Source organism: Larus michahellis (assembly GCF_964199755.1).
Source record: "Larus michahellis chromosome W unlocalized genomic scaffold, bLarMic1.1 SUPER_W_unloc_1, whole genome shotgun sequence".
Lineage (NCBI taxonomy): Eukaryota > Metazoa > Chordata > Aves > Charadriiformes > Laridae > Larus > Larus michahellis.
In genome coordinates this window covers 1,877,664-1,946,889 of record NW_027435888.1, presented here as the reverse complement: position 1 = coordinate 1,946,889, position 69,226 = coordinate 1,877,664, and the positions used below count along the sequence as shown (strand labels likewise).

General features: G+C 55.7%; 1 protein-coding gene and 1 pseudogene across 1 annotated transcript; one reads left to right on the top strand and one right to left on the bottom strand.

Moving 5' to 3' along the window:
- Window positions 1-39,371: 39,371 nt before the first annotated feature.
- LOC141736705 (olfactory receptor 5B21-like) lies at window positions 39,372-49,119 on the bottom strand. The gene is made up of 4 exons (XM_074571261.1): window positions 48,891-49,119; window positions 45,456-45,647; window positions 43,175-43,351; window positions 39,372-40,468 (listed from the first exon to the last, which is right to left on the bottom strand). Exons 1-4 carry the CDS (start codon window positions 49,117-49,119, stop codon window positions 39,372-39,374), a joined length of 1,695 nt encoding a protein of 564 aa, XP_074427362.1.
- Window positions 49,120-53,691: 4,572 nt separating this feature from the next.
- Window positions 53,692-59,778, top strand: LOC141736703 (NACHT, LRR and PYD domains-containing protein 3-like; annotated as a pseudogene).
- The last annotated feature ends 9,448 nt before the right edge of the window (window positions 59,779-69,226 follow it).

The following is a 69,226-nucleotide window of genomic DNA, read 5'->3' as shown; positions in this document are numbered from 1 at the left end:
AAGTCGAGCTTCGCTGGCCGCAGAATCTGAGCTGAGCTGCCACCTGGAGTCAAGGTGGGTTGGCCCAAGGAGCCAAGTTGAGGCAGTTGAAACACGGGAGGTGCGGGGACAGAAGGAAGCATGTTGAGTTGGTGCAGGGAGCTGAGTTGAGTGTGCCCTAGGATCCATGCGGAGCCAGGCCAGGAGACTTCTGGAGGCGAGCTGAGGTGTTCCCAGTAGACGAGTCGAAGACAGCCCGAACGCCGAGCTGCGCTGGATACAAACATTCAGGTGAGTCCGTCACAAGAGCCAAGCTGATGCAGCCCCAGGTGCAGAGCAGCGGTGGACCATGGAGGCGAGCTGGGACCGAATGAGGAACCAGGCTGAGATAGCGCAAGGAGCGGAGCTGGCCCTAGGAACCCTGCGGAGCCAGCGTTGGAGCCTCCACCCGGCATCCCAGGAGCTGCGATGTGCCGGCCAAGGAGTTGGGCAGAGCTGGCCACAGGAGCCCATCTGACTTTGCGCCAAAAGACAAGGCAAAGCTGCGCCGAGGTCTGAGCGGAGTCAGCTCAGGAGTTGGTCCAAGATTCCCCACATGCCGTGTGCAGTGAGCCCCAGGAACTGAGCGCGTGTGTCCCAGGAACCGAGTGGAGGTGTCCCCAAAAGTGGAGCTTCGCTGGCCTCAGAATGTGAGCTGAGCTGCCACCAGGAGCCAAGTTGAGTTGGCCAAGGAGCCAAGTTGAGTCGGTTCAAACACGGGAGGTGCGGGGACAGAAGGAGGCATGTTGAGTTGGTGCAGGGAGCTGAGTTGAGTGTGCCCTAGCATCCATGCGGAGCCAGGCCAGGAGACTTCTGGAGGTATCCCAGGGGGCGGGCTGAGGTGTTCCCAGTAGCCGAGTCGAACACAGCCTGAACGCCGAGCTGCACTGGATACAAACATTCAGGCGAGTCAGTCACAAGAGCCAAGCTGATGCGGCCCCAGGTGCAGAGCAGCGGTGGACCAAGGAGGCGAGCTGGGACCGCATGAGGAACCAGGCTGAGATAGCGCAAGGAGCAGAGCTGGCCCTAGGAACCCTGCGGAGCCAGCGTAGGAGCCTCCACCAGGCACCCCAGGAGCTGCGATGTGCCGGCCAAGGAGTTGGGCAGAGCTGGCCACAGGAGCCCATCTGACTTTGCGCCAAAAGACAAGGCAAGGCTACGACGAGGTCCGAACGGAGTCAGCTCAGGAGTTGGTCCAAGATGCCCCACAGGCTGGGTGCAGCAAGCCGCAGGAGCCGAGGGCGTGTGTCCCAGGAACCGAGTGGAGGCATCCCCAAAAGTGGAGCTTCACTGGCCGCAGAATCTGAGCTGAGCTGCCACCTGGAGTCAAGGTGGATTGGCCCAAGGAGCCAAGTTGAGGCAGTTGAAACACGGGAGGTGCGGCGAGAGAAGGAGGCATGTTGAGTTGGTGCAGGGAGCTGAGTTGAGTGTGCCGTAGGATCGATGCAGAGCCAGGCCAGGAGACTTCTGGAGGTGTCCCAGGAGGCAAGTCGAACACAGCCCGAATGCCGAGCTGCGCTGGATACAAACATTCAGACGAGTCCGTCACAAGAGCCAAGCTGATGCGGCCCCAGGTGCAGAGCAGCGGTGGACCAAGGAGGCGAGCTCAGACCGCATGAGGAACCAGGCTGAGATAGTGCAAGGAGCAGAGCTGGCCCTAGGAACCCTGCGGAGCCAGCGTAGGAGCCTCCACCAGGCACCCCAGGAGCTGCGATGTGCCGGCCAAGGAGTTGGGCAGAGCTGGCCACAGGAGCCCGTCTGACTTTGCGCCAAAAGACAAGGCAAAGCTGCGCCGAGGTCTGAGCGGAGTCAGCTCAGGAGTTGGTCCAAGATTCCCCACATGCCGTGTGCAGTGAGCCCAAGGAACTGAGCGCGTGTGCCCCAGGAACCGAGTGGAGGCGTCCCCAAAAGTGGAGCTTCACTGGCCGCAGAATCTGAGCTGAGCTGCCACCTGGAGTCAAGGTGGATTGGCCCAAGGAGCCAAGTTGAGGCAGTTGAAACACGGGAGGTGCGGCGAGAGAAGGAGGCATGTTGAGTTGGTGCAGGGAGCTGAGTTGAGTGTGCCCTAGCATCCATGCGGAGCCAGGCCAGGAGACTTCTGGAGGTATCCCAGGAGGCGAACTGAGGTGTTCCCAGTAGCCGAGTCGAACACAGCCTGAACGCCGAGCTGCGCTGGATACAAACATTCAGGCGAGTCAGTCACAAGAGCCAAGCTGATGCGGCCCCAGGTGCAGAGCAGCGGTGGACCAAGGAGGCGAGCTGGGACCGCATGAGGAACCAGGCTGAGATAGCGCAAGGAGCAGAGCTGGCCCTAGGAACCCTGCGGAGCCAGCGTAGGAGCCTCCACCAGGCACCCCAGGAGCTGCGATGTGCCGGCCAAGGAGTTGGGCAGAGCTGGCCACAGGAGCCCGTCTGACTTTGCGCCAAAAGACAAGGCAAAGCTGCACCGAGGTCTGAGCGGAGTCAGCTCAGGAGTTGGTCCAAGATTCCCCACATGCCGTATGCAGTGAGCCCCAGGAACTGAGCGCGTGTGCCCCAGGAACCGAGTGGAGGCATCCCCAAAAGTGGAGCTTCACTGGCCGCAGAATCTGAGCTGAGCTGCCACCTGGAGTCAAGGTGGATTGGCCGAAGGAGCCAAGTTGAGGCAGTTGAAACACGGGAGGTGCGGCGAGAGAAGGAGGCATGTTGAGTTGGTGCAGGGAGCTGAGTTGAGTGTGCCGTAGGATCGATGCAGAGCCAGGCCAGGAGACTTCTGGAGGTGTCCCAGGAGGCAAGTCGAACACAGCCCGAATGCCGAGCTGCGCTGGATACAAACATTCAGACGAGTCCGTCACAAGAGCCAAGCTGATGCGGCCCCAGGTGCAGAGCAGCGGTGGACCAAGGAGGCGAGCTCAGATTGTACGAGGAACCAGGCTGAGATAGCGCAAGGAGCGGAGCTGGCCCTAGGAACCCTGCGGAGCCAGCGTAGGAGCCTCCACCAGGCACCCCAGGAGCTGCGATGAACCGGCCAAGGAGTTGGGCAGAGCTGGCCACAGGAGCCCATCTGACTTTGCGCCAAAAGACAAGGGAAAGCTGCGCCGAGTTCTGAGCGGAGTCAGCTCAAGAGTTGGTCCAAGATTCCCCACATGCCGTATGCAGTGAGCCCCAGGAGCCGAGCGCGTGTGTCCCAGGAACCGAGTGGAGGCGTCCCCAAAAGTGGAGCTTCGCTGGCCTCAGAATGCGAGCTGAGCTGCCACCAGGAGTGGACGTGACTTGGTGCAAGCAGTCAAACCGAGGCGGTTCAAAGAAGGCTGCGCTGAGGTCCCAGCAGAGTCAGCTCAGGAGTTAGTCCAAGATGCCCCACATGCTGGGCGTAGCGAGCCCCAGGAGCCGAGCGCGTGTGTCCAAGAAACAGTGGAGGCGTCCCAAAAAGTCGAGCTTCGCTGGCCGCAGAATCTGAGCTGAGCTGCCACCTGGAGTCAAGGTGGGTTGGCCCAAGGAGCCAAGTTGAGGCAGTTGAAACACGGGAGGTGCGGGGACAGAAGGAAGCATGTTGAGTTGGTGCAGGGAGCTGAGTTGAGTGTGCCCTAGGATCCATGCGGAGCCAGGCCAGGAGACTTCTGGAGGCGAGCTGAGGTGTTCCCAGTAGACGAGTCGAAGACAGCCCGAACGCCGAGCTGCGCTGGATACAAACATTCAGGTGAGTCCGTCACAAGAGCCAAGCTGATGCAGCCCCAGGTGCAGAGCAGCGGTGGACCATGGAGGCGAGCTGGGACCGAATGAGGAACCAGGCTGAGATAGCGCAAGGAGCGGAGCTGGCCCTAGGAACCCTGCGGAGCCAGCGTTGGAGCCTCCACCCGGCATCCCAGGAGCTGCGATGTGCCGGCCAAGGAGTTGGGCAGAGCTGGCCACAGGAGCCCATCTGACTTTGCGCCAAAAGACAAGGCAAAGCTGCGCCGAGGTCTGAGCGGAGTCAGCTCAGGAGTTGGTCCAAGATTCCCCACATGCCGTGTGCAGTGAGCCCCAGGAACTGAGCGCGTGTGTCCCAGGAACCGAGTGGAGGTGTCCCCAAAAGTGGAGCTTCGCTGGCCTCAGAATGTGAGCTGAGCTGCCACCAGGAGCCAAGTTGAGTTGGCCAAGGAGCCAAGTTGAGTCGGTTCAAACACGGGAGGTGCGGGGACAGAAGGAGGCATGTTGAGTTGGTGCAGGGAGCTGAGTTGAGTGTGCCCTAGCATCCATGCGGAGCCAGGCCAGGAGACTTCTGGAGGTATCCCAGGGGGCGGGCTGAGGTGTTCCCAGTAGCCGAGTCGAACACAGCCTGAACGCCGAGCTGCACTGGATACAAACATTCAGGCGAGTCAGTCACAAGAGCCAAGCTGATGCGGCCCCAGGTGCAGAGCAGCGGTGGACCAAGGAGGCGAGCTGGGACCGCATGAGGAACCAGGCTGAGATAGCGCAAGGAGCAGAGCTGGCCCTAGGAACCCTGCGGAGCCAGCGTAGGAGCCTCCACCAGGCACCCCAGGAGCTGCGATGTGCCGGCCAAGGAGTTGGGCAGAGCTGGCCACAGGAGCCCATCTGACTTTGCGCCAAAAGACAAGGCAAGGCTACGACGAGGTCCGAACGGAGTCAGCTCAGGAGTTGGTCCAAGATGCCCCACAGGCTGGGTGCAGCAAGCCGCAGGAGCCGAGGGCGTGTGTCCCAGGAACCGAGTGGAGGCATCCCCAAAAGTGGAGCTTCACTGGCCGCAGAATCTGAGCTGAGCTGCCACCTGGAGTCAAGGTGGATTGGCCCAAGGAGCCAAGTTGAGGCAGTTGAAACACGGGAGGTGCGGCGAGAGAAGGAGGCATGTTGAGTTGGTGCAGGGAGCTGAGTTGAGTGTGCCGTAGGATCGATGCAGAGACAGGCCAGGAGACTTCTGGAGGTGTCCCAGGAGGCAAGTCGAACACAGCCCGAATGCCGAGCTGCGCTGGATACAAACATTCAGACGAGTCCGTCACAAGAGCCAAGCTGATGCGGCCCCAGGTGCAGAGCAGCGGTGGACCAAGGAGGCGAGCTCAGACCGCATGAGGAACCAGGCTGAGATAGTGCAAGGAGCAGAGCTGGCCCTAGGAACCCTGCGGAGCCAGCGTAGGAGCCTCCACCAGGCACCCCAGGAGCTGCGATGTGCCGGCCAAGGAGTTGGGCAGAGCTGGCCACAGGAGCCCGTCTGACTTTGCGCCAAAAGACAAGGCAAAGCTGCGCCGAGGTCTGAGCGGAGTCAGCTCAGGAGTTGGTCCAAGATTCCCCACATGCCGTGTGCAGTGAGCCCAAGGAACTGAGCGCGTGTGCCCCAGGAACCGAGTGGAGGCGTCCCCAAAAGTGGAGCTTCACTGGCCGCAGAATCTGAGCTGAGCTGCCACCTGGAGTCAAGGTGGATTGGCCCAAGGAGCCAAGTTGAGGCAGTTGAAACACGGGAGGTGCGGCGAGAGAAGGAGGCATGTTGAGTTGGTGCAGGGAGCTGAGTTGAGTGTGCCCTAGCATCCATGCGGAGCCAGGCCAGGAGACTTCTGGAGGTATCCCAGGAGGCGAACTGAGGTGTTCCCAGTAGCCGAGTCGAACACAGCCTGAACGCCGAGCTGCGCTGGATACAAACATTCAGGCGAGTCAGTCACAAGAGCCAAGCTGATGCGGCCCCAGGTGCAGAGCAGCGGTGGACCAAGGAGGCGAGCTGGGACCGCATGAGGAACCAGGCTGAGATAGCGCAAGGAGCAGAGCTGGCCCTAGGAACCCTGCGGAGCCAGCGTAGGAGCCTCCACCAGGCACCCCAGGAGCTGCGATGTGCCGGCCAAGGAGTTGGGCAGAGCTGGCCACAGGAGCCCGTCTGACTTTGCGCCAAAAGACAAGGCAAAGCTGCACCGAGGTCTGAGCGGAGTCAGCTCAGGAGTTGGTCCAAGATTCCCCACATGCCGTATGCAGTGAGCCCCAGGAACTGAGCGCGTGTGCCCCAGGAACCGAGTGGAGGCATCCCCAAAAGTGGAGCTTCACTGGCCGCAGAATCTGAGCTGAGCTGCCACCTGGAGTCAAGGTGGATTGGCCGAAGGAGCCAAGTTGAGGCAGTTGAAACACGGGAGGTGCGGCGAGAGAAGGAGGCATGTTGAGTTGGTGCAGGGAGCTGAGTTGAGTGTGCCGTAGGATCGATGCAGAGCCAGGCCAGGAGACTTCTGGAGGTGTCCCAGGAGGCAAGTCGAACACAGCCCGAATGCCGAGCTGCGCTGGATACAAACATTCAGACGAGTCCGTCACAAGAGCCAAGCTGATGCGGCCCCAGGTGCAGAGCAGCGGTGGACCAAGGAGGCGAGCTCAGATTGTACGAGGAACCAGGCTGAGATAGCGCAAGGAGCGGAGCTGGCCCTAGGAACCCTGCGGAGCCAGCGTAGGAGCCTCCACCAGGCACCCCAGGAGCTGCGATGAACCGGCCAAGGAGTTGGGCAGAGCTGGCCACAGGAGCCCATCTGACTTTGCGCCAAAAGACAAGGGAAAGCTGCGCCGAGTTCTGAGCGGAGTCAACTCAAGAGTTGGTCCAAGATTCCCCACATGCCGTATGCAGTGAGCCCCAGGAGCCGAGCGCGTGTGTCCCAGGAACCGAGTGGAGGCGTCCCCAAAAGTGGAGCTTCGCTGGCCTCAGAATGCGAGCTGAGCTGCCACCAGGAGTGGACGTGACTTGGTGCAAGCAGTCAAACCGAGGCGGTTCAAAGAAGGCTGCGCTGAGGTCCCAGCAGAGTCAGCTCAGGAGTTAGTCCAAGATGCCCCACATGCTGGGCGTAGCGAGCCCCAGGAGCCGAGCGCGTGTGTCCAAGAAACAGTGGAGGCGTCCCAAAAAGTCGAGCTTCGCTGGCCGCAGAATCTGAGCTGAGCTGCCACCTGGAGTCAAGGTGGGTTGGCCCAAGGAGCCAAGTTGAGGCAGTTGAAACACGGGAGGTGCGGGGACAGAAGGAAGCATGTTGAGTTGGTGCAGGGAGCTGAGTTGAGTGTGCCCTAGGATCCATGCGGAGCCAGGCCAGGAGACTTCTGGAGGCGAGCTGAGGTGTTCCCAGTAGACGAGTCGAAGACAGCCCGAACGCCGAGCTGCGCTGGATACAAACATTCAGGTGAGTCCGTCACAAGAGCCAAGCTGATGCAGCCCCAGGTGCAGAGCAGCGGTGGACCATGGAGGCGAGCTGGGACCGAATGAGGAACCAGGCTGAGATAGCGCAAGGAGCGGAGCTGGCCCTAGGAACCCTGCGGAGCCAGCGTTGGAGCCTCCACCCGGCATCCCAGGAGCTGCGATGTGCCGGCCAAGGAGTTGGGCAGAGCTGGCCACAGGAGCCCATCTGACTTTGCGCCAAAAGACAAGGCAAAGCTGCGCCGAGGTCTGAGCGGAGTCAGCTCAGGAGTTGGTCCAAGATTCCCCACATGCCGTGTGCAGTGAGCCCCAGGAACTGAGCGCGTGTGTCCCAGGAACCGAGTGGAGGTGTCCCCAAAAGTGGAGCTTCGCTGGCCTCAGAATGTGAGCTGAGCTGCCACCAGGAGCCAAGTTGAGTTGGCCAAGGAGCCAAGTTGAGTCGGTTCAAACACGGGAGGTGCGGGGACAGAAGGAGGCATGTTGAGTTGGTGCAGGGAGCTGAGTTGAGTGTGCCCTAGCATCCATGCGGAGCCAGGCCAGGAGACTTCTGGAGGTATCCCAGGGGGCGGGCTGAGGTGTTCCCAGTAGCCGAGTCGAACACAGCCTGAACGCCGAGCTGCACTGGATACAAACATTCAGGCGAGTCAGTCACAAGAGCCAAGCTGATGCGGCCCCAGGTGCAGAGCAGCGGTGGACCAAGGAGGCGAGCTGGGACCGCATGAGGAACCAGGCTGAGATAGCGCAAGGAGCAGAGCTGGCCCTAGGAACCCTGCGGAGCCAGCGTAGGAGCCTCCACCAGGCACCCCAGGAGCTGCGATGTGCCGGCCAAGGAGTTGGGCAGAGCTGGCCACAGGAGCCCATCTGACTTTGCGCCAAAAGACAAGGCAAGGCTACGACGAGGTCCGAACGGAGTCAGCTCAGGAGTTGGTCCAAGATGCCCCACAGGCTGGGTGCAGCAAGCCGCAGGAGCCGAGGGCGTGTGTCCCAGGAACCGAGTGGAGGCATCCCCAAAAGTGGAGCTTCACTGGCCGCAGAATCTGAGCTGAGCTGCCACCTGGAGTCAAGGTGGATTGGCCCAAGGAGCCAAGTTGAGGCAGTTGAAACACGGGAGGTGCGGCGAGAGAAGGAGGCATGTTGAGTTGGTGCAGGGAGCTGAGTTGAGTGTGCCGTAGGATCGATGCAGAGCCAGGCCAGGAGACTTCTGGAGGTGTCCCAGGAGGCAAGTCGAACACAGCCCGAATGCCGAGCTGCGCTGGATACAAACATTCAGACGAGTCCGTCACAAGAGCCAAGCTGATGCGGCCCCAGGTGCAGAGCAGCGGTGGACCAAGGAGGCGAGCTCAGACCGCATGAGGAACCAGGCTGAGATAGTGCAAGGAGCAGAGCTGGCCCTAGGAACCCTGCGGAGCCAGCGTAGGAGCCTCCACCAGGCACCCCAGGAGCTGCGATGTGCCGGCCAAGGAGTTGGGCAGAGCTGGCCACAGGAGCCCGTCTGACTTTGCGCCAAAAGACAAGGCAAAGCTGCGCCGAGGTCTGAGCGGAGTCAGCTCAGGAGTTGGTCCAAGATTCCCCACATGCCGTGTGCAGTGAGCCCAAGGAACTGAGCGCGTGTGCCCCAGGAACCGAGTGGAGGCGTCCCCAAAAGTGGAGCTTCACTGGCCGCAGAATCTGAGCTGAGCTGCCACCTGGAGTCAAGGTGGATTGGCCCAAGGAGCCAAGTTGAGGCAGTTGAAACACGGGAGGTGCGGCGAGAGAAGGAGGCATGTTGAGTTGGTGCAGGGAGCTGAGTTGAGTGTGCCCTAGCATCCATGCGGAGCCAGGCCAGGAGACTTCTGGAGGTATCCCAGGAGGCGAACTGAGGTGTTCCCAGTAGCCGAGTCGAACACAGCCTGAACGCCGAGCTGCGCTGGATACAAACATTCAGGCGAGTCAGTCACAAGAGCCAAGCTGATGCGGCCCCAGGTGCAGAGCAGCGGTGGACCAAGGAGGCGAGCTGGGACCGCATGAGGAACCAGGCTGAGATAGCGCAAGGAGCAGAGCTGGCCCTAGGAACCCTGCGGAGCCAGCGTAGGAGCCTCCACCAGGCACCCCAGGAGCTGCGATGTGCCGGCCAAGGAGTTGGGCAGAGCTGGCCACAGGAGCCCGTCTGACTTTGCGCCAAAAGACAAGGCAAAGCTGCGCCGAGGTCTGAGCGGAGTCAGCTCAGGAGTTGGTCCAAGATTCCCCACATGCCGTATGCAGTGAGCCCCAGGAACTGAGCGCGTGTGCCCCAGGAACCGAGTGGAGGCATCCCCAAAAGTGGAGCTTCACTGGCCGCAGAATCTGAGCTGAGCTGCCACCTGGAGTCAAGGTGGATTGGCCGAAGGAGCCAAGTTGAGGCAGTTGAAACACGGGAGGTGCGGCGAGAGAAGGAGGCATGTTGAGTTGGTGCAGGGAGCTGAGTTGAGTGTGCCGTAGGATCGATGCAGAGCCAGGCCAGGAGACTTCTGGAGGTGTCCCAGGAGGCAAGTCGAACACAGCCCGAATGCCGAGCTGCGCTGGATACAAACATTCAGACGAGTCCGTCACAAGAGCCAAGCTGATGCGGCCCCAGGTGCAGAGCAGCGGTGGACCAAGGAGGCGAGCTCAGATTGTACGAGGAACCAGGCTGAGATAGCGCAAGGAGCGGAGCTGGCCCTAGGAACCCTGCGGAGCCAGCGTAGGAGCCTCCACCAGGCACCCCAGGAGCTGCGATGAACCGGCCAAGGAGTTGGGCAGAGCTGGCCACAGGAGCCCATCTGACTTTGCGCCAAAAGACAAGGGAAAGCTGCGCCGAGTTCTGAGCGGAGTCAGCTCAAGAGTTGGTCCAAGATTCCCCACATGCCGTATGCAGTGAGCCCCAGGAGCCGAGCGCGTGTGTCCCAGGAACCGAGTGGAGGCGTCCCCAAAAGTGGAGCTTCGCTGGCCTCAGAATGCGAGCTGAGCTGCCACCAGGAGTGGACGTGACTTGGTGCAAGCAGTCAAACCGAGGCGGTTCAAAGAAGGCTGCGCTGAGGTCCCAGCAGAGTCAGCTCAGGAGTTAGTCCAAGATGCCCCACATGCTGGGCGTAGCGAGCCCCAGGAGCCGAGCGCGTGTGTCCAAGAAACAGTGGAGGCGTCCCAAAAAGTCGAGCTTCGCTGGCCGCAGAATCTGAGCTGAGCTGCCACCTGGAGTCAAGGTGGGTTGGCCCAAGGAGCCAAGTTGAGGCAGTTGAAACACGGGAGGTGCGGGGACAGAAGGAAGCATGTTGAGTTGGTGCAGGGAGCTGAGTTGAGTGTGCCCTAGGATCCATGCGGAGCCAGGCCAGGAGACTTCTGGAGGCGAGCTGAGGTGTTCCCAGTAGACGAGTCGAAGACAGCCCGAACGCCGAGCTGCGCTGGATACAAACATTCAGGTGAGTCCGTCACAAGAGCCAAGCTGATGCAGCCCCAGGTGCAGAGCAGCGGTGGACCATGGAGGCGAGCTGGGACCGAATGAGGAACCAGGCTGAGATAGCGCAAGGAGCGGAGCTGGCCCTAGGAACCCTGCGGAGCCAGCGTTGGAGCCTCCACCCGGCATCCCAGGAGCTGCGATGTGCCGGCCAAGGAGTTGGGCAGAGCTGGCCACAGGAGCCCATCTGACTTTGCGCCAAAAGACAAGGCAAAGCTGCGCCGAGGTCTGAGCGGAGTCAGCTCAGGAGTTGGTCCAAGATTCCCCACATGCCGTGTGCAGTGAGCCCCAGGAACTGAGCGCGTGTGTCCCAGGAACCGAGTGGAGGTGTCCCCAAAAGTGGAGCTTCGCTGGCCTCAGAATGTGAGCTGAGCTGCCACCAGGAGCCAAGTTGAGTTGGCCAAGGAGCCAAGTTGAGTCGGTTCAAACACGGGAGGTGCGGGGACAGAAGGAGGCATGTTGAGTTGGTGCAGGGAGCTGAGTTGAGTGTGCCCTAGCATCCATGCGGAGCCAGGCCAGGAGACTTCTGGAGGTATCCCAGGGGGCGGGCTGAGGTGTTCCCAGTAGCCGAGTCGAACACAGCCTGAACGCCGAGCTGCACTGGATACAAACATTCAGGCGAGTCAGTCACAAGAGCCAAGCTGATGCGGCCCCAGGTGCAGAGCAGCGGTGGACCAAGGAGGCGAGCTGGGACCGCATGAGGAACCAGGCTGAGATAGCGCAAGGAGCAGAGCTGGCCCTAGGAACCCTGCGGAGCCAGCGTAGGAGCCTCCACCAGGCACCCCAGGAGCTGCGATGTGCCGGCCAAGGAGTTGGGCAGAGCTGGCCACAGGAGCCCATCTGACTTTGCGCCAAAAGACAAGGCAAGGCTACGACGAGGTCCGAACGGAGTCAGCTCAGGAGTTGGTCCAAGATGCCCCACAGGCTGGGTGCAGCAAGCCGCAGGAGCCGAGGGCGTGTGTCCCAGGAACCGAGTGGAGGCATCCCCAAAAGTGGAGCTTCACTGGCCGCAGAATCTGAGCTGAGCTGCCACCTGGAGTCAAGGTGGATTGGCCCAAGGAGCCAAGTTGAGGCAGTTGAAACACGGGAGGTGCGGCGAGAGAAGGAGGCATGTTGAGTTGGTGCAGGGAGCTGAGTTGAGTGTGCCGTAGGATCGATGCAGAGCCAGGCCAGGAGACTTCTGGAGGTGTCCCAGGAGGCAAGTCGAACACAGCCCGAATGCCGAGCTGCGCTGGATACAAACATTCAGACGAGTCCGTCACAAGAGCCAAGCTGATGCGGCCCCAGGTGCAGAGCAGCGGTGGACCAAGGAGGCGAGCTCAGACCGCATGAGGAACCAGGCTGAGATAGTGCAAGGAGCAGAGCTGGCCCTAGGAACCCTGCGGAGCCAGCGTAGGAGCCTCCACCAGGCACCCCAGGAGCTGCGATGTGCCGGCCAAGGAGTTGGGCAGAGCTGGCCACAGGAGCCCGTCTGACTTTGCGCCAAAAGACAAGGCAAAGCTGCGCCGAGGTCTGAGCGGAGTCAGCTCAGGAGTTGGTCCAAGATTCCCCACATGCCGTATGCAGTGAGCCCCAGGAACCGAGCGCGTGTGCCCCAGGAACCGAGTGGTGGCATCCCCAAAAGTGGAGCTTCACTGGCCGGAGAATCTGAGCTGAGCTGCCACCTGGAGTCAAGGTGGATTGGCCCAAGGAGCCAAGTTGAGGCAGTTGAAACACGGGAGGTGCGGCGAGAGAAGGAGGCATGTTGAGTTGGTGCAGGGAGCTGAGTTGAGTGTGCCGTAGGATCGATGCAGAGCCAGGCCAGGAGACTTCTGGAGGTGTCCCAGGAGGCAAGTCGAACACAGCCCGAATGCCGAGCTGCGCTGGATACAAACATTCAGACGAGTCCGTCACAAGAGCCAAGCTGATGCAGCCCCAGGTGCAGAGCAGCGGTGGACCAAGGAGGCGAGCTCAGATTGTACGAGGAACCAGGCTGAGATAGCGCAAGGAGCGGAGCTGGCCCTAGGAACCCTGCGGAGCCAGCGTAGGAGCCTCCACCAGGCACCCCAGGAGCTGCGATGAACCGGCCAAGGAGTTGGGCAGAGCTGGCCACAGGAGCCCATCTGACTTTGCGCCAAAAGACAAGGGAAAGCTGCGCCGAGTTCTGAGCGGAGTCAGCTCAAGAGTTGGTCCAAGATTCCCCACATGCCGTATGCAGTGAGCCCCAGGAGCCGAGCGCGTGTGTCCCTGGAACCGAGTGGAGGCGTCCCCAAAAGTGGAGCTTCGCTGGCCTCAGAATGCGAGCTGAGCTGCCACCAGGAGTCGAGGTGACTTGGTGCAAGCAGTCAAACCGAGGCGGTTCAAAGAAGGCTGCGCTGAGGTCCCAGCAGAGTCAGCTCAGGAGTTAGTCCAAGATGCCCCACATGCTGGGCGTAGCGAGCCCCAGGAGCCGAGCGCGTGTGTCCAAGAAACAGTGGAGGCGTCCCAAAAAGTCGAGCTTCGCTGGCCGCAGAATCTGAGCTGAGCTGCCACCTGGAGTCAAGGTGGGTTGGCCCAAGGAGCCAAGTTGAGGCAGTTGAAACACGGGAGGTGCGGGGACAGAAGGAAGCATGTTGAGTTGGTGCAGGGAGCTGAGTTGAGTGTGCCCTAGCATCCATGCGGAGCCAGGCCAGGAGACTTCTGGAGGCGAGCTGAGGTGTTCCCAGTAGACGAGTCGAAGACAGCCTGAACGCCGAGCTGCGCTGGATACAAACATTCAGGTGAGTCCGTCACAAGAGCCAAGCTGATGCAGCCCCAGGTGCAGAGCAGCGGTGGACCATGGAGGCGAGCTGGGACCGAATGAGGAACCAGGCTGAGATAGCGCAAGGAGCGGAGCTGGCCCTAGGAACCCTGCGGAGCCAGCGTTGGAGCCTCCACCCGGCATCCCAGGAGCTGCGATGTGCCGGCCAAGGAGTTGGGCAGAGCTGGCCACAGGAGCCCATCTGACTTTGCGCCAAAAGACAAGGCAAAGCTGCGCCGAGGTCTGAGCGGAGTCAGCTCAGGAGTTGGTCCAAGATTCCCCACATGCCGTGTGCAGTGAGCCCCAGGAACTGAGCGCGTGTGTCCCAGGAACCGAGTGGAGGCATCCCCAAAAGTGGAGCTTCGCTGGCCTCAGAATGTGAGCTGAGCTGCCACCAGGAGCCAAGTTGAGTTGGCCAAGGAGCCAAGTTGAGTCGGTTCAAACACGGGAGGTGCGGGGACAGAAGGAGGCATGTTGAGTTGGTGCAGGGAGCTGAGTTGAGTGTGCCCTAGCATCCATGCGGAGCCAGGCCAGGAGACTTCTGGAGGTATCCCAGGGGGCGGGCTGAGGTGTTCCCAGTAGCCGAGTCGAACACAGCCTGAACGCCGAGCTGCACTGGATACAAACATTCAGGCGAGTCAGTCACAAGAGCCAAGCTGATGCGGCCCCAGGTGCAGAGCAGCGGTGGACCAAGGAGGCGAGCTCAGACCGCATGAGGAACCAGGCTGAGATAGCGCAAGGAGCAGAGCTGGCCCTAGGAACCCTGCGGAGCCAGCGTAGGAGCCTCCACCAGGCACCCCAGGAGCTGCGATGTGCCGGCCAAGGAGTTGGGCAGAGCTGGCCACAGGAGCCCATCTGACTTTGCGCCAAAAGACAAGGCAAGGCTACGACGAGGTCCGAACGGAGTCAGCTCAGGAGTTGGTCCAAGATGCCCCACAGGCTGGGTGCAGCAAGCCGCAGGAGCCGAGGGCGTGTGTCCCAGGAACCGAGTGGAGGCATCCCCAAAAGTGGAGCTTCACTGGCCGCAGAATCTGAGCTGAGCTGCCACCTGGAGTCAAGGTGGATTGGCCCAAGGAGCCAAGTTGAGGCAGTTGAAACACGGGAGGTGCGGGGACAGAAGGAGGCATGTTGAGTTGGTGCAGGGAGCTGAGTTGAGTGTGCCGTAGGATCGATGCAGAGCCAGGCCAGGAGACTTCTGGAGGTGTCCCAGGAGGCAAGTCGAACACAGCCCGAATGCCGAGCTGCGCTGGATACAAACATTCAGACGAGTCCGTCACAAGAGCCAAGCTGATGCGGCCCCAGGTGCAGAGCAGCGGTGGACCAAGGAGGCGAGCTCAGACCGCATGAGGAACCAGGCTGAGATAGTGCAAGGAGCAGAGCTGGCCCTAGGAACCCTGCGGAGCCAGCGTAGGAGCCTCCACCAGGCACCCCAGGAGCTGCGATGTGCCGGCCAAGGAGTTGGGCAGAGCTGGCCACAGGAGCCCGTCTGACTTTGCGCCAAAAGACAAGGCAAAGCTGCGCCGAGGTCTGAGCGGAGTCAGCTCAGGAGTTGGTCCAAGATTCCCCACATGCCGTATGCAGTGAGCCCCAGGAACCGAGCGCGTGTGCCCCAGGAACCGAGTGGTGGCATCCCCAAAAGTGGAGCTTCACTGGCCGCAGAATCTGAGCTGAGCTGCCACCTGGAGTCAAGGTGGATTGGCCCAAGGAGCCAAGTTGAGGCAGTTGAAACACGGGAGGTGCGGCGAGAGAAGGAGGCATGTTGAGTTGGTGCAGGGAGCTGAGTTGAGTGTGCCGTAGGATCGATGCAGAGCCAGGCCAGGAGACTTCTGGAGGTGTCCCAGGAGGCAAGTCGAACACAGCCCGAATGCCGAGCTGCGCTGGATACAAACATTCAGACGAGTCCGTCACAAGAGCCAAGCTGATGCGGCCCCAGGTGCAGAGCAGCGGTGGACCAAGGAGGCGAGCTCAGATTGTACGAGGAACCAGGCTGAGATAGCGCAAGGAGCGGAGCTGGCCCTAGGAACCCTGCAGAGCCAGCGTAGGAGCCTCCACCAGGCACCCCAGGAGCTGCGATGAACCGGCCAAGGAGTTGGGCAGAGCTGGCCACAGGAGCCCATCTGACTTTGCGCCAAAAGACAAGGGAAAGCTGCGCTGAGTTCTGAGCGGAGTCAGCTCAAGAGTTGGTCCAAGATTCCCCACATGCCGTATGCAGTGAGCCCCAGGAGCCGAGCGCGTGTGTCCCAGGAACCGAGTGGAGCCGTCCCCAAAAGTGGAGCTTCGCTGGCCTAAGAATGCGAGCTGAGCTGCCACCAGGAGTGGACGTGACTTGGTGCAAGCAGTCAAACCGAGGCGGTTCAAAGAAGGCTGCGCTGAGGTCCCAGCAGAGTCAGCTCAGGAGTTGGTCCAAGATGCCCCACATGCTGGGCGTAGCGAGCCCCAGGAGCCGAGCGCGTGTGTCCAAGAAACAGTGGAGGCGTCCCAAAAAGTCGAGCTTCGCTGGCCGCAGAATCTGAGCTGAGCTGCCACCTGGAGTCAAGGTGGGTTGGCCCAAGGAGCCAAGTTGAGGCAGTTGAAACACGGGAGGTGCGGGGACAGAAGGAGGCATGTTGAGTTGGTGCACAGAACTGAGTTGAGTGTGCCCTAGGATCCATGCGGAGCCAGGCCAGGAGCCTTCTGGAGGTATCCCAGGAGGCGGGCTGAGGTGTTCCCAGTAGCCGAGTCGAACACAGCCTGAACGCCGAGCTGCGCTGGATACAAACATTCAGGCGAGTCCGTCACAAGAGCCAAGCTGATGCGGCCCCAGGTGCAGAGCAGCGGTGGACCAAGGAGGCGAGCTGGGACCTCATGAGGAACCAGGCTGAGATTGCGCAAGGAGCAGAGCTGGCCCTAGGAACCCTGCGGAGCCAGCGTTGGAGCCTTCACCCGGCATCCCAGGAGCTGCGATGTGCCGGCCAAGGAGTTGGGCAGAGATGGCCACAGGAGCCCGTCTGACTTTGCTCCAAAAGACAAGGCAAGGCTACGCCCGAGTCCGAACGGAGTCAGCTCAGGAGTTGGTCCAAGATGCTCCACAGGCTGGGTGCAGCAAGCCGCAGGAGCCGAGGGCGTGTGTCCCAGGAACCGAGTGGAGGCATCCCCAAAAGTGGAGCTTCACTGGCCGCAGAATCTGAGCTGAGCTGCCACCTGGAGTCAAGGTGGATTGGCCCAAGGAGCCAAGTTGAGGCGGTTCAAACAGGGGAGGTGCGGGGACAGAAGGAGGCATGTTGAGTTGGTGCAGGGAGCTGAGTTGAGTGTGCTGTAGGATCGATGCAGAGCCAGGCCAGGAGACTTCTGGAGGTGTCCCAGGAGGCAAGTCGAAGACAGCCCGAATGCCGAGCTGCGCTGGATACAAACGTTCAGGTGAGTCCGTCACAAGAGCCAAGCTGATGCAGTCCCAGGTGCAGAGCAGCGGTGGACCAAGGAGGCGAGCTGGGACCGAATGAGGAACCAGGCTGAGATAGCGCAAGGAGCAGAGCTGGCCCTAGGAACCCTGCGGAGCCAGCGTAGGAGCCTCCACCAGGCACCCCAGGAGCTGCGATGTGCCGGCCAAGGAGTTGGGCAGAGCTGGCCACAGGAGCCCGTCTGACTTTGCGCCAAAAGACAAGGCAAAGCTGCGCCGAGGTGTGAGCGGAGTCAGCTCAAGAGTTGGTCCAACATTCCCCACATGCCGTATGCAGTGAGCCCCAGGAACTGAGCGCGTGTGCCCCAGGAACCGAGTGGAGGCGTCCCCAAAAGTGGAGCTTCGCTGGCCTCAGAATGCGAGCTGAGCTGCCACCAGGAGCCAAGTTGAGTTGGCCAAGGAGCCAAGTTGAGGCGGTTCAAACAGGGGAAGTGCGGGGACAGAAGGAGGCATGTTGAGTTGGTGCAGGGAGCTGAGTTGAGTGTGCCCTAGCATCCATGCGGAGCCAGGCCAGGAGACTTCTGGAGGTATCCCAGGAGGCGGGCTGAGGTGTTCCCAGTAGCCGAGTCGAACACAGCCTGAACGCCGAGCTGCGCTGGATACAAACATTCAGGCGAGTCCGTCACAAGAGCCAAGCTGATGCGGCCCCAGGTGCAGAGCAGCGGTGGACCAAGGAGGCGAGCTGGGACCGCATGAGGAACCAGGCTGAGATAGCGCAAGGAGCAGAGCTGGCCCTAGGAACCCTGCGGAGCCAGCGTAGGAGCCTCCACCAGGCACCCCAGGAGCTGCGATGTGCCGGCCAAGGAGTTGGGCAGAGCTGGCCACAGGAGCCCATCTGACTTTGCGCCAAAAGACAAGGGAAAGCTGCGCCGAGTTCTGAGCGGAGTCAGCTCAAGAGTTGGTCCAAGATTCCCCACATGCCGTATGCAGTGAGCCCCAGGAGCCGAGCGCGTGTGTCCCAGGAACCGAGTGGAGGCGTCCCCAAAAGTGGAGCTTCGCTGGCCTCAGAATGCGAGCTGAGCTGCCACCAGGAGTGGACGTGACTTGGTGCAAGCAGTCAAACCGAGGCGGTTCAAAGAAGGCTGCGCTGAGGTCCCAGCAGAGTCAGCTCAGGAGTTGGTCCAAGATGCCCCACATGCTGGGCGTAGCGAGCCCCAGGAGCCGAGCGCGTGTGTCCAAGAAACAGTGGAGGCGTCCCAAAAAGTCGAGCTTCGCTGGCCGCAGAATCTGAGCTGAGCTGCCACCTGGAGTCAAGGTGGGTTGGCCCAAGGAGCCAAGTTGAGGCAGTTGAAACACGGGAGGTGCGGGGACAGAAGGAGGCATGTTGAGTTGGTGCAGGGAGCTGAGTTGAGTGTGCCCTAGGATCCATGCGGAGCCAGGCCAGGAGACTTCTGGAGGCGAGCTGAGGTGTTCCCAGTAGACGAGTCGAAGACAGCCCGAACGCCGAGCTGCGCTGGATACAAACATTCAGGTGAGTCCGTCACAAGAGCCAAGCTGATGCGGCCCCAGGTGCAGAGCAGCGGTGGACCAAGGAGGCGAGCTCAGATTGTACGAGGAACGAGGCTGAGATAGCGCAAGAAGCGGAGCTTGCCCTAGGAACCCTGCGGAGCCAGCGTTGGAGCCTCCACCCGACATCCCAGGAGCTGCGATGAACCGGCCAAGGAGTTGGGCAGAGCTGGCCGCCCGTCTGACTTTGCACCAAAAGACAAGGCAATGCTACGCCGAGGTCCGAACGGAGTCAGCTCAGGAGTTGGTCCAAGATGCCCCACATGCTGGGCGTAGCGAGCCCCAGGAGCCGAGCGCGTGTGTCCAAGAAACAGAGTGGAGGCGTCCCAAAAGTCGAGCTTCGCTGGCCTCAGAATGCGAGCTGAGCTGCCACCAGGAGTCGAGTTGGCCCAAGGAGCCAAGCTGAGGCGGTTCAAACAGGGGAGGTGCGGGGACAGAAGGAGGCATGTTGAGTTGGTGCAGGGAGCTGAGTTGAGTGTGCCCTAGGATCCATGCGGAGCCATGCCAGGAGCCTTCTGAAGGTATCCCAGGAGGCGAGCTGAGGTGTTCCCAGTAACCGAGTCGAACACAGGCCGAACGCCGAGCTGCGCTGGATACAAACATTCAGACGAGTCCGTCACAAGAGCCAAGCTGATGCGGCCCCAGGTACAGAGCAGCGGTGGACCAAGGAGGCGAACTCAGACCGCATGAGGAACCAGGCTGAGAATGCGCAAGGAGCAGAGCTGGCCCTAGGAACCCTGCGGAGCCAGCGTAGGAGCCTCCACCCGGCATCCCAGGAGCTGCGATGTGCCGGCCAAGGAGTTGGACAGAGCTGGCCACAGGAGCCCATCTGACTTTGCGCCAAAAGACAAGGCAAGGCTCCGCCGAGGTCCGAACGGAGTCAGCTCAGGAGTTGGTCCAAGATGCCCCACAGGCTGGGTGCAGCAAGCCGCAGGAGCCGAGGGCGTTTGTCCCAGGAACCAAGGGGAGGCATCCCCAAAAGTGGAGCTTCACTGGCCGCAGAATCTGAGCTGAGCTGCCACCTGGAGTCAAGGTGGATTGGCCCAAGGAGCCAAGTTGAGGCAGTTGAAACACGGGAGGTGCGGGGACAGAAGGAGGCATGTTGAGTTGGTGCAGGGAGCTGAGTTGAGTGTGCCGTAGGATCGATGCAGAGCCAGGCCAGGAGCCTTCTGGAGGTGTCCCAGGAGGGGAGCTGAGTTGTGTGTGCCGTAGGATCGATGCAGAGCAAGGCCAGGAGCCTTCTGGAGGTGTCCCAGGAGTCGAGCTGAGGTGTTCCCAGTAGCCGAGTCGAACACAGCCCGAACGCCAAGCTGCGCTGGATACAAACATTCAGGCGAGTCCGTCACAAGAGCAAAGCTGATGTGGCCCCAGGTGCAGAGCAGTGGTGGACCAAGGAGGCGACCTCAGATTGTACGAGGAACCAGGCTGAGATTGCGCAAGAAGCGGAGCTGGCCCTAGGAACCCTGCGGAGCCAGCATAGGAGCCACCACCAGCCATCCCAGCAGCTGCAATGAACTGGCCAAGGAGTTGGGCGGAGGTGGCCGCAGGCGCCCATCTGACTTTGCGCGAAAAGACAAGGCAAGGCTACGCCGAGGTCCGAACGGAGTCAGCTCAGGAGTTGGTCCGAGATGCCTCACATGCCGTGTGCAGTGAGCCCCAGGAACTGAGCGCGTGTGCACCAGGAACCAAGTGGAGGCGTCCCCAAAAGTGGAGTTTCGCTGGCCTCAGGATCTGAGCTGAACTGCCACCAGGAGCCAAGTTGAGTTGGACCAAGGAGCCAAGTTAACGCGGTTCAAACAGAGGAGGTGCGGCGGCAGAAGGAGGCATGTTGAGTTGGTGCAGGGAGCTGAGTTGAGTGTGCCCTAGGATAGATGCAGAGCCAGGCCAGGAGACTTCTGGAGGCGACCTGAGGTGTTCCCAGTAACCGAGTCGAACACAGCCCGAACGCCGAGCTGCGCTGTATACAAACATTCAGAGGAGTCCGTCACAAGAGCCAAGCTGATGTGGCCCCAGGTGCTGAGCAGCGGTGGACCAAGGAGGTGAGCTGGGACCGCATGAGGAACCAGGCTGAGATAGCGCAAGGAGCAGAGCTGGCCCTAGGAACCCTGTGGAGCCAGCGTTGGAGCCTCCACCCGGCATCCCAGGAGCTGCGATGAACCGGCCAAGGAGTTGGGCAGAGCTGGCCACAGGAGCCCATCTGACTTTGCGCCAAAAGACAAGGCAAGGCTACGCCGAGGTGTGAGCGGAGTCAGCTCAGGAGTTGGTCCAAGATTCCCCACATGCCGTGTGCAGCGAGCCCCAGGAACTGAGCGCGTGTGTCCCAGGAACCGAGTGGAGGCGTCCCCAAAAGTGGAGCTTCGCTGGCCTCAGAATGCGAGCTGAGCTGCCACCAGGAGCCAAGCTGAGCGGGCCAAGGAGCCAAGCTGAGGCGGTTCAAACATGGGAGGTGAGGGGACAGAAGGAGGCATGTTGAGTTGGTGCAGGGAGCTGAGTTGAGAGTGCCGTAGGATCGATGCAGAGCCAGGCCAGGAGACTTCTGGAGGTATCCCAGGAGGTGAGCTGAGGTGTTCCCAGTAGCTGAGTCAAACACAGCCCGAACGCCGAGCTGCGCTGGATACAAACATTCAGGCGAGTCCGTCACAAGAGCCAAGCTGATGCGGCCCCAGGTGCAGAGCAGCGCTGGACAAAGGAGGAGAGCTGGGACTGAATGAGGAACCAGGCTGAGATAGCGCAAGGAGCAGAGCTGGCCCTAGGAACCCTGCGGAGCCAGCGTAGGAGCCTCCACCTGGCATCCCAGGAGCTGCGATGTGCCGGCCAAGGAGTTGGGCAGAGCTGGCCACAGGAGCCCATCTGACTTTGCGCCAAAAGACAAGGCAAGGCTACGCCCGAGTCCGAACGGAGTCAGCTCAGGAGTTGGTCCAAGATGCCCCACAGGCTGGGTGCAGCAAGCCGCAGGAGCCAAGGGCGTGTGTCCCAGGAACCAAGGGGAGGCGTCCCCAAAAGTGGAGCTTTGCTGGCCTCAGAATGCGAGCTGAGCTGCCACCTGGAGTCAAGGTGGATTGGCCCAAGGAGCCAAGTTGAGGCAGTTGAAACACGGGAGGTGCGGCGAGAGAAGGAGGCCTGTTGAGTTAGTGCAGGGAGCTGAGTTGAGTGTGCCCTAGCTTCCATGCGGAGCCAGGCCAGGAGACTTCTGGAGGTATCCCAGGAGTCGAGCTGAGGTGCTCCCAGTAGCCCAGTCGAAGACAGCCCGAACGCCAAGCTGCGCTGGATACAAACATTCAGGTGAGTCCGTCACAAGAGCCAAGCTGATGCGGCCCCAGGTGCAGAGCAGCGGTGGACCAAGGAGGCGAGCTCAGATTGTACGAGGAAGCAGGCTGAGATAGCGCAAGGAGCAGAGCTGGCCCTAGGAACCCTGCGGAGCCAGCGTAGGAGCCTCCACCCGGCATCCCAGGAGCTGCGATGAACCGGCCAAGGAGTTGGGCAGAGCTGGCCACAGGAGCCCGTCTGACGTTGCGCCAAAAGACCAGGCAAGGCTATGCCGAGGTCCGAACGGAGTCAGCTCAGGAGTTGGTCCGAGATGGCCACATGCCGTGTGCAGTGATCCCCAGGAGCCGAGGGCGTGTGTCCCAGGAACCAAGTGGAGGCGTCCCCAAAAGTGGAGCTTCGCTGGCCTCAGAATGCGAGCTGAGCTGCCACCAGAAGTCGAGGTGACTTGGTGCAAGCAGTCAAACCGAGGCGGTTCAAAGAAGGCTGCGCTGAGGTCCCAGCAGAGTCAGCTCAGGAGTTGGTCCAAGATGCCCCACATGCTGGGCGCAGCGAGCCCCAGGAGCTGAGCGCGTGTGTCCCAGAAACAGAGTGGAGGCGTCCCAAAAAGTCGAGCTTCGCTGGCCTCAGAATGCGAGCTGAGCTGCCACCAGGAGCCAAGCTGAGCGGGCCAAGGAGCCAAGCTGAGTGGACCAAGGAGGCGAGCTGGGACCGCATGAGGAACCAGGCTGAGATAGCGCAAGGAGCAGAGCTGGCCCTAGGAACCCTGCGGAGCCAGCGTAGGAGCCTCCACCAGGCACCCCAGGAGCTGCGATGAACCGGCCAAGGAGTTGGGCAGAGCTGGCCACAGGAGCCCATCTGACTTTGCGCCAAAAGACAAGGCAAGGCTATGCCGAGGTCTGAACGGAGTCATCTCAGGAGTTGGTCCGAGATGGCCACATGCCGTGTGCAGTGAGCCCCAGGAGCCGAGGGCGTGTGTCCCAGGAACCGAGTGGAGGCGTCCCCAAAAGTGGAGCTTCGATGGCCTAAGAATGCGAGCTGAGCTGCCACCGGGAGCCAAGTCGAGCGGGCCAAGGAGCCAAGCTGAGGCGGTTCAAACAGGGGAGGTGCGGGGACAGAAGGACGCATGTTGAGTTGGTGCAGGTAGCTGAGTTGAGAGTGCTGCAGGATCGATGCAGAGCCAGGCCAGGAGACTTCTGGAGGTGTCCCAGGAGGCAAGTCGAACACAGCCCGAATGCCGAGCTGCGCTGGATACAAACATTCAGACGAGTCCGTCACAAGAGCCAAGCTGATGCGGCCCCAGGTGCAGAGCAGCGGTGGACCAAGGAGGCGAGCTGGGACCGCATGAGGAAGCAGGCTGAGATTGCACAAGGAGCAGAGCTGGCCCTAGGAACCCTGCGGAGCCAGCGTTGGAGCCTCCACCAGCCATCCCAGGAGCTGCGATGTGCCGGCCAAGGAGTTGGGCAGAGCTGGCCACAGGAGCCCATCTGACTTTGCGCCAAAAGACAAGGCAAGGCTCCGCCGAGGTCCGAACGGAGTCAGCTCAGGAGTTGGTCCAAGATGCCCCACAGGCTGGGTGCAGCAAGCCGCAGGATTCGAGACCGTTTGTCCCAGGAACCGAGTGGAGGCGTCCCCAAAAGTGGAGCTTCACTGGCCGCAGAATCTGAGCTGAGCTGCCACCTGGAGTCAAGGTGGGTTGGCCCAAGGAGCCAAGTTGAGGCAGTTGAAACACGGGAGGTGCGGGGACAGAAGGAGGCATGTTGATTTGGTGCAGGGAGCTGAGTTGAGTGTGCCGTAGGATCGATGCAGAGCCAGGCCAGGAGACTTCTGGAGGTGTCCCAGGAGGCAAGTCGAACACAGCCCGAACGCCGAGCTGCGCTGGATACATTCATTCAGGCGAGTCCGTCACAAGAGCCAAGCTGATGTGGCCCCAGGTGCAGAGCATCGGTGGACCAAGGAGGCAAGCTCAGATTGTACGAGGAAGCAGGCTGAGATAGCGCAAGGAGCGGAGCTGGCCCTAGGAACCCTGCGGAGCCAGCGTAGGAGCCTCCACCCGGCATCCCAGGAGCTGCGATGTGCCGGCCAAGGAGTTGGGCAGAGCTGGCCGCAGGCGCCCATCTGACTTTGCGCCAAAAGACAAGGGAAAGCTGCGCCGAGGTCCGAACGGAGTCAGCTCAGGAGTTGGTCCAAGGTGCCCCACAGGCTGGGTGCTGCAAGCCCCTGGAGCCGAGAGCGTATGTCCCAGGAACCGAGTGGAGGCGTCCCCAGAAGTGGAGCTTCGCTGGCCTCAGGATCTGAGCTGAGCTGCCACCTGGAGTCAAGGTGGTTTGGCCCAAGGAGCCAAGTTGAGGCGGTTCAAACATGGGAGGTGCGGGGACAGAAGGAGGCATGTTGAGTTGGTGCAGGGAGCTGAGTTGAGTGTGCCGTAGGGTCGATGCAGAGCCAGGCCAGGAGCCTTCTGGAGGTGTCCCAGGAAGCGAGCTGAGGTGTTCCCAGTAGCCCAGTCGAAGACAGCCCAAACGCCGAGCTGCGCTGGATACATTCATTCAGATGAGTCCGTCAGAAGAGCCAAGCTGATGTGGCCCCAGGTGCAGAGCAGCGGTGGACCAAGGAGGCGAGCTCAGATTGTACGAGGAACCAGGCTGAGATAGCGCAAGGAGCGGAGCTGGCCCTAGGAACCCTGCGGAGCCAGCGTAGGAGCCTCTACCCGGCATCCCTGGAGCTGCGATGTGCCGGTCAAGGAGTTGGGCAGAGCTGGCCACAGGAGCCCATCTGACTTTGCGCCAGAAGACAATGCAAGGCTACGCCGAGGTCCGTATGGAGTCAGCTAAGGAGTTGGTCCGAGATGCCCCACATGCTGGGCGCAGTGAGCCCCAGGAGCTGAGCGTGTGTGTCCCAGTAACCGAGTGGAGGCGTCCCCAAAAGTGGAGCTTCGCTGGCCTCAGAATGCAAGCTGAGCTGCCACCGGGAGCCAAGTTGAGCGGGCCAAGGGGCCAAGCTGAGGCGGCTCAAACATGGGAGGTGCGGGGACAGAAGGAGGCATGTTGAGTTGGTGCACAGAACTGAGTTGAGTGTGCTGTAGGATCGATGCAGAGCCAGGCCAGGAGCCTTCTGGAGGTATCCCAGGAGGCAAGCTGAGGTGTTCCCAGTAGCCGAGTCGAACACAGCCCGAACGCCGAGCTGCGCTGGATACAAACATTCAGAGGAGTCCGTCACAAGAGCCAAGCTGATGCGGCCCCAGGTGCAGAGCAGCGGTGGACCAAGGAGGCGAGCTGGGACCGAATGAGGAACCAGGCTGAGATAGCGCAAGGAGCGGAGCTGGCCCTAGGAACCCTGCGGAGCCAGCGTTGGAGCCTCCACCCGGCATCCCAGGAGCTGCGATGAACCGGCCAAGGAGTTGGGCAGAGCTGGCCGCAGGCGCCCGTCTGACTTTGCGCCAAAAGACAAGGGAAAGCTGCGCCGAGGTTTGAGCGGAGTCAGCTCAGGAGTTGGTAAAAGATGCCCCACATGCCGTGTGCTGCAAGCCCCTGGAGCCGAGGGCGTGTGTCCCAGGAACCGAGTGGAGGCGTCCCCAAAAGTGGAGCTTCGCTGGCCTCAAGATCTTAGCTGAGCTGCCACCTGGAGTCAAGGTGGTTTGGCCCAAGGAGCCAAGCTGAGGCGGTTCAAACATGGGAGGTGCGGGGACAGAAGGAGGCATGTTGAGTTGGTGTAGGGAGCTGAGTGTGCCCTAGGATCCATGAGGAACCAGGCCAGGAGCCTTACGGAGGTGTCCCGGAGGCGAGCTGAGGTGTTCCCAGTAGCCCAGTCGAACACAGCCCGAACGCCGAGCTGCGCTGGATACAAACATTCAGACGAGTCCGTCACAAGAGCCAAGCTGATGCGGCCCCAGGTGCAGAGCAGCGGTGGACCAAGGAGGCGAGCTGGGACCGCACGATGAACCAGGCTGAGATAGCGCAAGGAGCTGAGGTGTATCGGAACCCTGCAGAGCCCGCATAGGAGCCTCCACCCGGCATCCCTGGAGCTGCGATGAACCGGCCAAGGAGTTGGGCAGAACTGGCCACAGGAGCCCTTCTGACTTTGCGCCAAAAGACAAGGCAAAGCTGCACCCAGGTCTGAGCGGAGTCAGCTCAGGAGTTGGTCCAGGATTCCCCAAATGCTGTGTGCAGCGAGCCCCAGGTGCTGAGCATGTGTGTCCCAGGAACCAAGTGGAGGCATCCCCAAAACTGAAGCTTCGCTGGCCTCACAATGCGAGGTGAGCTGCACCGGGAGCCAAGGTGGGTTTGCCCAAGGAGCCAAGTTGAGGCGCTTGAAACACGGGAGGTGTGGGTACAGAAGGAGGCATGTTGAGTTGGTGCAGGGAGCTGAGTTGAGAGTGCCGTAGGATCCATGTGGAGCCATGCCAGGAGACTTCTGGAGGTATCCCAGGAGGCGAGGTGGGGTGTTCCCAGTAGACGAGTCGAACACAGACCCAACGCCGAGCTGCGCTGGATACAAACATTCAGAGGAGTCCGTCACAAGAGCCAAGCTGATGTGGCCCCAGGTGCAGAGCAGCGCTGGACAAAGGAGGCGAGCTTAGACAGCACGAGAAACTAGGCTGAGGTAGCGCAAGGAGCGGAGCTGGCCCTAGGAACCCTGCGGAGCCAGCGTAGGAGCCTCACCAGGCATCCCAGGAGCTGCGATGAACCGGCCAAGGAGTTCGGCAGAGCTGGCCACAGGAGCCTGTCTGACTTTGCGCCAAAAGACAAGGCAAGGCTACGGCCAGGTCCGAACGGAGTCAGCTCAGGAGTTAGTCCAAGATGCCCCACAGGCTGGGTGCAGCAAGCCGCAGGAGCCGAGGGCGTGTGTCCCAAGAACCAAGGGGAGGCGTCCCCAAAAGTGGAGCTTCACTGGCCGCAGAATCTGAGCTGAGCTGCCACCTGGAGTCAAGGTGGGTTGGCCCAAGGAGCCAAGCTAAGGCGATTCAAACAGAGGAGGTGCGGCGGCAGAAGGATGCATGTTGATTTGGTGCAGGGAGCTGAGTTGAGTGTGCCCTAGGATCGATGCGGAGCCAGGCCACGAGATTTCTGGAGGTGTCCCAGGAGGCGAGCTGAGGTGTTCCCAGTAGCCGAGTCGAACACAGCCCGAACGCCGAGCTGCAGTGGATAAAAATATTCAGGCGAGTCCGTCACAAGAGCCAAGCTGATGTGGCCCCAGGTGCAGAGCAGCGGTGGACCAAGGAGGCGAGCTGGGACCGCATGAGGAACCAGGCTGAGATAGCGCAAGGAGCGGAGCTGGCCCTAGGAACCCTGCGGAGCCAGCGTTGGAGCCTCCACCCGGCATCCCAGGAGCTGCGATGTGCCGGCCAAGCAGTTGGGCAGAGCTGGCCACAGAAGCCCATCTGACTTTGCGCCAAAAGACAAGGCAAGGCTACGCCGAGTTCCGAACGGAGTCAGCTCAGGAGTTGGTCCTAGATTCCCCAAAGGCTGTGTGCAGCAAGCCCCAGGTGCTGAGCATGTGTGTCCCAGGAACCGAGTGGAGGCGTCCCCAAAAGTGGAGCTTCGCTGGCCTCAGGATCTGAGCTGAGCTGCCACCTGGAGTCAAGGTGGTTTGGCCCAAGGAGCCAAGCTGAGGCGATTCAAACAGAGGAGGTGCGGCGGCAGAAGGATGCATGTTGATTTGGTTCAGGGAGCTGAGTTGAGTGTGCCCTAGGATCGATGCGGAGCCAGGCCACGAGATTTCTGGAGGTGTCCCAGGAGGCGAGCTGAGGTGTTCCCAGTAGCCGAGTCGAACACAGCCCGAACGCCGAGCTGCAGTGGATACAAACATTCAGACGAGTCCGTCACAAGAGCCAAGCTGATGCGGCCCCAGGTGCAGAGCAGCGGTGGACCAAGGAGGCGAGCTGGGACCGCATGAGGAACCAGGCTGAGATAGCGCAAGGAGCGGAGCTGGCCCTAGGAACCCTGCGGAGCCAGCGTTGGAGCCTCCACCCGGCATCCCAGAAGCTGCGATGTGCCGGCCAAGGAGTTGGACAGAGCTGGCCACAGGAGCCCATCTGACTTTGCGCCAAAAGACAAGGCAAGGCTACGCCGAGGTCCGAACGGAGTCAGCTCAGGAGTTGGTCCGAGGTGCCCCACATGCCGTGTGCAGCGAGTCCCAGGAGCTGAGCACGTGTGCCCCAGGAACCGAGTGGAGGCGTCCCCAAAAGTGGAGCTTCGCTGGCCTCAGAATGCGAGCTGAGCTGCCACCAGAAGTCGAGTTGGCCCAAGGAGCCAAGTTGAGGCGGTTCAAACACGGGAGGTGCGGCGACAGAAGGAGGCATGTTGAGTTGGTGCAGGGAGCTGAGTTGAGATTGCTGTAGGATTGATGCAGAGCCAGGCCAGGAGCCTTCTGGAGGTATCCCAGGAGGCAAGCTGAGGTGTTCCCAGTAGACGAGTTGAACACAGACCCAACGCCGAGCCTCGCTGGATACATTCATTCAGGCGAGTCAGTCACAAGAGCCAAGCTGATGTGGCCCCAGGTGCAGAGCAGCGGTGGAGCAAGGAGGCAAGCTCAGATTGTACGAGGAAGCAGGCTGAGATAGCGCAAGGAGCGGAGCTGGCCCTAGAAACCCTGCGGAGCCAGTGTCGGAGCCTCCACCCGGCATCCCTGGAGCTGCGATGAACCAGCCAAGGAGTTGGGCAGAGCTGGCCGCAGGAGCCCATCTGACTTTGCGCCAAAAGACAAGGGAAAGCTGCGCCGAGGTGTGAGCGGAGTCAGCTCAGGAGTTGGTCCAAGATGCCCCACAGGGTGGGTGCTGCAAGCCCCTGGAGCCGAGGGCGTGTGTCCCAGGAACCGAGTGGAGGCGTCCCCAAAAGTGGAGCTTCGCTGGCCTCAGGATCTGAGCTGAGCTGCCACCTGGAGTCAAGGTGGTTTGGCCCAAGGAGCCAAGTTGAGGCGGTACAAACATGGGAGGTGCGGGGACAGAAGGAGGCATGTTGAGTTGGTGCAGGGAGCTGAGTTGTGTGTGCCATAGGATCGATGCAGAGCCAGGCCAGGAGACTTCTGGAGGTGTCCCAGGAGGCGAGCTGAGGTGTTCCCAGTAGACGAGTTGAACACAGACCCAACGCCGAGCTGCGCTGGATACATTCATTCAGATGAGTCCGTCAGAAGAGCCAAGCTGATGTGGCCCCAGGTGCAGAGCAGTGGTGGACCAAGGAGGCGAGCTCAGATTGTACGAGGAAGCAGGCTGAGATAGCGCAAGGAGCGGAGCTGGCCCTAGGGACCCTGCGGAGCCAGCGTTGGAGCCTCCACCCGGCATCCCAGGAGCTGCGATGAACTGGCCAAGGAGTTGGGCAGAGGTGGCCGCAGGCGCCCGTCTGACTTTGCGCCAAAAGACAAGGCAAAGCTGCGCCGAGGTCCGAACGGAGTCAGCTCAGGAGTTGGTCCGAGATGCCCCACATGCCGTGTGCAGCAAGTCCTAGGAGCTGAGCGCGTGTGCCCCAGGAACCGAGTGGAGGCGTCCCCAAAAGTGGAGCTTCGCTGGCCTCAGAATGCGAGCTGAGCTGCCACCAGAAGTCGAGTTGGCCCAAGGAGCCAAGTTAAGGCGGTTCAAACACGGGAGGTGCGGGGACAGAAGGAGGCATGTTGAGTTGGTGCAGGGAGCTGAGTTGAGTGTGCCCTAGCATCCATGCGGAGCCAGGCCAGGAGACTTCTGGAGGTATCCCAGGAGTCGAGCTGAGGTGTTCCCAGTAGCCGAGTCGAAGACAGCCCGAACGCCGAGCCTCGCTGGATACATTCATTCAGGCGAGTCAGTCACAAGAGCCAAGCTGATGTGGCCCCAGGTGCAGAGCAGCGGTGGACCAAGGAGGCGAGCTCAGATTGTACGAGGAAGCAGGCTGAGATAGCGCAAGGAGCGGAGCTGGCCCTAGGGACCCTGCGGAGCCAGCGTTGGAGCCTCCACCAGGCATCCCAGGAGCTGCGATGTGCCGGCCAAGGAGTTGGGCAGAGCTGGCCACAGGAGCCCATCTGACTTTGCGCCAAAAGACAAGGCAAAGCTGCGCCGAGGTGTGAGCGGAGTCAGCTCAGGAGTTGGTCCAAGGTGCCCCACAGGCTGGGTGCTGCAAGCCCCTGGAGCCGAGGGCGTATGTCCCAGGAACCGAGTGGAGGCGTCCCCAAACGTGGAGCTTCGCTGGCCTCAGAATGCGAGCTGAGCTGCCACCAGGAGCCAAGTTGATTTGGCCCAAGGAGCCAAGTTAAGGCGGTTCAAACACGGGAGGTGCGGGGACAGAAGGAGGCATGTTGAGTTGGTGCAGGGAGCTGAGTTGAGTGTGCTCTAGGATCCATGAGGAACCAGGCCAGGAGCCTTACGGAGGTGTCCCGGGACGCGAGCTGAGGTGTTCCCAGTAACCCAGTCGAACACAGCCCGAAAGCCGAGCTGCGCTGGATGCAAACATTCAGACGAGTCCGTCACAAGAGCCAAGCTGATGCGGCCCCAGGTGCTGAGCAGCGGTGGACCAAGGAGGCGAGCTCAGACCTCACGATGAACCAGGCTGAGATAGCGCAAGGAGCGGAGGTGTATGGGAACCCTGCGGAGCCAGCGTAGGAGCCTACACCCGGCATCCCTGGAGCTGCGATGAACCGGCCAAGGAGTTGGGCAGAACTGGCCGCAGGAGCCTATCTGACTTTGCGCCAAAAGACAAGGCAAAGCTGCACCCAGGTCTGAGCGGAGTCAGCTCAGGAGTTGGTCCAGGATTCCCCAAATGCTGTGTGCAGCGAGCCCCAGGTGCTGAGCATGTGTGTCCCAGGAACCAAGTGGAGGCATCCCCAAAACTGAAGCTTCGCTGGCCTCACAATGCGAGGTGAGCTGCACCGGGAGTCAAGGTGGGTTTGCCCAAGGAGCCAAGTTGAGGCGCTTGAAACACGGGAGGTGTGGGGACAGAAGGAGGCATGTTGAGCTGGTGCAGGGAGCTGAGTTGAGAGTGCCGTAGGATCAATGTGGAGCCATGCCAGGAGACTTCTGGAGGTATCCCAGGAGGCGAGGTGAGGTGTTCCCAGTAGACGAGTCGAACACAGACCCAACGCCGAGCTGCGCTGGATACAAACATTCAGAGGAGTCCGTCACAAGAGCCAAGCTGATGTGGCCCCAGGTGCAGAGCAGCGCTGGACAAAGGAGGCGAGCTTAGACAGCACGAGAAACTAGGCTGAGGTAAAGCAAGGAGCGGAGCTGGCCCTAGGAACCCTGTGGAGCCAGCGTAGGAGCCTCCACCAGGCATCCCAGGAGCTGCGATGTGCCGGCCAAGGAGTTGGGCAGAGCTGGCCACAGGAGCCCATCTGACTTTGCGCCAAAAGACAAGGCAAGGCTACGCCAAGGTCCGAACGGAGTCAGCTCAGGAGTTGGTCCAAGATGCCCCACAGGCTGGGTGCAGCAAGCCGCAGGAGCCGAGGGCGTGTGTCCCAGGAACCGAGTGGAGGCGTCCCCAAAAGTGGAGCTTCGCTGGCCTCAGGATCTGCACTGAGCTGCCACCTGGAGTCAAGGTGGGTTGGCCCAAGGAGCCAAGCTAAGGCGATTCAAACAGAGGAGGTGCGGCGGCAGAAGGATGCATGTTGATTTGGTGCAGGGAGCTGAGTTGAGTGTGCCCTAGGATCGATGCGGAGCCAGGCCACGAGATTTCTGGAGGTGTCCCAGGAGGCGAGCTGAGGTGTTCCCAGTAGCCGAGTCGAACACAGCCCGAACGCCGAGCTGCAGTGGATAAAAATATTCAGGCGAGTCCGTCAGAAGAGCCAAGCTGATGTGGCCGCAGGTGCAGAGCAGCGGTGGACCAAGGAGGCGAGCTGGGACCGCACGAGGAACCAGGCTGAGATTGTGAAAGGAGCGGAGCTGGCCCTAGGAACCCTGCGGAGCCAGCGTAGGAGCCTCCACCCGGCGTCCCAGGAGCTGCGATGTGCCGGCCAAGGAGTTGGGCAGAGCTGGCCACAGGAGCCCGTCTGACTTTGCGCCAAAAGACAAGGCAAGGCTACGCCGAGGTCTGAACGGAGTCAGCTCAGGAGTTGGTCCGAGATGCCCCACATGCTGGGCGCAGCGAGCCCCAGGAGCTGAGCGTGTGTGTCCCAGGAACAGAGGGGAGGCGTCCCCAAAAGTGGAGCTTCGCTGGCCTCAGAATGCGAGCTGAGCTGCCACCAGGAGCCAAGTTGAGCGGGCCAAGGAGCCAAGTTGAGGCAGTTCAAACATGGGAGGTGCGGGGACAGAAGGAGGCATGTTGAGTTGGTGCAGGGAGCTGAGTTGAGATTGCTGTAGGATCGATGCAGAGCCAGGCCAGGAGCCTTCTGGAGGTATCCCAGGAGGCAAGCTGAGGTGTTCCCAGTAGCCGAGTCGAACACAGCCCGAACGCCGAGCTGCGCTGGATACAAACATTCAGACGAGTCCGTCACAAGAGCCAAGCTGATGCGGCCCCAGGTGCAGAGCAGCGGTGGACCAAGGAGGCGAGCTGGGACCGAATGAGGAACCAGGCTGAGATAGCGCAAGGAGCAGAGCTGGCCCTAGGAACCCTGCGGAGCCAGCGTTGGAGCCTCCACCAGCCATCCCATGAGCTGCGATGTGCCAGCCAAGGAGTTGGGCAGAGCTGGCCACAGGAGCCCATCTGACTTTGCGCCAAAAGACAAGGCAAGGCTACGCCGAGGTCCGAACGGAGTCAGCTCAGGAGTTGGTCCAACATGCCCCACATGCCGTGTGCAGTGAGCCCCAGGAGCTGAGCGCGTTTGCCCCAGAAACCGAGTGCAGGCGTCCCAAAAGTGGAGCTTCGCTGGCCTCAGAATGCGAGCTGAGCTGCCACCAGGAGCCAAGTTGCCCAAGGAGCCAAGCTGAGGCGGTTCAAACAGGGGAGGTGCGGGGACAGAAGGATGCATGTTGATTTGGTGCAGGGAGCTGAGTTGAGTGTGCCCTAGTATCCATGAGGAGCCAGGCCTGGAGCCTTACGGAGGTGTCCCGGGAGGCGAGCTGAGGTGTTTCCAGTAGCCCAGTCGAACACAGCCCGAACGCCGAGCTGCGCTGGATACAAACATTCAGAGGAGTCCGTCACAAGAGCCAAGCTGATGCGGCCCCAGGTGCAGAGCAGCGGTGGACCAAGGAGGCGAGCTGGGACCGCACGATGAACCAGGCTGAGATAGCGCAAGGAGTGGAGCTGGCCCTAGGAACCCTGCGGAGCCAGCGTTGGATCCTCCACCAGGCACCCCAGGAGCTGCGATGAACCGGCCAAGGAGTTGGGCAGAGCTGGCCACAGGAGCCCATCTGACTTTGCGCCAAAAGACAAGGCAAGGCTACGCCGAGGTCCGAACGGAGTCAGCTCAGGAGTTGGTCCAAGATGCCCCACATGCCGTGTGCAGCGAGTCCCAGGAGCGGAGCTGTGGCACTCCCAGAAACTGAGTGTAGGCGTCCCCAAAAGTCGACCTTCGCCGGCCTCAGGATGCAAGCTGAGCTGCCACCAGGAGTCAGGGTGAGTTGGTGCAAGCAGTCAAACCGAGCCGGTTCAAAGAAGGCTGCGCTGAGGTCCCAGCAGAGTCAGCTCAGGAGTTGGTACAAGATGCCCCACAGGCTGGGTGCAGCAACCCCAGGAGCCGAGCACGTGTGTCTCAAGACCTGAGTGGAGGCATCCCCAAAAGTCGAGCTTCACTGGCCTCAGGATCCGAACTGAGCTGTCACCAGGAGTCAAGGTTAGATGGTCCAAGGAGCCAAGTTGAGGCAGTTGAAACACGGGAGGTGCGGGGACAGAAGGAGGCATGTGGAGTTACTGTAAGGAGCTGAGTTGAGAGTGCCGTAGGATCCATGCGGAGCCAGTCCAGGACCCTTTCGGATGTGTCCCAGGAGCCGAGTTGAACACAGCCCCAACGCCAAGCTGCGCTGGATAAAAGCATTCAGACGAGTCCGTCACAAGAGCCAAGCTGATGCGGCCCCAGGTGCAGAGCAGCAGTGGACCAAGGAGGCGAGCTCAGATTGTATGAGGAAGCAGGCTGAGATAGCGCAAGGAGCAGAGCTGGCCCTAGGAACCCTGCGGAGCCAGCGTAGGAGCCTCCACCATCCATCCCAGGAACTGCAATGAACTGGCCAAGGAGTTGGGCAGAGCTGGCCACAGGAGCCCATCTGACTTTGCACTAAAAGACAAGGCAAGGCTACGCCGAGGTCCGAACTGAGTTAGCTCAGGAGCTGGTCCAAGATGCTCCAGATGTTGAGCGTAGCGAGCCCCAGGAGGTGAGCTTTGTGTGTCCCAGGAACCGAGTGGAGTCCTCCCCAAAAGTCGAGCTTCTCTGGCCTCACGATCCGAGCTGAGCTGTCACTAGTAGTCAAGTTGAGTTTGCCCAAGGAGCCAAGACAAGCTGGTTGTAAAAGGAGAGCTGAATCGGCAGAAGGAGGCATGTTGAGTTGGTGCAGGGAGCTGTGTTGAGTGTGCCCTAGGATCCATGCGGAGCCAGGCTAGGAGCTTTACGGAGGCATCCCAGGAGCGAATTTGAGGCATTCCCGGGAGCCGAGTCGAACACAGCCAGAATGACGAGCTGCGCTGGATACAAACATTCAGACGAGTCCGTCACAAGAGCCAAGCTGATGCGGCCCCAGGTGCAGAGCAGCGCTGGACCAAGGAGGTGAGCTCAGAGCACAGAAGGAAGCAGGCTGATAGCGCAAGGAGCAGAGCTGGCCCTAGGAACCCTGCGGAGCTAGCGTAGGAGCCTCCACCAGCCATCCCAGGATCCGAGATGAGCCGGCCAAGGATTTGGGTAGAGCTGGCCACAGGAGCCCATCTGACTTTGCGCTAAAAGACAAGGCAAGGCTGTGCCGAGTTTGGAGCGGAGTCAGCTCAGGAGTCGGGCCAAGATGCCCCACATGCTGAGCACAGTGAGCCCCCGGAGCTGAGCTTTGTGTGTCCCATTCGCTTGTCCCAAGAGCTTAGCTGAGCTGCTACCAGGAGCCAAGGTAACTTCGTTTAAGCTGCCTAGATTAGTCTGTCCAACATCCCAGCTGAGTTGCCTTCAGGACAGAAGTTGCAATCAGAATTGGAGCTGAGGAAGACCCGGAAGCCAAACTGAACTGGTCCTAACAGTTGAGTGTCCTTTTTTGGGACGGACGGTCCACCTAAATTAAAGAGAGATGTTCTACCCAACTCTCTGAGGAGACTTGGAAGAGAGAGAAAGAGACGAGTTTAGAAGAACTAAACTAATTTAATGGAAGTTTTAGGAAAATAATAAAAATAAAAGAATGAAAAATATACAGTTCTTTCAAAACTGCATTTAGCTCCATCACCACAGACATTACTGTCACCACAAATCACCTTTCGCCCAGCCTGTTCTCTCAGGTACTTAATTACTTTTTTCTATGCTGGTCCGTTTGCTTGGATGGCATTCAATATCATCCCTGAAGGGATATCTGCCTTTTATGGCTGATGCAGTTGCCTCCAGAGACTGAGAGTGTTTGTCTTTCTCCCAGTCACTTTATTGATAGCTCCGTCTCTGGCCAGGTTTCCCAGCTGCCTAGCTTCTTTACCTTCTAAGTCTATGGTATCAGCCCCATTGTCCCAGCATCAGAGCAACCAGCAGATAAGTATTTCACCTTCATGACAACTAAAGTCCTTCCTCATATTTCACAAATCCTTCATAGAGAAGGATTTAACAATTATCTCTGCATCTGAATCCTCCTCCTGCATTGACACTGCCTGAGAAGGACCTTCTCCCTGATCTGCTTTAGAAGGAATCTTTCCTTTGTCTGTTTTAGAAGGACTCTTTCCTTTGTTTGCTTTAGAAGGACCCTCTCTTGGATCTTCATCAGAACTCCCATGCTGTCTGGCTTGTGCTGGTCTTTTTCATAAGGGGCAGGGGAATGAGCTGACCTCCTTTTCTGCTTCTTGGTCACTGGGGCAACTTGTACCAGTTCTGATGGAGTTTGAGTAGCAGTGGTACTTGTTGTTAAAGCAGCTGGAGTAGTGATGGTGCTCGTTGTTGAGGCTGGAGTAGCTTGTGGCAGTACAGGCTGCAGAGGGGCTTGTGCCAGTGCAGGCGGCAGAGTGGCTGGTGCCAGTACAGGTCAGGGAGTGGCTCGTTGTCTTTGAGTAGCAGCAGCACATGTTACACAACGCTCACTCCTGCACTGGTTTAATAAAAAACTACCCCTGCAACACATTCAGAAATACCAACAACTAAATCATGATTTTATGAAAGTAACATTCATTTTTTAAACAGCCCAAAAGGTTTCCCCTAGCTCTGATGGTGTGACTTTGGGGTAAGTATTAAAGGGCAAAGTAAACTTTCCCCAGGTAAAATTGAAAGTGTAATTAGTAATAGAATACATCACTTGATGCCCAAGATATGCAGGAAGAACTGTTATCCAAGTAACCATATTATACATCTGAATTCCAAACTACAGCAAAATTGCACATTTAAACCACCGCATTCAAACCCAAAGAGCAAATAAACCATGCAACACATTCAGCAGGTTAAGCAGCGTTGCAACAACTAACTTCAAACAGAGCTGTCTAAAGGCGTGATACAACATTTTGCTTAAGAATGATATGATGTCAGCTTTCTGTTTTAATCTCTGAGCAAGCTGGAATTCAAACTATTCAGGCAATCTATCAGAGCTCTGGTCAAGCCCCACTCAAGCCCCACATTGGGCATCTGTCACGGTTTGGGCCAGACTGGCCACCGAGATGAATGACAGATGCTCTCCCCCACCTCTGTCTCCAAGGAGAGGAGGGACAGAGAAAAAGAAACTTATGAGTTTAGGAAAAAAACTGAACTACTTTAATGAAATATTATTAATAAAATAAAAAGAAAAGAATGAAATATATAAAATATACACAAAACTGTAGCAAGCTCCCAGGATGATGATCACGTTACCAGCAGGCATTGGGAAAGTCCCAGACTGGATTCAGCAATGGATGGGAACTGGATTCTGGATCTGGATTCAGGAAGGCACAGACTGGGATCAAAGGCAGATGAACAGACAGAGTCCTCCTCGGACGCCAGCCATTGAAGAAAGAGGCTGACCCATTGATCCCTCAGCTTTTATTCTGAGCATGGGGCAGATGGGATGGAATACCCTCTTGGTTACTTTTGGGTCACCTATCCTGAACTCTCCTCACTGTGGGTGCGACCCCTTTATGCTTTCCCACTTTTGTCCCTCCAATGGGGCAAATAACAAAAGTTATCTGGCCTTGGTTGTTATAGTGGTAAGTATAAGCAAGAGCCTCTCTGCGTACCATCCCTTGGTCTTATCGCTCTGAGAATGAACAGTGTCTCCATAAGGCTTAGCTAAAAGGTAAAATTAATGAACAGAAAATTGGTTCACCTCAAACCAGGACAGTGACCTGGATCCCTCCAGATCCCTGCCTTTGGCCCTTCTGAACAACCTAGCATAACCTTTGTGTGTTCCTACAGTCCTCTTCATACATTCCCACAAACCCCATTCAATATCCCACAAGGAGTTTGCTCTTTACAGGAGACCAAGGATCATTTTATCCCTTTGTGATAGGGCCTTTCTTGAGCCTCTCCCAAGTTAAACCAAAGGAAGATCCTTCAGTGCCCATCCACCACTGACCCAAGAGCTCTGGTCTCTGTTAACTGCTGCTTGAGACTCTGGAAGCCAGGTTGCTATTGAGGGGCATCTTGAAATTTCTATGAAGCAGGATGGGATCCACCTAAGGGAGGATCCAACTGAGGGAGTTGGTGAATGTGCTCACGAAGCCACTTTCCATCATTTATCAGCAGTCCCGGCTAACCGGGGAGGTCCCAGTTGATTGGAGGTTAGCAAATGTGACGCCCATCTACAAGAAGGACTGCAAGAAGGATCCGGTGAATTACAGGCCTGTCAGTCTGACCTTGGTGGTGGGGAAGGTCATGGAGCAGATCATCTTCAGTGCCATCACGTGACGCGTACAGGACAACCAGCTGCTCAGGCGCAGTCAGCATGGGTTTACGAAAGGCAAGTCTTGCTTGACAAACCTGATCTCCTTCTATGATAAGGTGACCCACTTAGTGAATGATGGACAGGCTGTGGATGTTGTTTGCCTAGTCCTTAGTAAAGCCTTTGACACCATTTACCACAGCATTCTCCTGGAGAAACTGGCTGACCGTGGCTTGGATGTGAGTACACTTCACTGGGTGAAAAACTGGCTGGATGGCCCAGAGTTGTAGTGAACAGGGTTAAATCCAGTTGGCAGCTGGTCATAAGTGGTGTTCCCCAGGGCTCAGTATTGGGGCCGGTTCTCTTTAATATCGTTATCAACAGTCTGGACAAGGGGATTCAGTGCACCCTCAGTAAGTTTGCAGACGACACCAAGTTGGGAGGGATGTTGATCTGCTTGAGGTAGGAAGGCTCTACAGCCGTCCTGGATCGATGGACCCAGGCAATGGAATGAGGTTCAACAAGGCCAAGTGCCGGGTCCTGCACTTGGGTCACACCAACCCCATGAACGCCTCAGGCCAGGGGCAGAGTGGCTGGAGAGCTGCCCGGCGGAAAAGGACCTGCGGGTGTTGGTTGACAGTTGGATGAATATAAGCCAGCAATGTGTCCAGGTGGCCAAGGTGGCCAATTGCATCTTGACTTGTATTAGAAATAGTGTGGCCAGCAGGACTAGGGCAGTGATGGTCCCCCTGGACTCGGCACTGGTGAGGCCGCGCCTCAAATATTGTGTGCAGTTTTGGGCGCCTCACCACAAGAAAGACATTGAGGTGCTGGAGCGTATCCAAAGAAGGGCAACGAAGCTGGTGAGGGGTCTAGAGCACAAGTCTTCTGAAAAGCATCTGAGCCAACTTGGGTTGTTCAGCCTGGAGAAAAAGAGCCTGAGGAGAGACCTTACTGCTCTCTACATCGACCTGAAAGGAGGTTGTCGCGAGGTGGGGGTTGGTCAGTAACAGGCGATAGGACAAGAGGGAACAGTCTCAAGTTGCACCAGGGGAGGTTTAGACTGGATATAAGGAAAAATGTCTTCACTGAAAGGGTTATCAAACATTGGAACAGGCTGCCCAGGGAAGTGGTTGAGTCGCCATCCCTGGAAGTATTTAAAAGACATGTAAATGTAGTGCTAAGGGACATGGTTTAGGGGTAACTTGGCAGTGCTAGGTTAGTGGTTGGACTTGATGATCTTAAAGGTCTCTTCCAACCAAAATGATTATATGATTCTATTATATGACATGCTGCAGAATGGGACTTTCAGGAGCATCCTGAAATCCAGCCAAGGCAGGGGCAGAGTCCTGCACATTGGGGTGCAGTAAACCCAAAAGCCCCGTGCAAAGCGTCAGCTAGGGGCCAAGTGATCAGAGAACAGCTTTGCAGAAGAGGCCACAGGGCTCTTGGTGAGGAAGCTGAAGAGGAGTCAGCTGTGTGTGCTGGTGGCAAAGGCTCCCATCCCAAAGGGGACTGAAGCAATCGAGATCTGTGGGAATGCAGACCCCAAGCCCACTCCTGTCCCTGGGCTCTGGAGGAAGGCTGAATCAGGGCTTTCCAGTGGAGAAATATGGCTGAGAAGGAAAGCCTGATCCTTCAAGGTGAAGAAGCTAGGATCAGGCTGTCCCTATTTCCCTACCAGAAAGGTGAAGAGAAAAGAACAAAGGTACAGCTGGAGCCAGAGGAGTGCAGCTGGGGCAGGGGCTTGTTGACCCCTCAGGGAACAGAGGAGGGAATGATATGCCCTCATGCTTGTCTGGATGATACTCGGATGTTGTCCCAAATTTGGTCTTCTACTTTCTCAGTAAAGGAGAACTGTCATTTAAGAAGTTCACACAAATAAGGTCACCAAACCATTTATCATGAAGGGAAAGGCGAACCCATTGCATTTTTCACAGTCTGTCCTCTACAAGAGTATTTATTTATGAGAACTCTTCTCTTTCACCCCTGCGCTAGTTTCAAGTAGGCGCAGTGGCACACACTTCTGGAGGTGCGCCCAGTATTCAGCACTTGCCCTTGTGAAAGACTTGCAAGTGGTTTGTTCCTACTGTCACCCTCACGCCAGGAGTTCTGGGTGCAGGCCTTTGCTTTCCTGAGCACCTTCCAGAGGGCCTCCCTGACCTCCCTGTTCCTCAAACTGGAGATGAGGGCATTAATCAGGGGGGTGAGGACAGTGTAGAAAAAGGAGAATACTTTGTTGAGCTGCCTCGGTGGAGTTGTCCTGGGCAGCATGTAGACAATGATAAGAGTGCCATAGAAGAGAGTGACGACAGTAAGGTGAGAGGAACAGGTGGAGAAGGCTTTTTGCCTGCCCTGATGGGACGGGATCCTCAGGATGGCAGCTATGATAAACACATAGGAGGCCAGTGTGAACAGAAAAGGGAATACTGCATCCAAGAAGACAAAGATTAAAGCGGCCCCTGTAAGCACGTTGGTGTCACTGCAGGAGAGCTCCATCAACAGAGTAAAATCACAGAAGTGGTCAATTGCCTTGGGGCTGTAGAACTTCAACTGAAATAAGAGGAAGATGAGTACTGCAAACAGCAGCAATCCCCCCAGCCAAGACGCAGCTGCCAACTGGAGACTCACCTTCCAGGTCATGTGGCTTGCATAGAGTAAGGGCTGGCAGATGGCCAAGTACCGATCATAGGGCATGGCTGCCAGCAGGTAACACTCAGTACCAGCAGAACTGGAAAAAAAGTAGAACTGAGCCATACAGCCATGAGCAGAGATGGTCTTGTCCCCAGTCAGGAAGCTGGCCAGCAGCCGGGACAAGATGGTGGAGCTGTAGCAGATCTCCAAGGAGGACAGATTGTCCAGGAAGAAGTACATGGGGGTGCGCAGATGCTGATCTGCCATCACCAGCACAACAATGAGGATGTTCCCAAAGACAGTCACAGTGTAGATGACAAGTGAAAGGATGAAGGGCAGTGTCTGGAGAGAGGGATCATCACTCATTCCCAGCAGCAGGAACTCCACTGGTGGTGTCCCATTGACCCACTGCCCTCCATCCATGCTGTGGTGTTTCTCTTTTATTTCTGCAGTTCCCAAGAAGAGGAGCACCAAGAAGGAATGTGTATTTCTGTCTTTACTTTTAAAAAGATTTTTTTAAAGAAATCTCTTCACATTGACTCTGTGGACTCTGTGCCTAGAGGCAGCAGCGAAACCGTTTCTTCCAGAGACCTCCTCATACCAAGGAGTTGAGCTGCCCTGTAGAGCTGCATGTTTCTCGCTACAGAACAAAACCAAAACGTGCACTTGGTCTCTCTGAGAGAGCTTTCCTTCGTGTGCCCAAATTTGCTCCCAGGAAGACCCAGTTTAGGTATCAAGGACAGAGGTCCTTCTGCTCTCAGGAGAGAGAAAGGTATTGGATATAACACACTCCTTTCACTCTGAAAGTCCTTTGTGTGAACTATGCGACACCAGAGACCCTTCTCCCTCCGAAGAAGAGGATGGACGCTGCACAAAGCAAGTGGTCCCAGCACTTCATGTAGGAGTCCCCCCAAAGCCACTTACTTCCCACACTGACCCAGAACAATCACTTCCACTGGCAAACTGAGTCTGGAATTCCTGCCTTGGAGAAACAGCAGGGTGGGGCTGTCGATGCTGTGGGACTCTCTGAGAGGATGCCTAAAATCACTTTGTGTATCAAACCATGGAGGAAAAACTGGTACAGAAGTTGAAAAACTAAACAGGAGGAAAACCATAACTGAGAGAATCGGGAAACAGGAGAGACTGTGCAGGAAGGAAGGGAAAGGGACAGGGAGGATCATTTCAGTCATGTCTTTCCCTCTTCGTTGGTGGTTCCTGAGGGCTTTGGGGCTGCCTCCCTACACATCCCAGACCAGTAGCAGGACCTCATGAGGTCATCCCAGCCATCTGTGCTCACAGGGCTCACTGCCCAGCATTGCTGGGCACTGGCAAGGGTGTCCCCAGGGTGCCTGGGGGTGAGGTGGCACAAGAGCAGGGTCGGGGGCGTGTAAAAGTGCACAGAACATGCCTGAGAGTGCAGCCAGGGGAAGTCCATGCCTGAGAAACATCCTTCTGCTCAGCACTCCCTGGAAGAGGGATCCCTTGAAATCCCATCTCCTGGTCTGGATGAATTGCTTCTGCAGGTGATGATGACAGACACCATTAGGAGAGGTTACTAGAGTCACTGCAGAGTCACTAATGTCTCCAGCCCTCCTCACAGACTAGAAGTGAGAAACATGACCACTGTAGATCAAAACCTACATGATCATCATACAATCAGAGAAAAAGTAAAAAAAAAAAACAGAAACAAAGCAGCAATTTGTGTGGCAAAATGAAGGTCACAGGCAGTCTGGCTGAAAACACCCTGCCCAGACACGTCTGCCATCCCAGCCAAGGCAGTGAGTGCCCAGGGATGGTCAAACACACCCCAGCCCAGCTGTAACCCAGCACCACCAGCTCCTCCCAAGCTTCTCTGGTCCATGGTGCCTGGACTCAGGGTCTCTGGGGGAAGGAGGGGGCTGGGGTTGGAAGACATGCAGGAAAGGACAGGACCCTGTTCTCCCCTTACAAGTTTCTTCTTTTGAAAGATCCAGCAGTTTCATCAACAACACCCAGACTTTACTTAGAATCTAAGAATCATAGAATCATAGAATGATTCCACCCTTCCACCCTCAGCATCTTCAGCACCTACCTCAGCATGAAGGGGTGAATTCTGTGCTGACAGTGTCTGGAAATGAGGACTGAGGTCAGGGTCTCACTCTCTGCTTTTTCTCCACCATGCTGTTCCTTTCCCTGGGCTCTCTGCAAACCAGAGTGTCTCAGCCCTGTCAAAAACCTGTCTCTGCCCTTGCTGTCTTCCCCCAGCAGCTCCTGCAGTGACTTTTCAGCAGCACCCAAATGCTCCTGTTCTCCAGTGTGTCCTGGGGTTTAGAGCAGTGTTCAGTCTCCCACATGTTTTTTTTCTCTGTGTCTCAGCTCTCCCTAAGGATTACTCTTAATAAACAGAATATAATTGATTCCCTGGTGGAATGACAGCTCTGAGCTGGTAGGAACCGCGTTCCCATCTCAAGAAAGGGCTGAGCTCCCCTAAAATCTCTAGGGTAGACTTGAAACCTGCTCTTTCAAAAAGGGAAAGTGAGGCAGAGCAGTGAGCACGGGCATGTCTGAACTTGGTTATCGGGAACACAAGACATGATGGGATCCCAGAAATGGTATTCAGCCCCTCTCCTCACAGATGACTGCGCTGTCATTGACTTTTAGACTAATACAGCCCTGGTGGCCTGAGCTGGTCCCTCCAGCTTGCTCCAGTGGCCAGTAGGGAGGAAGAGGCAGAGCCAGAGCCAGGAGCATTTTCTCCAGCCACAGAGACTTGCCCTGTTGGATGGGTTGAGTCCTCCTCAGGTGACAGGCTCTGTTCCCTGTTGGAAGAGGGCCTCCGAACCTCTCCCTGAGGCACAAGGGCCTGGAGCGTGATAGGATGAAGGGATGTTATGTTCTCTGAGGTGCTGACTGGAGAACAAGGATCATGTCTCGTCACCTCCAGGCCATGTTCCTCTTCATGCAGCCCTCAGTGCTGTGTGCACTCCTCGCTGCTTGAGCACACAAATGGCTAACAGCCACCTTGCTGTGCACCACAGCACCAAGGGCCTTTCCACAGAGCTGCTCCCAGTCCTGCTGATGTCAGGGCCCCAAGGGCAATAACAGGACCTGGGACCTGCCTTGTCCCTGTGGACCTGCCTGTTGAGTACTGGCCTCTCTTTGACCCTCATTACCCTCATTGAATCTAATCCTGATTTGCTCATCTGTGCTCCTGTCTTGATCTTGATCCTGCTGCATCACCACAAAGCCATCTGATGATCTGGACTCCCAGTTGACCCAGGCCGCCATCTCCAGGCCTGCCCCAGTCCTCTTGCTAGGTAGATCCCTGCCCTGGTGGCTGTGCTCCTGTGCTGGGTTCACAGTTCTCCATCCCTTAGAAGCTGGACCTCTCTGCTCCCCAAACATGGCATGACATATTTTCACTTAAGGATATTTCTGGAACTGAGATTTCTTTTTTCAACCTCTCAGCACAGGGAATAACTGAACATGGGAAATGAGGTCCTCTCACCCCAAGCTGTTGGACACTTTCCATTAAGGAAGAAGCATGAAAAAAATCCCTGAAAGGGCCTCCTTTACTCAGCTGGTGCCCCATAGAGTCCAGACTGCAAAGGGCCCTGAGGCAGATGCCTTTGTCCCACCTGGGGGCAGTGGGTTGTGTGGGCCCAGGGCCAGCCCCATAGAGAGGTCCCACAGAGAGGCCAATCCCCACTCAGACACTTGCTTTTCAGCTCAGGTTTTCCCCTTGCCCTTTCCCTCTTGCAGGTACGGTCCCACCTGGTCTCATTCCTCACTGACTTGGCCCTGATCCCAACCTCCTGACTTGCCTTTCACAACCCACCTCAAACCTGTCCCATTATGACTGACCTACTGAGTACTGACTGGGCTCTTGGCTGACCCCTGCAGCCATCACCACAACTGGTCTGTACTTCTTGGTCCAGTGCTGTCCATCACCAGACCTTGTCCCCTCATTTGACTCACCAGAAGGAGGACAGATGTCCAGGCATCCTACCAGTTGCCCTTCCAACCTAGAGGAAATGTCAACCTTCCAGCCTCCTGGGCATGGCTGGAGAGAGGAGCCTGAAGTGCAGGAACAGCCTTCCAGTACCTAAATGAAGCCTACAGGAAAGATGGGGAGGGACTCTTTATCCGGGAATGGAGCGATAGGACGAAGGGTAACAGTTTTAAACTGAAAGAAGGGAGACTTAGATTAGGAAGAAATTCTTTGCTGTGAGGGTGGTAAGCCCCTAGCCCAGGTTGCCCAGAGAAGCTGTGGCTGCCCCATCCCTGGAGGTGTTCAAGGCCAGGTGGGACGGGGCTCTGAGCAACCTGGTCTAGTGGGAGGCGTCCCTGCCCAGGGCAGGGGGGTGGAACTAGATGATCTTTAAGGCCCCTTCTAACCCGAACCATTCTATGATTCTGTGAACAGGAGGGATTGAGTTCACTCAACTTTATGGTCAGAGGTGTACCCGTGCTTCTGTATTCTCCAGGTAATATGAGGCTCTCACAAGACTTTTGTGGAAACTCTTGAAAACATGTCCACTTGTGGCTCCCTGTATGCTTGCTCCCTGGACTGCAAGGAGAAGATACCCTGTCTAGAGGGAAGAACAACTTTCCCTTGAATTACAGGTTCACCCTCAGTGAGCAAGAGATTTTAGTCTCTGTCCATCTTGTCTCTCTGAATGCATCACCATGACTTCCAAGGAGCCCGACGGTTCCAACAGATGAGAAGAGCAGCCCAAGAGGGCAGGATGGTGGAACAGTGGCTCTGAGCAGCCCCAGTAAGCACAGAAGGCAGCATATCCACAGTCATGGCCACCAGCCAGATTTGCAAGGAAAGCAAAAGCTTTGTGGTTTAACCCCAGCCATCATCTAAGCACTACACATCCGCTCGCTCACACGCACCTCAGTGGCATGGGGGAGAGAGTCCAAAGAGTGAAAATGAGAAAACTTATGGATTGAGATAAAGATAGCTCCATAGGTAAAACAAAAGCCACACATGCAAGCAAAGCAAACCAAGAAATTCATTCACTACTTCCCATTGGCAGGCAGGTGTTCAGCCATCTTCAAGAAAGCAGAGCTCCATCACATGCAACGGTTACTTGGGAAGACAAATGCCGTTAACTCCATACACCCCCGCTTCCTTCTCCTTACCCCAGCTTTATAGGCTGAGCATGACATCACATGGCATGGAATATCTCTTTGATCAGTTGGGGTAGGCTGGTCAGCTGTCCCAGCTGTGTCCTGTCCTATCTTCTTGTGCACTCCCAGGCTCCTCGCTGGCAGGGCAGTATAAGAAGCTGAAAAGTCCTTGACTCTCTGTAAGCAGTGCTCAGCTTACACATGAGTGAAAACATCCCTGTATTACCAACACCGTTTTCAGCACAAATACAAAACATAGCCCCATAATAGCTACTGTCAAGAAAATTAAGTCTATCCCAGCCAAAACCAGCCCACTAAGGCACTCGAGCATGGTTGACACCTCCATGGGGATCCTTCCACCAAAGCTGAGGAGAAGAGGTGCTTCTTCTGTAACTATCTTTGCAAAGATGATCCTCAGCACCTCAAGTTGCTTTTCTTGGGTTCGCCCATCGTCCCATCTTGGATTTGGACTGAGGATTTGGCCTGAACGAGTGACTTCCAAACCTCCTACAATACCAAGACAAACAATGGCTCATAAATGAGTTCCCGCTGGAATGGGGCCTCTGGAGATCCTCTGTCCCAGCACACTGTTGTAAGCATGAACAGAGATTTGGTTGTCCAGGTCCCTGCCAGGCTTAGCCTTGAGCATTTCCAGCAGGAGGTGAGGATTCATTGTGATCCCAGTAACAAAGGCACCCAGACTCTGTTAGGTGTCATTCACAATCCTATTTCTCAGAGCTATCAGAAGAATAAGAGAACACAGATAATCTTACATCCCTTCAGGTGCTGGGAACCTGGAGTGGTGCAGTATCAAACATGACTCCAACTCACGTGCAGCACGCTGAGCAGACACTGTCCACAGAAGAGAGTGTCTCTCTTTGAGTCATTCAAGCTATTATAGAGCTTTCTTACAAGAAAACAACTCTATTTGTCATTTCTACTGTGGTGGACTGACTGGTTTGCCCCCAGGTGCGCACCAAGCCACCCTATCGCTCTCCCTCCTCCACAGGACAGGAGGAGAAAATATGACAAAAAGCTCCTCAGTTAAGTTAAGGACAGGGAGATCACTCACCAATTACCCTTATGGGCTGAAAAAACTTGACTTGGGGAAATTATTTTAATGTATTGCTAATTAAACAGAGCAGGATAATGAGAAATAAGAACAAATCTAAAAACACTTTCCCCCTATCCCTCCCTTCTTCCCAGGCTCAACTTCACTCCTGACTTCTCTACCTCCTTCCCAGTGCAGGGGGATGGGGAATGGGGTTGCCATCAGTTTATGACACTTCATCTGCTGCTCCTTCCTTTATAACACAATCTCTACTGCTCCTTCCTCCTCACACTCTTCCCCTGCTCCAGCGTGGGGTCCCACCCATGGGAGACAGTCCTTCATGACTTTCTCCAATGTGGGTCCTTCCCACAGGCTGCAGTTCTTCATGAACTGCTCCAGCGTGGGTCCCCCATGGGGTCACAAGACCTACCAGGAGCCTACTCCAGCGTGGGTTCTCCACAGACTGCAGCTTCCTTCAGGGCACATCCACCTGCTTTGATGTGGGGTCCTCCTAAATATAGGGGGTGTGAATAAAAGTAGGTGCGGGAAACAGGTTTTTGAAGTGACACTACAGTCAAAGGGGAGGTAGCCAGTGCGGATGCTGGAGACTGGCAGGAATTTGACCTCAGTGTGCGTTTCTGCTTTCACTGGAAGTCTCTGAAATACCTCCAAGGCGCAGGGGCTGGTAGATCTGCCCCAATAAAACCTGAGCCCTCCAGGAACAGAGACATGACATTCCAGAAGACACGTCTGGAAACAATCAGAGAAATGTGGCTGTTCGGCTGCCTGTAAGAACCCTTCCGCCAGAACAGGAGCCTGGCATGGCTAAGTAAGGTGGAAAAGTTTGCCATGCAGACATCTCAGGGTGAGTGAGATCTGCTTGAGAATGTCCTAGACCAAAAATTGTGCAGAGGAATCATGTTCTAGTGCAGCCAGTGGCAGCCTGTATTTGGTTGACCCTGGCCAGCTGCCAGACACTAACCTAGCTGCTCTCTCACTATCCCTCCTCAAACAGGACAAGAAAATAAGATGGAAAAGATCTTATGGGTGGAGTTAAAAGGGAGATTACTTGCCAGTTATCATCATGGGCAAAATAGAATTGACTTGGTGAAAATTAATTTAATTTGTTGCCCACAGAAATAGAGTTGGGTGGTGAGAAACAAAGAGAAAACTAAAACACCTTGTCCCCACCCCTTTCTTTTCCCAAGACACAACCTCACTCTTCATTCCAGACTCCTCTACTTCCTCCCTGCTGAGCAGCGCAGTGGGATGGGGAATGGAGGGTTTCAGTCAGTCCATAACAGTTCCTCTCCGCCGCTTCTTCCTCCACATACTTTTCCCCTGGACCAGAGTGGGCTCTTCACAAGCCACAGAGAATAAGAAGAGCAAAAATGACAAAACTTGTTAGCCAAGATAAAGAAACAGTGAACCACACATGGTGTCTTTGAGAAATAACCACGTAAATGTAAATTATTCACTTTGAGTGACTTAGTCCAGGCCTTATAGTTAGGGAGGCTGAATCCCAAACCCTTACAAATATCTAACACCTACTGAAGAGTCTCCCCTCCCAGCTGCCCAGCCGTGGCCCCTACGTGATGGGCACCCTCTGCTCTTGGCTGTAGAAGCACGGCAGCAACATGGCTGTGGCCTGGGCTCCTGTGTATCAGTTGGCATCCTGCTCACCCCAGGATGATTTGGCTGGCTCTCTCCCTTGTGTTTTTACACCACCTGGACCTGTCGCTTCACCTTTTATGTTTAAAAAACCAAAACAAACAACTCAGAGAATAAACCTGGCAATTCTGAGAGAAATGCTGTCAGGTGTAGACATTGCTTGATACCAAACAAATAATACCAAGAGAAAAGGCATTATTCTAAAAATCCCATGCAAGAAGCTAAATATTGAAGTTACAGCATTTATTTATTTATTTATTATTTTTAAGGTAAGAATGGCTGACAAGACTAAAATTAGATAACTTTGGTTATCTAATGAAGAAGATGTACATTCCACCATTACTGTTATTAGCGATAGCAGCACTAACTCTAAAACCTCCCTGAGAACTTTTTAATCTTTCCTCTGCTGCACAGGTCAGCCTGCTTAGGCCCGAAGTGGATGACCTCAACCCTTCCAATCGCCGTTGCTCCCAGCACTTTTTCCATAGGAGATAGAGGTGTAAAATAACCAATGACACCGCTGGGACGAAGTTCCTCAGCCAGGCCACAGGGAGGACAAGTCCTCTCCTGAACCCTTTGCAGGGCTGGCAGCATCTGGGAGCCCCACAGGAGAAGGGAGCATGTGGAGGAGGTTCTGGGGCCCTGTAGAGCATTGTCATACCCATAGGGGTCCTCAAACATGATCCCTGACTTCAAAGATCCAGCCCAGCTTCTTGTTGTTTGAACAGGCAAAGAGACTGCCCCGGACGCTCCTTCCAAACCCAAGCCCTTATATCAGCCATTTCCAGACCTGGCCATTGATCACAGAGCAGGTGAGGTCTGTTCTTTGAGATGTGATCAGCTTCATTCTCCTTCTGGGCTTCAGTGCCTGTATTAGGTGAATAGTCAATCCTGCCTGGTTCCTCTCCCAGTCCAGACCCTGGCAGACCCCAGAGCACGATAGAAGCAGTGCTGGCCACGGGCTGGGCACCGGGGGGAGCTCTTGTGCTCTGAAAAATGTCCTTCAAGAGCTGCCAGCGGCCGTTCACTTCCTTTGTCCCTGAGGGCAGTTTCCCAGGGGGTCCCATCTGCTGTCTTAAAATTCAGGGTCCTGACTCTGCTCTTCACCAAGCCCATATCCCTCAAGACTGTGAATTCCACCAGGGTTTGATCACTGTAGTCCAGGCTGCCACCAGTCTTGACATCTCTAATTAGTTCATCTTTGTTGGTAAGCAACAGGTCCGGTAATGCTTCTGCTCTGATGGGACTGTCTGTCATCTAGATCAAGAAATTATCTTCAACTCTCTTCAAGACTGCTTATATCTTCTGTGCTGCTTTTCCAGCAGATGTCAGGATGAGTGGAGTCCCCCAGCAGGATCAGAGCCTGCAAGTGTGATGCTTCCTGTAGTTGAAGAATGCTTCATCTACAGGTTTTTCCTAGTCAGGGGACCTGTAGTAAACACCAACCACGAGGTTTCCTTTGTTATCTTGGTCCCTAGTTTTTACCCAGAAGCTCTCAACCTGTTCCTCGTTCTTTTCTCTGGCAGCTCTGGGCAGTCAATCCATTTTTTACAAAGAGGGTAATGCCCCCAACCCACCCTCTCTTGACTGTCACTTCTGAATAATTTGCAATGCTCCAGTCGTGTGATTCATCCCACCATGTTTCACTGATTAGATTGTAGCTTTTTAGATGCACGGTGGCTTCCAGATTCTCCTGCTTGTTATCCGGGCTGTGTGCAGGGTGCCTACAGAGGCACTTCTGCTGGCCTATTGACGATGACACCTTTTTAGAGGAACACACCCTAATTCCTTTGAGGCATTTCACAGGTGTTTCCCTGTTGGTTCCAAATACACCAGCAGTTCCTGGCTCTTCTCTGTTGCTCAAAGCCCCAACCCCTTATCCTTCTTGATTTTTTCATTTTTCTTGACATTTTCAAAACATTTCTGTTATAGTCAGGACTGCATCATTAAAAAAAAGAGCATTTTGCTTCTTGCAGAGACCTGTGCCCTAAAAACGCTCCCGTCCCAGCAGTGTGCATTCCACAACTCACTAAAGAGTGAGTCAGCCAGCTGGGTTCTTCACAGTATCTTTTACCTGATACTGGGAAGCAGGGCGACCAACTTCAGTGAAACATCATTTTTGTGTGGCCAGATTTGCACACTCCCGTTGGCTTAATGATATGGGACTCCATTTTTGGTGAAGAAAGGGAGGAGACAGGTCTCCTCAAACACCAGATACCTCAGTGCAGATATCCATCTCTAATCAACTAGTCTAGACTTTGCTTTAATGGAGAGAAGGAAGTTGTCTCAAATGAGGTGTTTGGAAATACTTTAACTGGTGACCAGCTAATGCTTCAGAAGAGCTCCCATAGGTGCTGGGTCAGGTTTCCAAGCAGCATACTGATACTTCAGCTACCCCAGGGCATCTTGGACGCTAACGGCTGCTGGATGTAGGCAAAGGAATCAAACAAATGGTTTTGCTCCATCAGCTTCCAAGGGGCTGAGATAAGGCTGACCAGCCTGTCATTCCACGGCTGCTCCTTCTTGCCCTTTTTGAAAATGGGTGCAATGTCTTGAACAGGGTCTTGATTTGAGAAGCACCTGCAGTAGGATGAAGAGCCAAGTATCTGTCCAAGTAGGCTACTTGGATCTGGAACCTACTGGTCTCCAACTAAGCCCCAGACCCTGTTCAAGCCCCTACTCAGCTCTCGCCCCTGCTGGGGCTCCAGCTTGTCTCTGGCCCCTGTTTAGGCATCCACAGCACTACTGCACCTGCTCTAAATACAAGAGATAGAGCAGGTAACTGTCTCTGCATCTTCCTTGGGGAGCTATTACCTCCTTAGCTCCAGTTCCTGCTTTGATGGCCATTCAGAGCTGGCATCTGTTGTGGCATCCACTTGTCTCTGGACATTTCACCAGCTTTGCTCCAGCCCCTAAACTCTGGTAACAATCTTGAATGAGTACTGTCTGAGACAGATCAAAGACCAGTGGCTGACCAAATAGGGGCTGAAGGTTGTAGCAGCCAGAGCAGAGGCTGGCACAGAGTTGGAGCCCAAGGACTACAGAGCTGAGTGCACAGCAAGGAGTGGCAGCAGCTTGTGGGAGCCCAAGGAGGGACTTCAGTTGAGTGGCATCATGAACCAGTAGAGATGTCGAAGCCCAAGAAGGGGCCAGAGCATGGGCTGGAGCTGAGTAAGAGCTTGAGCAGGGGCTGCATTTGAGTTGAAGGTTGAGCAGGGCCGATAGCCGAGTTGGTGTCTGAGCATGGGCCAGAGGAGAGTAAGAGCTTGAGGAGGGGCTGGAATTGAATTGGAGCCTGTCATACTTTAACTCTGGTAAGCAGCTAAGCACTATGCAGCCACACACTCACTCCCTCCCCAGTGGGATGGGGGAGAGAACTGGAAGGGTGAAAGAGGCTCAGCTTTGGGCTCTGCTTGGCTCCTAACAGTGCTCCACTGACCCAAAGATCAGAGCTCCTTTCTTGACCCCAGAAGCCCCCTCCCCATCCTGCCCTTGCCTTCTCCTCTCCACTCCTGGGCCCTTTTGTCCCGTCACCCTCATGCTCCCAGGCAGCCACTCACCTCGACCCCAGGCCCATGGGTAAGGGGAGGACAGACCCTTCCCTGTGGCCAAAGGGGCTCCTGGCTCCCTCTGCCACTACTCACAGATGCATGCAGAGCACCCCAACATCCAGTGATGCCCCCATGTTGGGGGCTTGCTCAGTTTTCACCCTCCTCCTTGGCGTTGAGGGCTTTATCTTCATGGTGGGTGCAGCCACGGACACTGGTGAGCGCTCCCAAAACCCTGTCCATGAGCACGGGGGTATCTCCTCTGGGTGCTGCTCCATTGGCTCTGAGGGGGAGCAGAATGAAGTGAGTCTCCAGCATGGGACCCCAGTCCCAGGATGCGGGGGCCACCCCTCCCTCAGCGCAGAGCCACCGCTGCCCTCCTGCCCACTGTGACACCACGGGGACACAGCCACCACTGCCCTTCTGCCTGCTGTGACACCACAGGGACACAGCCACCACTGCCCACCTGCCTGCTGCGACACCACGGGGACGCAAACATTGCTGCCCTCCTGCCTGCTGTGACACCATGGAGATGCAGCCACCTCTGCCCTCCTGCCTGCTGTGACATGAACAGGACACAACCACCACTGCCTTCCTGCCTGCTGCGACACCACGGGGACACAAGCCACTGGTGCCCTCCTGCTCACTGTGACACCATGGGGACACAGGCACAACTGCCCTCCTGCTCACTGTGACATGACCGTCACAGCACCGAGGCTATAAAACAAACTCACAGCATTTAACTTATGTGTTTGATTTCTCCCCAGATCCCAGTAATCGCGCTGCAAATATTGAGCAATACTTTTACATATTGCCTGGCTGCAGGTTAAATTTGCCTGTTTGTACCCTGTTTATCTACCTATTTATCAATAACATGATGGCGAGCAAGCTCTCAATAAACATTACTGTTCTTCCTTCATCATTAAAAAGCTGTAGTTCAGCAGCTTGACTTGTCTGTTGCCTAGAAAAGAGCAAAAGTCCCCAAGCCCTCAAACAGTGTAAAATCAAGTCTCTGCAGCTTCCAGGCCGTCGGGCAGGAGAGTGCTACGGAGCTGCCTGGATGAAGCCCCTGCAGCTCCTCGCAGTGCCGATGTCGTCCCTCTGTGGAAGATGCTGAGAGTGCTCTACAAAGGGAGAAACCTTCTAACAGTTTGGTTACAAGTATATCATTGTGGGCACATTAGCAAGGGATCAGTCCCCCATCACATAATCATTATAGACAAGTAACGAAGTAATCTCGGGAATGCTCACGGCTGGACCAGATCCTGCCAACTGTGAAACTGTTAAGGGATGTCAGGAGTGGCTGCCTCCTGCCTGGCCACTGTAGCCAGGTCGTCCCAGTGCCAAGGGACCCAGGGTCTCTGCCCAGGACGAGGGACAGGGCTGCTGCTTTCCCCTTTGCTGCTTCAACCAGCAGCGAAGCTGAGCACGTCTCCCAGAGACACACACGGACACAGGACACAGAGAGGACACAGACATGGCTGGTCACACAGCCTGACACAGCCAAGACACTGCCGCCAGCAGCACCCGCACACAGGACCCCCATCACACACCAGCACCTGCAGCCATGTCCCCTCCTCCTCCGGGGCCAGCACCAGCAGACGGTCGCTCCTGCAGGCACACGGGCACGCTTGGGACCCTGAGCACCAGCATGGCGCCTCTGCCACCCGGGACCCCTGCCCGGACCCCAGCCCTCTAACCCACCCCATGGGTCCCTGACCTACCCCATGGGTCCAGCTCGGTGCTGCTGCTCCACACAGGCAGCATTCGCACCCCCGTCCCACGGGCACCCAACACCCACGGGTCCCCCCAGCTACCAGCACCGACTCCTGCCCACCTGAGACCCCAGCCTGGACCCGAGGCCCCCCTGCTCCTGAAGTTTGCTAGTGAATACACACACACACCCCCAGCACATGTGGTTGGGGGGATACAGACCATTGGAACTGATTTCCCCAAACCACTTCCCTTTTTGCACTTTTTTACTCCTTCCTTGACAGAAGAGTTTTTTCTTCCTTCTTTTTCTTTATTTTCTTTTTTGTTGGTCTGAGCTTATCCAGGGTTGGCCAGATGGCTGCATACGTCTCTCAAGAAATATTTATGTGCCAGGCAAGTGACAATTGCCCTGCTAGGTCTGTGGGTTTGGGGTATTTGCCTTAATCCTTCACCCTCTGGTGTTTTGAGACCCGCTCCACACTGATGACGCAGTTGAGGGCGTGCACAAGTGCTGCGGATCAGAGGTTGCAGTGGATGAAGGTGGCCGTCCATGTGCTGGAAGGGAGACATGGTAGCTCACCTGAGGCAGAAGGAAGAAGAAGGTGAGGAAGCAGGAGGTTACTGACAGCTTTTCTTTCTTTTTCTCTGCCTGCTCCCTGGAAAAAGCATGAAGCTCGCTCCTCCTCAAAAGGCTGAGAGCAGATTTCAAGTCCTAGGGCAAGGGGAGAAGGAGAGGAGGCCAGTGCTCTCCTTGCTGGGGGGAAAGCTGCAGGGCCCCCCTCCTGCCAATGCCACCCTTGCCCATTTTGGGGACTGCTGCCACGATTGCTCTGAGGCTCTATGTGCCCTCTTGATGAGGTGGGGTGGGTTGTGGCCCGCAGCTCAGGTAATTTGTTCTGCTCTGGGACGGAAGAATGTCCCCCTGTGGGACCTGGGGCTCCCCGGGAGGAGAGGGGGCTCCTTCCCAATGTCAAGGCAGGTTGATTTGCAGAGGACAGGGAACGTTCACAGTGCTCGTGTGGCACTACCAGTAGCAGAACTCTGCCTTATCTGCTAGGATTTTGGGCAGGCTCATGAGGGATCCGCTGCCACTGAGTGTTGTCTCTGGGACTCTGCCACACCGCTATGGTAATACTCATGTTCATTTTGCAGTTTCAGCTCCCAGTCCCGGAACATCAGCTGACAGTATGTGACATTTCAGCAGAAGCTACTATGCTACACGCGGCTATCTCAGCCAGGAGATAACGGTGCAGAGTCATCTGTGCACGTAGGGAATACAAGGGACACATCAGATCCTCCTTTTCTGTCAGAGTCTGAAGAAGAGAGGTGATTCAGTGGGTGTTCTCTAAGCAACCGACAGTATCACCCGCTTATTGCAGTGGAGGTTGGCTGGAGCTCTGCTCTCCGAGTCTGATTTGGGCCAGGGGACACACCATTAACCATGTGTCTTCCATTTGAGAAACGAAGGTGTAAGTCCTCTCCTGCTTTGGTAGAGAAGCCAGGGTGCTTTACGGAAAGAGGAGCATGCTTAGCAACTGTTTTCCAAGTAAATACTCACCAGTCTTTCCCACGAATGTGTTCTTCCTCCATTGGGTTCCTTCTGCCCTACTTGGTTAAACTTAATGGAGCCGTGTGAGGAGGAGCTGGTTCCCCCCACCTTCCCTAAATAAGAGGTAGATAGAATTGCTCAGGTGGTTACTCAGTGCAAGCCATTGTAAAGGTCTTTGGAAATCTAAAACCGTCGTGTAGAACAAGTGCTGCATACTGGGAATGTGTTGTGGGAATAATTTTGAGAGGCTAATGCGAAGTTTGCCTTTATTAGAAGGTGGTGCTCATGTTTCTCATTGGTGTAGATTACAGGCAGAAGTACAGAGACCATGCAGCAAGAGAGTTCTGCACTTCTAGAGAGGTGAACACTCGCCAGGCTGGGAACATGTCTCTAAGCAGCAGATATGCCAAGCTGATGAAGGTTGCAAAGACTCAGAACAGAACTGAACAAGAACACAAGGTCCTGTGTTCTTGACATGAGACATGAGGAGGCCAGTAGGGAAGGTGCTGACCCTACCATCACTGTGGAAACTCTTTTTCAGCCTGATAAAAGAGGGCAAATACCACAGATCTTTGTGCTAGTGGGAGCTGCAGGGATTGGAAAGACGGTGACATCAAGAAAGATCATGTTAGACTGGGCAAACAGAGCCCTTTATGCGCAGTTTGACTATGCTTTCTACATAAGCTGTAGAGATCAACCTTTCCTAGCAGGAGGACATGCTGAGTCTGGGTGACTTGATGTCAGATTGCTGTCCTGATTGACAGGCACCACTTAGAGACATCCTGGCTAATCCCCAGAAGCTTCTGTTCATCGTTGATGGCTTTGATGAAATGAGGTTTTCCTTGGAACAACCAAAATGTAATTTATGCTCAAGTGCTGAGGAAAAGAAGCCCATGGAAATTATTCTGAGCAGCGTATTGGAGAAGACTCTCCTTTCAGAGTCCTCCTTACTCATCACCACAAGACCAACAGCTCTTCAAAGCCTGGAGCAGTGTTTAAAGACAGAGTGTTTTGCAGAGATACTGGGGTTTTAGGAAGCTGAGAGGGAGGAATATTTCCACAAGTTCTTCATGGGTGAAGACAAAGCAAGGAAAGCCATTAGCTTTGTCAAAAGAAATGACATTCTTTTTACCATGTGCCTTGTACCCGTCGCGTGTTGGACCATCTGTGCTGTTCTTGAACAAGAACTTGATGAAGGGAAAGATCTTTCACAGGCTCCTACAACAATCACAGAGCTGTAGGTGTCCTACCTTTCCAGATTACTCAAGTGTGGGAAAGAAGATCTGAAGCAGGATCTGAAGAAGTTCCTGGGCAGACTTTGCTGCCTGGCTGCTGATTGAATCTGGAAGCAGGAGATGCTCTTTGAGGAAAAGGAGATTGAGGAACATGTCTTAAATCACCCAGTTCTCTCCTCCCTTTTTATGAATGAGAGTGTTCTGAGAAAAGATTGGGAGTGCGTGACTGTCTACAGCTTCATTCATCTGAGTTTTCAAGAGTTTTTTGCAGTGTTGTTCTATGCACTGGGGGATGATGGGGATGCAAGGGGACACTCAAGGACTCCTGAGAAGACAATAAAGGTAGTGCTTGAAAATGAGAGTGAATGTAAAACACGTTTGATAGTGGTGTGATTCCTGTTTGGCCTGTTCAACAAGGAACTAAAGAAGAAGCTGAAGGAAATAACTGGATGTGAAACTTCACCTCAAATTGAGGAAGATTTGCTGAGGTGGATTCAGATAAGCCAAGGAGTAGCTTCAGGTTCTGATAGAGTGATTTATGACTTGATTATATTTCACTGTTTGTTCGAGAGTCAAGACGAAACATTTGTGAGCCGTGCATTGGAGCCTTTCACGGGGATTGCTCTGAGAGACATCAGCCTGACCCTGATCAAAGGGTTTTCTCCTTCTGTGTCAAACACTGGAAGGGACTGGACTCCCTTCATCTTGAATGGTACTTCCTTACATGGGACGACCATGAAAATGAGGTTATTCCAGGACCCCCAGAGAGACCTTGTTTGTAAGTATTGTATTGTTTGACCACCACAGTGACAAAGTTCCTTGAGCCACTAAGTTGGTCTTCTCTCCCTTTTTAATAACTAAAAATGCTAGAAAAATGGTAGTTTGCTTTCCCGTCAAACTAATGCTATTATAGCGAAGGGACTCTTCTCACGTTCCTATTAACAAAACTCTTCCCCCGACCCCTTCCTCATTTTATTCCGGATTGACTAAGGCTGTTGTGGAGACCATGCTGATGGAGTTGAGACCTGCTTATGTGAGCAGCTCCATAAAGGACCTGCGGAGCTGTGTAGCCATCCACTGTCTCTACAAAGCCTCTTCTAGGTCCAGGAAAGGACCAAGCCAGAGTGATTTTTCCTCTGCAGGAAATACAGGTGCTTATCTCCACCACATTGCCCTAGTAGAGGGAGGCACTGCAAAGATATTTTTAAAAGCCTTTTCATTTGCACTTCCTGAAAATGCAAACCTGTTTTTTTTTTTCACTACCCCTTTCCCTGTAGCCCTTGGTCTGAAAGGCTGGAAGGTTTGACTTGGATTCAGAGAGGGACCTAGCAGAGAAGCAGAGCAAAAAGCTTGGACCACCCTGTTTGAGTCTGGAAGGGGTTAAGCTGCAGGCTTCTCCCTTGATGCACTTGACTCTGTTGGCGTCGTGCAGGCTGGCAGTCTGTGGTGGAGATCTGCTCACAAGAGTGCTATGCTTGATTGGGAAAAGGGCTCTGGTACCCAGCTAGGAGAGATCTGTTCACCTCTCAGCAGTATGGCAAGGCAAGTGCCCACGAGTCCTGAGTGAGCTGGAAGAGATGCTCAGCACAGCAGAAAACGAGCCCGGACTCCTGAGACGGGGCAAGAGATGTCTCATGTTGCAGAAGGCTTTTCAGGAGTTTGGTACTGGAAAAACCATAACCCCTGTAAAAGCATGTTTTTTGCCTCTATCCCCTCTCCTCTGTGGGGTGCAACCTCCTCATTGTGGTGAGGCTTTCTTGTGGCATTGGGCACTATCAAAGCACAGTCTTCTTTCACGGCACTGTAGGTGCACTTCCAAGGTCAGCAGTGGGACTGGCGAGGAGTTTGAGGAGGTGTGGTAGTATTGGGCACTACCCTGCACCTGTTTCCCCATCAGTGTCAGGAAGAGAGATCCCAGAGTTCCCTCCCCAACACCGAGGAAGTGTGGTGAAGAATGCCTCAACAGCACAAGCAAGTCAGATGCAAGCGCAGTGCGAGAAAACAGGTCTGTTTTCCTGCTCCACGTTGCAGTGATCATGTGTGGGGCTGGTGAATGGGTACCCCCAAACAGCATGCCCACCTGGATTCTGGGCCAGCTGGGGCTCTGAGTGTCCACAGACCTGGTCAGATACAGCCCCTCACGGGCTGTATCCCATAGCCAGCCTTCCTGAGGTAGCTTCTTGCCCTTATACTGGGGCTATTGCTCATGGCACCAGCTGTCAATACCAGGCTGGACTCGACCCCTGTGGTTTTTCCCTGTGAGAGGTGTGTCTGTTCCAGCAGCTCTGATAACCCCCGTCCCCTCTTTGGTGCGTCTCCATGCAGCCTGTGGCAGTGCCAGCTCACCAGCCTCGCGTGCAGGGACCTGGCTGCAGCACTGAGCACCAGCTGGAGCCTGAAGAAGCTGGACGTGCAAGACAGGCAGATGGGAGACACTGGGCTGCGGCTGCTGTGCGAGGGGCTGAAGCATCCCTCCTGCTGCCTGGAGACACTGTGGTGGGAGACCCGGAGCTCCTCAGGGTATTTCCCTGGGCAGCACTCTGTGGGGCTGGGGCTGGGCAGCTGCTTCTGCCAGCTGGGATGTGGAGATGGAAGCGGTGTCTCCCAAATGGTGCTCATCAGAGAGGTGCGCTGAGAGAGGATATAACACCTAAGAGGGACGGCAGCTCTTCCGCGATGATGGGGTGGGTGAAAGTGCTGCTGAGCTTGAGGTCCCCACTGTTGTACTGGGACATGGGACATGGCTGAAGCTAGGGTGGTCGCATGGAGCTAATGTGGGAGGAAATGGATCCCAAAACACAGGCAGGTGGGCTGGACAACTAAAATGGTCTTGCTTGCCCTCTCTTCCATGCAGGAAAAGAACAGCTGGGCAGAAGAAGGATGTCCTGGAGAGGCCAGTGGAGGTCTTTACATCAGCCTTTGCATGGCGGGATTTTGCAACCCTGCCATGAATGAGCAAGCCCAGCAGTAAGGGTTGGGTTGGCAAAGGGGGAGTTAGTGTTGTCACGTTTTCTGTTGAAGGAGTGCATCCTTACGTGTATGTCCTGAAGGCAGGCAGGGTCTGAAGGATTGTAGGAATAGGCCTGTTTTCCAGACTCTCCACAGCTCCAGCCATTTGCAGAAGGGCAGTTAACCAGCAGGGTCTTGCCCAGATCCAGAATCATAAAGTACTTTAGGTAGGAGGGTCCTCCAGAGGTCATGTAGGACTTCTTCACATTCAAAGCTGGGCTGCCATAATGAGTTGTTCAGGGTCCTGTCCACTGGGTTAGGAATGTTTCCAAGGATGAGGATCCCACAGTCCCTCCGGGGTCTTGTTCCATTGTTTGACCACACTTATGGTGGAGGGACGGGGGACAGAGAGATCTGAAGTCTAATGAGTTTCCTGTGTTGCGACTCGTGGCTGTTGCCTCTTATCCTTCCATTAGGCAGCACTGAGAAGAGCTCTTTGTTCCCTTCTGGAAAGAAATGGGTTCAGAGGAGGCCAAGGGCTGGGCTTGGAGCAGGCGGTGGCTCCAGCGCCGAGCCCTTGGCCAAGCACTGGATCCCATGAGTGTGGGCAGGGTTTCTGGCCGTGGTGTGTGGGCATAGGCCCTTTGAGAGGCACGTGGGTGGTTACATCTCTCCGGGTGGCTGTGATGGTCTTGTGGCTCCTTTTCCTGCATCTCCCTTGCAGCCTGCGACATTGCCAGCTGACCAGCGCCGGCTGCGGGGACCTGGCTGCCATGCTCAGCACCAGCCCACGTCTGCGGGAGCTGCACCTGGGTGATAATTATTTTGGAGATGCTGGGGTGCGGCTGCCGTGAGAGGGGCTGAAGCAACCCACCTGCCGGCTGGAGATCATGGGGTGAGGGACCCAGGGCCGCCTGGGGCATTTCCCGGGCATTTCCCTTGATGGGGTCTGGGATGGCACTGGAGCTGGGACGCAAGGATGGGGAGAGGCTGCCATGGAGGTGAGCCTGCAGCGCTGGCTCCCTGCTCATCCCATGCTCCCCACCTGCCTGCACGGGGAACGAGAGGAGCGTGTGAAAGTGGTGCCCTTCCAGGTGCCTGTTTCCCCAGACCTGGTGTCTGCTGAGCCCGGGGTGTTCAGTCCCACGTGAGCAGGCACCAGAGGAGGGCAGAGGACACATCCTTGTGAGAAGTCCCTCTTCTGCCATGGGCAAGTCATCCTGGGCTGGGCCACAAGGCTCCCTCCCCGTCCTTGCCTTTACTCCCATCTCTACATTGGCTGCTGTGTTGAGCGTTGGGGCTCTTGTGCAGGCCCTGTGCCATCTCTGCCACCTCTGCCTGGGTGTTTGCGCCATTTTGGGCATCTCCTGTGGCTCTAGAGTGCTCTGCCAAGCCATGGGAATGAGCGGCACAATTACTGCTTCCCTGATGGGATCTTAGTGGGTGCCCACTGAGAGGACTTTGTGAACAAAACAAAGTGCCCAGAAATTCTAAATTTGTTTTGTCTGTAGCCTTGGGGAGAGCCCAGTGACTGGGGAAGCTCAGGGTCGCGGACTAGTGGGACTGAACTGGGAAGGCTGGTGGGTGGGTGGGTATGGCTTGTCTCCTGGTGGCTGTGACAGTCCCACAGCTCCTGTGTCCCTCCCCTGCAGACTGCAGTGGTGCCAGATCACCAGCTTGGCTGCCGTGCTCAGCGCCAGCCCGAGTCTGTGGGAGACACTGGGGGACAGTTGCTGTGCGAGGGGCTGAAGCATCCCTCCTGCCGGCTGGAGAGGCTGTAGTGAGGGACTCAGGGCTCCCCAGGGATTTTCACATGCTGTTAACACTCCCTCTCCCATCAGTCCTTTTTCCCCACAGCCTTCTTGGCCCTGGGGCTGCCATCACAAATTTCAGGGCTCAAGTACAGGCCTTGTATCATGATGGGCCCAAAGTAGTGGGAAGGATGGTTGGGGATAAGAACCAGCAGGAATTATTGAGAAGATGGGTCTGATGAAAGGTTGCATCCAAATTTGCAAGAAGAGAAGAGCTGGGACATTGGATACATGGGGAGTTTGGGGAGGAATAATGAGGAGAAATAACTGGACTCCAGACAATCCAATGTGAATCAACAGAAGCCGTTTATTAAGCACAGATCATCATCTTTTATACCCTGTGTTGTAGCTGTACATGCTACTTGCTTATTTCTGATTAGCTAGTTACACCGTCCACGCGCTGTCCATGAAGTTCATTCACAGATCAGATTGGTTACAAGAATTCATATAGTAAATTGCTTAGTCATTAGCACAACATGTTTTCTACCTTCTCAGTTCTCATTTTTCCCATATACTAATTCCATCTTCTACCACCTGTTTTGCTCTTAATCTAATCTCTCATAGTGGGGAGGCTGGCTCACATGGCCATTTTCTCTCAGACACATTCCTACAGAATAACCCCATGCATCATGTTAGGGGCTGACCTGCTGGAGAGCAGCTCTGTGGAAAGAGACCTGGGACTCCCAGTGGACAACAGGATGACCATGAGCCAGCAATGGGACCTTGTGGCCAAAAAGACCAATGGCATCCTGGGGTGCATCAAGAAGAGTGTGGCCAGCAGGTGGAGGGAGGTCATCCTCCCTCTCTACTCTGCCCTGGTGAGGCCGCACCTGGAGTGCTGTGTCCAGTTCTGGGCTCCCCGGTTCAAGAAGGACAGGGAACTGCTGGAGAGGGGACAGCAAAGGGCTACCAAGATGATGAAGGGACTGGAACATCTCCGTTATGAAGAAAGGCTGAGGAACTTCTGTCTTTTCAGTCTGGAAAAAAGATGGCTGAGAGGGGATCTTATCAACACTTACAAATACTTAAAGGATGGGTGTTAGGAGGATGGGGCCAGGCTCTTTTCAGTGGTGCCCAGGGACAGGACAAGAGGTAACAGGCACAAACTTGAGCATAGGAAGTTCCATCTCAACATGAGGAGGAACTTCTTTCCTGTGAGGGTGGCAGAGCCCTGGCACAGGCTGCCCAGAGAGGTGGTGGAGTGTCCGTCTCTGAAGACATTCCAAACCCGCCTGGACGCATTCCTGTGCAGCCTGCTCTGGGTGACCCTGCTCTGGCAGGGGGTTTGGACTAGATGATCTCCAGAGGTCCCTTCCACGCCCTATCATTCTGTGATTTTGTGAACAAAACTGCTGATGTTTTGATGTTCTGATGTTGGCCTGATGTTCACTCTTGGGATGTTTTGGGTTGCTTTCCTTTCGGCTTACCTTTGGGCTTGTGCTATGGACTGGAAGCCTACAGACAGCCGGAGCGCATTAGTTGTGCTCCCAGAGTAGAACTTCTGGGGCCAGCTCATCACAGAGGCACCCAGTTCCCACCCTCTGAGGCTGCTCCACAGGGTGAAACGAAGCACAACAACTGGGCCAATCCACAGGTGTATCTCAAAAACATGCCACTGACAGGAGTGAAAAGACTCATGGAAATGCTCAAAGAGAAAGTGCCCCTGCCATTTCCTTCCACTACTACCACAGTCCTCTGTCGGCTGATCTGTGTGACTCCTGGCTACCTGGGCATGGCTACAGTTATCGATCTCCAAACACATGCCTCAGTGTTTCCAGGCAGTTCCTCTTGCTGGGCTGTGCGCTCTCAGCCATGCTTCTCTGTCACAGTCACTGCTGGTGGGGACACTCTCTTGGGATACCTTTGTCCAAGGAAGCTTTAAAACCCAACCCAGAAGAAAAGGTTCTCTGAACGAGGTGCCCACCTGCCCGTCTCTGTTCCCCATAGGCTCTGCTGTGGGCAGCACAGACCCCATCGGTGCAGTTGTACCTGCGAGCCAAGGCCTGGGCTGTCAGCCACTCCTCTACTTTTGTGTCACCTCCAAACTTGCTGAGGGTGCACTCGGTCCTGGTGTCTAATGAAGATGTTGAACAGTATTAGCCCCAGTGTTGATCGCTGGGGTATCCCACTGGTGACTGGCCTCCAGGTGGACCCAGTGCCACAAACCTTGAGTCAAGCCGTTCCGCCGGTTTAAAATGTTTTAAATCCATCTCACGTCTGCTTTCCTAGCCTTTCCTAGCCACTAGTGTGTCTAAGTGGGTGTTGCAGAAGACAGTGTCAAAATCCCTTCTGAAGTTCAGATAAATGACATCCAGTACTCTCTCCTCATCCACCAAGCCACTCATTTTAGCAAAGACAGCTGTCAGGTTGGTCAGACGTGGTTTGCCCTTTGCAAATCCATGCAGTCCTTCCAGTCACCTTCCCGTCCTTCCTGTGATCAGAATTGGTTCCCGGGATTATTTGCTCCATCACCTTTCCTGGGATGGAGGTGACTGACCAGCCTAGAGTATTGTCCCAAAGTGGGGTCATTTACCTGGTGTGCGACGCCAATATATGCACAGAGTAGAGGTATGAGCTATTTATTTAATGTCTGCAGAGATGAGTGCTGGGTGGTGATCCACAAAGCTAGCACACTGGCCTACAAACTCCTCCGAATATTTATATGGTCCAAAACACAGAAATACATGCCCTTAATTATAATAATTGGTTAGTACCTTATCATAACCATTTCTATTGGTTAGTACAGTCTCTCGCTTTCATTTGGAGTAACAAGGTCCTTTCATTGCTATGTGCATGCTCCAGCACCTTGGGGTCCAATCCAGTCTCCACTTGAGTTGGTGGTCGCGATCTCCCACTGCCACATTTACCTCTCCCCCCAGTTACTGCAAATTTTTGTTGACTTTATGCCTTATCCAGCAGCTGTCTGCTTTTCAGACGGTTTCGGCATCCCCTGTGATGGGATGTTCCTTATTATCAGCCTTCTGTTCTTCTTCAAAGGTATATACATTAGGAAGGCATTTATTGTTGATACCAAGCGTCTGGTTTCACAGGGCCTTTTTACAGCTCTTTATTCTTACTTACTTAATGAGAGATTCTACCTTCTAAAATATATTTTACCTTTTTAAAAGTACATTCTACCTTCTTAAAGTACATCAGTGGTTCCCTGGATCCTCTTTCTTGTCTCTCTTGAAGACAGGGGCAATATTTGCATTCTCCAGACCTCAGGAACCTGCCCTGACCATCATGACCTTCCAGACATTATCAAGAGTCACCTCGCAGTGACACCAGTCAGCTCCCATGGCCCTCGTGGCTGCATCCCACCAGGTCCACGGACTTACCTGTGTCCCATTTGTTTAAACACCAAGGATAAGCCTGCCTTACCGTGGACTCTCCCATTGCTCTCAGGGACCTGGAATTGCTGAAGGCCAGTCTTACCAGTGAAGACTGAGGTGAAGAAGGCATTCAGTACTTTGGCCTTCTGCATGTCCTTTGTGACCAGGCCCCTGCTCCCGTTCAGCAGCAGGCCCACATCTTCTGTATTATTCATTCTGCTGGGGATGTACCTAGAGAAGCCTTTCTTGTCGCCCTTCACATCCCTCACCACATTCAACTCCAGTTGGGCTTTGGCTTTCCTAACCTGATCCCTGCCCTCGGACAGCATCTCTGTATTCTTCCCAAGACACCTTCCTGTGCTTCTACCTCCTGTATGCTTCCTTTTCGTGTTTGATGGATGGTCTGGTTGTTGAGCCTGGAGGAGGTGATCCTTGATTGTCAACTAGCTCTCCTTGACCCTTCTTCCCTGGAGGACAGTCTCTCATCAGATTCTTCCATGCAGGTCTTTGAAGAGGCCAGGGTCGGCTCCCCTGAAGTCCAGGGCTGTGATCTGCTGCTCTCTCATGTAAAGGGCAAGTCCCCCACCCTTCTTTCCCAGCATGTCTGTGGAGGAATGGCTGAGTTCGAAGGGACATGATCTGATTGCGATGAACAATCCAGCCTTTCACATGAGCCTTGAGGAGAAGCCTGTTTAACTACAAGCAGGAATGTGACCATGAACTATCCTTGAAATTCCTCAAGGAGCAGAAGTAACAAGTCGGTAAACAAGATAAGAGGAACCACATCTGTGAATAGAGAAAGAAAGTTGTGCTTCATAGCCAGGGGTGGACACAGGACGTGTACCAATGGAATAATTGCCTTAGTCACCTAAACATAAGTTGTAACCAATCATATATCTGTTGCTATCGCTTGTTCTTATTGTCTGTCTATATATTCTCTGTGAAACTTAAATAAAGGGAGAACAATCATACTCATATTGAGACTCCATCGTTACTCCGGGTCCGTCTCCCACTCCGACATCCTCCGACATCTGGTAGCAGAGGATGGTTCAGCGCGACTGAGTTCTCCGAGACTGCGGTAAGCAGCTAGAGGAGGGGAGTGGGAAACTTCGGCTGGGAGACGTGCTGCTTGGGCGCATCAGCGGGAGCAGACAACGGCGTGAGGTCGCTCCTCACCTCCCAGGCGCAGCTATGGAAACAGAAGCTGCGGCCACGCTACTCGCTGGGATCCTCTCTAAGAGAGGGATTGAAACACCAGCGAAACTGTTGCTCAAACTGATTAAGCCGGGGCAGGAGATGGGGCAACAAGTAACAAAAGAAGAAGGGACAATATTAAGACTTCTCCTGCATATCCTTTCTAAGAGAGGGGTGAAATACGATGAGTGTATGCTCCGAAGGTTGTTAACCTGGTGCAGAGAGAACGGATTCGCACCAGAGCCCCAGACAGCTTTTAAACCAGAAATATGGGAGGCTGTTGGAAAAAAACTGTGGGAAGTGATAAGTAAAGGAGACAAAGAGGCATCACCGTTAGCGACGACATGGTGGTTGGTGTTATCGACCTTACAAGATATGAACGCGGAGCGAGCCACGGCAGCCAGGGCTTTTGCAGCATTACAACCCACGGGAGGGGGATCGAACAGGCCAGGTCCGAAGGTCTGGGACAATCCCCTGCTGAGCCCCTCTGCTCCACCTGAGGCCGATGGAGGAGGCAGAATGTCAGCAGAGAAGGACAGAGCCGGAGCTGTTTGCTCCTGACATTGCCTGCCTTGCCCCCTCCCCTCCCCAGTCGTCTCCCTGAGATAAAAGTGCTGTTTTTGTATGTCTGCTGTGTAAGTGTGTGTGGGCGCCAGCTTATACCTGCTGATCAGCATGTGTGCTACTGTTTGCTTTTTGTTGTGTGCAGTGTCGTTACGTGACTCCACTTGAGCAGGTGTTCTGCCTGGTGTGGTACTGTTCTCGTATGCATCTAGGGTTGACACTCTGTCAAGTGAAGAAGTTTGTATATACACAATGTTTAGACGTAAGGCGAGCACGCCCCAGGCAGATACACCAGGATGGGCTGTAGAACCGATGGAAGTCCTGAAATATTGGGGGAGTTTTCACGAGCCGACACGTTTAAGGTCTCGGGAATGGCTCGTCCGTGCAGGGCGTATCGCTGGTTGTTTGTTGTTTGTCTATAAGATCATGGTTGACTGGGAAAAGGAGTTGAGATAAAGTCTATAGGATGCTCTGTAGGAAAATGAGAAACTTAAGGAAAAATGAGAAACTGAGCTCTTGTTGCAAAGGCAGACTTTTATGTCAGTCGTAAGTGATGAAAAAAAAAAAGAAAAAAAAAAGAAAAAAAAAAAAAGAGGAAAAAAAAAGAGGGGAAACACCCCCCCCCCAAAAAAAAAAAAAAAAACCAAAAAGAAACCAAACAGCAACAATTAGATGGGAAATGTGCCACATTAGCACAAAAGTATGCCATACGCATTACGAGAAAGCATCAGAAAAAGAGAAACAGGACACCTGATTCAAAGCAGTACCATCGAGATATGGTTTTGTTTTTTTCCTATATGTGTATATGTTATTGCATGCCTTAGTAGATTGCTCTGTGTTATACCCTGTGTCCTGGTTCCGGCGGGGATAGGGTTAATTTTCCCTGGTATTCCATGCCATGTGAGCCACGCCCACCCTGAGCTGCCGGGGGAGGGGGCAGGAAGTTGCTGCTTAAAAGCGGGCTGGGGCGTCCCGGGTCCGGTCCGGCCGGCGAGCGGCGGGGAGCGGCGGTTCCGTAATCGCGTTTGTATATTCCCCTATCCGTGTTGTTGTTGTTGTTTGCCTGTTCCCTTTGCTGTCCTGTTAAACTGCCTTTGTCTCAACCCAAGAGTCTTGCCTTTTCTTACGATCCTTCCTGTATTAGGAAGACGCGAGCGAGCAGCACGTGGTTCTTTGTTGCTGTCTGAGGCTAAACCACGACAGTCCTTTTTGGCGCCCAACCTGGGGCTCGAAGGGTTGAGATAACTGGTCATCATGTTGCTTGGTTTGTTCTCATGGCTGTGTTACATAAATTCCTATATGGCTTATGTACTCCCTGCGATGCTGTTTACCATGTCTGGAAGAGGGATGAGGATTGTCATTCTGCTGTCCTGTGTGATATCTGTCTATGATATGATAACATCACTGTTCAGACGGCTATTTTGGGGTGTTTATGTGGTTTTGCTGTCCTGTCCGTACATTGGACACCATCTCTCAGAATTTGTTAATAATTTCCCCAGCCCTTTTGCCTCCCTTTTCTCCTTCGGGTCAGGTATGACAGCTTTTGAGAATTTTGAATATCCTTGGGATACTCAAACCAGCGTGTTCCTAGTGCTATGTCTCCTGAATGCGTTCCAGGTCTTGTTTAGGGTTAAGCGACTATTTAAGACTACCACCCGGAGATCTGCTCCGAGGCTGGATAGTCAGGGGTGGCATGGCATGTGGGAGAGCATGGGCAGGTACCTAGAGAACTACTCACCTCCAATGGTCTGGGACTTCACCCCTGAACAATTACAGGACCCTGATAAAGTGGTAGAATATTTGAAGGGAAAATGCTGTGGCTATTCTAGAGAGGCACAACTCACCGCGCTGTGCTGGGCCCTGGCCAGTATCTACCAGGCACTGCTCAGAATTATGCAGCACCCTCAAGGGGAAGAGATGGAAACCAGACCGGCAGCCCCTGCGGCAGCCCCTGCGGCAGCCCCAGCCCCTGCGGCAGCCACTGCGGCTACTGCAATCCTTGCGACAGACACTGCAGCTACTGCAACCCCTGTGGTAGACACTGCAGTTACTCCAACCCCCATAGCAGCCACTGCCACTGAACCAGGGAACCAACCCGTGCCGGTATCAGTTGCCCCCATACAGAAGAAGAAGTACACAAAGAAATCAGTTCGCTTAGGAAGAGATGATGATGAACCAGGGTCATCACGAGAGCAGGAGGAAGAGGCAGAACCAGAGATAATTACTCGATCCCTATCCTTGAGTGAGCTGTGGGATATGCGAAAAGATTTCAGCCGACTTTCAGGCGAGTACATTGTCACCTGGCTGCTCCGGTGCTGGGATAATGGGGCCAGTAGCCTGGAATTAGAGGGTAGGGAGGCCAGGCAGCTGGGATCCCTGTCTAGGGAAGGCGGCATTGACAAGGCGATTGGGAAAAAGACCCAAGCCCTCAGCCTCTGGAAACGACTCCTGTTAGACGTGAGGGAGAGGTACCCCTTCAGTGAGGATGTTGTATGTCAGCCAAGCAAGTGGACTACCATGGAAAGAGGTATCCAGTACCTGAGAGAATTAGCCGTGCGGGAGATGATTTATTATGACTTGGACAATGCAGACTTACCCACAGACCCTGATGAGGTGCGATGCACAAGGCCCATGTGGTGGAAGTTTGTACGGAGCGCACCATCGTCATATGCCAACTCCCTGGCAGTAATGGAATGGAAAGGTGAAGAGGGACCAACGGTGGATGAGGTAGCTGGCCGGCTCCGGCGATATGAAGAAAGTCTCTCTTCCCCCCTTGTCTCAGCTGTGGAGAAACTGTCGCGGAAGGTCCAGCAACTTGAAGAGAATATGTCCTACTCCCCACCTGCACGGGCCAGTGTCTCAGCTGTTAGAAGCAGGCATTTCCCCACTCAAGAGAGAGAGTACAGAGGGTACACACCACGAGGCACCCTGTGGTTCTACCTGCGTGACCACGGAGAGGACATGAGGAAGTGGGATGGACAACCTACTTCGATCCTGCGGACACGGGTACAGGAGTTGCAAGGAAGGACAACCATAAAAGGGGATCCCTCCAGGAAAAGTGCCGCCCCAGTTTCCAGTGGGCCGTTCCCCAGACAAAGCAGAAGGCCTGATCTTGCTTCTGATCCTCTTGAAGGAACTTCCAAGTCATTTCTGCAAGAAGTGAGTAATGGATACTATGACCAGTATTAGGGGGGCCCTGCCTCCGGCCAGGTGGAGGAAAAGGACAACCGGGTTTATTGGACGGTGTGGATTCGATGGCCTGGCACATCAGACCCACAGGAGTATAAGGCTCTAGTGGACACGGGTGCACAGTGTACTTTAATACCATCAAGCTATAGAGGGGCAGAACCCATTTGTATTTCTGGGGTGACAGGGGGATCCCAAGAGTTGACTGTACTGGAGGCAGAAGTGAGCCTAACTGGGAATGAGTGGCAAAAGCATCCCATTGTGACTGGCCCAGAGGCTCCAT

Coding starts and splice junctions, on each gene's coding strand:
- LOC141736705 (XM_074571261.1), bottom strand. CDS start 49,119: ATGACAGACAGTCCCATCAGAGCAGAAGCATTACCGGACCTGTTGCTT. Junction 45,648..48,890: donor TGCCCTCAGGGACAAAGGAA/GTGAACGGCCGC, acceptor TTGGTATTGTAG/GAGGTTTGGAAGTCACTCGT. Junction 40,469..43,174: donor CAGGATTAGATTCAATGAGG/GTAATGAGGGTC, acceptor TGGGAACTGCAG/AAATAAAAGAGAAACACCAC.